Here is a 67,498-nt window from a genome sequence, read left to right on the forward strand (position 1 = left end):
CTTTAAATCTCCTCATAACACTTCAAACCAGCGAAATTAAGATCATCAAGTGTCTCTTTCAAGTATTCGCATTTCCAACACAAACCATTAAATACTCGATATCAGTAAGGATCAGTATTGCTCATAATCGTGTAATCCACTACCCTAATTCGATACTCATCTTCAAAGAAAAGCTTATTGTATTCTGTACGAAACTTGCCAAAAATTACAATCGAATCACATTTTCATAAAGCCTGGATTCTGTTGTCCTCTATGACGTTCGTTCCATTGTGTTGAAGAATTTGTCAACAGCCGGCTCGCCGATAGACAAAAGAAGGAAAGAGAATGCAAAAGGGGGAAGGAAAGGAAATTGCCTCATCCAGTCTCTACCCGCAGCGGCAGCAGCAGCAGCAGCAGTGAGCGAAATGCCGCAGGCATTATGTTGTACTGCAATGTTGTTATGCCTTCTTTTATTGTGGTTATTTAAGGGTATAATCGACCCACGGCGGGTATGCACTTTTCTTCATTCGAGTCGAATCTGAATGGGGAAGCAAATAATTGTGTATGTGCAATTTCTTCCCTTTTGTTCCCACTGCACCCCCTACCGGTGGGACGGTGGGTTTGAGAGTGTCATAAAAGAAATATCACCGAATCCCAAACAGGAAAGAGAAAGGAACGCTGAAGAGGTGATTCGAACGCTCGTGCGAGGTAAAGGAAGCTCGTTTTGGAGAGAAAAAAGAGAAAAACCTTTGGCTGAAGTGGTGCAGTGTCCTTTGATTTCGATCATTCCCGATCGGTGCGGAAAGGAACAAAAAAGGTGAGTTGTAATCCTTTTGTGTGCAATGTTTTCAGCTCCTTTTTTCTACGCTGTTGTTTCACTGGAAGCTCTTTGCACGCTACCAGTATCGTTTTCCTAAGGTTTTTAACCCCATCATCACCAGGGTAAGGTTTGGGTTTTCCCATTTATTCCACGACGATACCCTTAATTTCACTTTCAAGATAGCACACACATAAGCGCGTTTCGTTCAATTTTGTCAAATTTTTGCCATTGTGTTGGCGTTCTTGTACCCTGATCTAAGGAGGTAAATTGTCCTTCCTTTTTAAGATCGCTTTCCTCGCTTTACCCCGTTCTCATTCATAATTATGTAAGGGTAGTGCGCGAATTACCTAGAAAAAGGGCAAACTAACCGAAAGGAGGCAAATGTTTTTTTTTCTGGGAGAGTTTTTTAAACATTTGATAAAAAGATTTCAAAAAGAGGCGTTACAACGGGTGAAATACTTATTAAGACGACAGCTTGGCCTACCAAATCGTCTATTGGGGTAGGTTTAATTTCATTCAAAAACTATTCCAATGCTATTCAAACATTTTCATTCATGCACTGCAAAATTGTCTCTCTGATCAAAATAATATTCCATCGAACCATGGAAATGATCATATCTTAAACCAGGTTTTTTCTATGAGTTTCAACGTTTGATAGCTTATCCGCACCAGCTTACCATACAAACTGGCAAGCCAAGTTAGTCTGTGATTTGAAGGTTGGATTGTTTTCTTAATAAAAGATTCAGTTAGCTACAAATATCAAAACAACAGTTTTTGCTTGTCTTTATTACCTTTATCTTTTTTATATTACAAATTTAAATAAACCCTTTATGATGGTCGATTCAGCATGATATAACCATGTATTAATATACCGTCATATAAGAATAACTCAAGACATATTAGAGCTCAATATGAATAACAAAATTAAAGCATACACCAATATCGCAAATGACCTTATAGAATGCCTCATACACTGGGGAACTATAAAAGCATACATGCGAAACATTTTCGCTATGCTGTCTTGTATATATTTGTACAAGAACAGAATAAACAATAAATAAAGAGAATAATTCAAGATCTATAATTCCAGCAACAGTTGCAGTTGCTGTAAGTTTCTTTGCACAACATATTCATTCCAAATGGTGCAAAGTACTTAGCAACGCCATTAATGAGCGCATTGTTCAACAATAATCGCAATAACAACAATTAATTGCACTTACCAAAGGTGCTTGCCTCGTGAGGTACCAGGCGTCCCCTTCGTATCTGTAAATATTACCAACAAAATTGTATTAGAACAAATATGCATTTATTTGCTCATTGATATTATAATGAAAGGTAACGAAAAATATGTAGAGCTGTTTAGAAATAATAATATCTAATAGTATAGAGTGTTTAATACATTGATACTACTAATGCAGCATACATTCAGGTGAAGATGAAACATGTGCAGAATATAAAGAATAAAAAAGTGCTTTACACCAACAGCAACTTCCTTAATGTTGCTTAAAAACAAACCTGCACTTGTGTGGAGTTGCACCAGTGTAGGTTCGGTGTGATGCTAACGATAATGGTCAACGAATGCGCCAATATAATCGACGTGGCGTGTCACGTCGAATGCTGACCACCGGCTGCACACGCAAGTGAAACAGACAAAGAAAAGAGTGTGAAGGAAGAAAGAAGAGAGATAAATTAAGCATCCGTTGGATGAAAAGATAGAAGCGATAGATAGAGCGTCGAAGAGCATAGCCGTGCGATAGATACTTCTCGTGTTTCTCTATCGCCGTCTTGTTGTGATGAAACTTGCCTCCGACAACAGCAATTTGGCCGTGTTTGTTCCGAACTCTCTATCACGTTGTGTGTGTATGTGTGTGTGGTTGTGTGTAGCAATGCTGGCCATTCCACCACACCACCTCGCAACTCGTCATCCACTTTTGATTGCGCAGAAACCCAAAAAATGCATCTCGCATAGCATACGTCGTCACTCACGAAGCGAATGCGTTTCACTTGTTCGCGATCGTAGAACTCACGCATCGCGATGCATTGCAAGCTCTCTGCCCCCTCCAGTGCCGATTTGCGCACCCAGATCGACATAGATTTTCCCCCACCCCGCTTTATGCTAGCCGTTTATGTTGGCCGTTGCAGTAGAATTTGCTCGCATGCATAATTCGGGCGGACGGGAAGGTGGTGTGCGTGAGTGCACTCGTGAGCGCACGGGGCAGTGGAAGGAATGGGAGATGACGTTGCCGAAGTGTGGATGGCTGAGTGGCAACCAGTAGAAGACCCTTCCAAAAAAAAACAAAATTGTGCGAAGGGCACATAAACGAAGGGCTAGACTGATGCATACGACACGAGTAATGGTCTTATGCAGAAGCGAGAGGGTCGGTCTGTACTGGGTACCGGGCGGAGAAGGCCTATCTTTTGCCTACCTTTTCTCACCCATTGCGATGCTGCGCGGTGCAACATAAAAATGCGCCCTAGCCGTGGGTTCCTGTGCGCAGAGAAGCGTAAGAGTGAGAGAGAGACAAGGCAAAGGAAAAAAGGGCCACAGATTCACTCACCATGCCCAAAAACACAAACCGAAGGGTTCCAAATGGGAAAAAAATAGCGTGAAAAAGGGACGGAAGAGACGGTTTGAGTGACATTGGAACAGGATCGCACACACGAGCATCCTTGCAGGGAGTGGAAAATTCACCCAGGCTAGAGAAGGACAGCGACAGACCAGGGGATGGCGGTGCCATGACCAGGAGAGTGCCCGTGTTGAGGAGGTCTTCGTGCAGAGTGTGCACGAACCGCTTTTACGTGAAGCACTCTTCCACACCGCGCCGTGGCCCCTGTGTCTCACCAGTGCTAGGCGAGGGTTTGACTTCGGCGATTTTCGGTGGGCTCTGGTTTTGGCCGCAACCGTTCTCGGAATCAGAAGCGAAAAGTCCGCTCATTGGCAAGCACGTCGTCGATCGACCGACCACAGCACGCCATCCGAATCGCGCTCCATCCAAATCGGGCAAAGTCCAAAATTGCATGTGCAGTTTTGAAGGGTGTTCGGTACAGCAACTGCAAAAAAAAACCGTTTAATCGAATAAATTGAATTAAAAATTCCGTTTACAACAGTCGAACAGTCGGTGCAACGAAAGTGCATTGTTAATTTATGGCAGAAGCAATATAGCATTTATTTCCCCATATTTTTGTGTAAATCATAAACAAAACGAAAGCAAAACAAAAACGGTACGAAACTGTTCAAACATCAAAGTGCGAAACAAATTAATACAGTGCTGCTTCTAACCGCGATCATATCTCCCCCCTCTCGCCGTAGGTGTGTACAAATCCGACAAACGTTACATCCCGCATCTGGCGGATGATCGCCAAACCAGCAGACAGCACACCGTGGCGGAAGTTTGCGCAGATGACCTTCCCGGAGGTCCGGAAGTATGGTCGCACGGAAAGTGGAACACGTTTGCAGTGAGTGCCAGTGTGCAAGTGGAACCGTGCAGTACGGGGCAAGTGGAACGGTGCAGTACGGCGGTTAAATGACAGACGAAAGGTTAGTGCAAAACGAAGTAAGCGAACAGAAGAGCGAAAATAGTTTTTGGAAACACCCCAAAACATAACGAAACATTAGTGATAAAAATCGAACGTGTGTGTGTTTGTGTGTGTGTGTGGAAAAAAGCATCCAACATAACAAAAAGCAAGTATACAAGGCAGTAAAACATTGCAACGTTTGGCCAAGTGTGAAGTGAGTGTAGAACGAGCCCGCAAAACCGATCGTTTTTTTTTCTTCAACGAAGCGGCAGTAGAAAGCGTTAAGCAACCAGCAACGAATACAACGCGGCAACGCACAAGAAGCAGAAGGAAGAAACGGCGTAAATCTTTGTGCACGTACAAGTAACAGTGGCGTAGAAAGTCGCGCGCGCGTCTCCTCGAAAGTCCCCACCCTTCAACTCCTTCCCCCCACATCTTCCCGGTATCGCGGAAAGGAAACTCCCAAAAAAAAGCCTCACAGCAACTCCTTCACCTCGCACAGCATAAACACAACAAACGCAAGGCTAGCACTTCAACGTGCCGCGAGTCGCATGCACCTGCAACTCACACCCCAACCGGATTGGCTCATTTCTCGTCCGGAGTGTCCTGGGGCTCAGCCGTGCACATTTTCCACACATTTCTGCAATAACTTTTTCGGACCTAGCTGTGCTTGAGGTTATCAAAATTTTTCTACCCCTTATTCCTGAGGACGCCTTTACAAAGATTCATCCCACCTTCGAACGGGCGCGAACTGTTCCCGCGAGTTTAAACGATTCCATTCCAACTCCCGTGTGGACAACCTAAAACGAAAAAAAAAACAAACAAACACGAATTTAGTGTTGGTGGCGTTAGCGCGATCGTGATGAACGTGAACTTTGGTGTACGTGCCTCGTTTCCGTATGTCTATCAAGCGATCCTGAAATTTGCGGCTTAAAACAACGAAAAACGAAAGTAACCGGAAGGTAAGTTAGTTTTCTTTTCTTTTTTTAACAAATCTGCTCACACTCAGCGTCATGTTTGTCACGATCAAATGTTCAAAAATGTTAAGAAACTTTGTTGGAAATGTCTTATGTAACGAAAAGCATTAGTAAATAGACCAACTCCTCCGACGCGCTCCTGAAAATATCAAACGTGCTGTTTTTTTTCGCCCACCATCAAGAATCAGCCCACCAAAATGCAAGAATTAGGCCAGCTGAAGACGGCACAACCATTGCACAATGGCAGTGGGTGTGAAGAAAAAGGAAGCAAAAAACCTACGCCGAGCGGACAAACGCAAACGCCTTTCCCTCTAAACGCTAACAGCCGAATTCTTTGCAAAAGTATGCTGTTCAGATGTTTGCGCACACGAGATGCATTCTGTCTGGGGAATAGAATTGCAAAGCAAGATGCTGTTTTCCCGCAGGATGTTGTTTCGCTTCACGGAATTTTTGGACATTGTCGTGTTTGGATATTTGATCTTTTCGGGTTTCAGTTTTCGTAAAGTGGGAATGCATTTTTGGCCAGTCAGCTTCTAGTGCGTTGGCTGTGATTTGATGGTAGAACTAGCAAAATGTCTGCGTTGGTGAGTCGCGACGGCACAACTATTGCAATGAAAACTTAACGGGGGGTATTGGTATTTGAGACCAGGCAACACGGCAAACAGATAGTTTTGGACGCAAAACATGCTTTCTATGCGTAAGATAGCTTTCATTTACACAAGATACGGACTCCGGAGCGTGAGTAACCGTGCAAGATTGTGCAAGTATCATTATCAACCTCAGACCGAAAGGGAGATTGTGCAGTCCCATGACTCTTTTCGAACGAAATTCGTACTATGATGCAACTTTCGGTTGTCGTTGCCGTTGTTATAAGGCTAGAATTATCATCAAATTCGGTTGCATTCGTTTCCTCGAGAAATGGAACCATTCTTATGAACCCTCGAGTGTGAGAACAGCGAAAGTGAAAGGGATTTTGCATAAAGTTTTCCACCCATATATCGTACCGTTTTGATCGTGTAAAATAAAAAAAAACCTTCATTCCTCGAGGACGAGGCACAAAATTTGCATAAGGTACTTTGCAACCCCCCCTCTCCTCTTTGTTAATGATCTATACGGATGCACCGGAGTGCATCTTTTTGCTTTGTGCGTAACTATTCTTCACCTCATCCCATTTGAATGCAATAGAAAAGTCGATCTACCCTTTATTTAGAGGATCGTAAACCTCAAAGAAATGGCACTGTTTTCCCTTTTTTGTGCGTATTTTTCATTTTTCTATTTCTCCCTCTTGAATTAAAAACTACAACCGTCTATCTCCTCCGTTGGTGGCATTCAGCGCAGCCAAACCCAAACCTCAGCTCCGGGTCACAACCCGATGGATTGCCAACAATAGCAAAGTGATAGTTTATTTGTGCCCTTTCTTGCCCTTTCGACAATAGAGGAAGCAGTCAGTGGAGTACACAGAAAAAAAGGGATGCAGAAAGCTTCGTCCCAGACCAGCAACAATAATAATAAGGAAGAAAAAAAAACTGAGCGAACGAACCGCAATCAAAACTGATGATCTTTGAATTTGAAGAGTTTGCGATGCGGAGGATGCGCAACTGCAATGGAACTGCATAGCCGTGGGAAAGCCAAACGTTCGCAGTTGCTGACACGGTTACGGCATTTGACGTTCGGTTTTTGTGGGTGACGTCAACGCGGGAACATTAAGAGGAGTCGGTGGAATCGCAAAAAAAATAAATGGCCATGATTTCTAGCTGCCGGAGTTACCGGGTCCCGGGAGGGTCCCTCGTTTCGCAACATCATTTGCTCGTAGCGAGGGTAATTAATGGTAGGAGACATCGACAAGGGTTTTCCTTTATCCCTACCAGGATTCATTCCGATCCCGGTGCTGATTTGCCGGTGCAGTTTATCTAGCAGTCCCTTTCACATGAACCACCATGTACGGGTCTCGTCCGATCCCATGCTAGAGGCATTTGTCAATAAATCATTACGCTTGCGATAGTAATGATGAAGATGATGATGATGGTGCTGGTGCGTGCGATCGTACCGATGAGGATTTTTCTGACCGAGAGAAAAAACGGACACGGTCACCGGGAATGTTTGCGCAAGGTCGGATCCTGCCCAACCAAATTCACCTCCGCCAGCAGCTTAGATCGTTTGATTCGATCGTTGTACCTGCAGATAAAAGAACTGGGAAACAGGCTTGAAAGCTTAACTGCACCTTATTACCTTTTAACCCAATATTGCACAACTGGCTTACCGAGGTTTTTTTTTCTTGGTCCGTTTTTGCGTGTGTATCGAATCCTCCATCCATTCCATTGCACATTTAACGAAGTCGTTGGGAAGGAGGAACGCTTCATGGGCTTGATTTATTTTTGTTCTCCGATCCCTTGTTTGACCTGCGCACGCATCTTCCCGTGTGTGTGTGTGTCTATGTGTGCAAAGTGCAAAAATCGCTCTAATCCTCAATAACTGCCAGCATTCGTTGTCCATGTTGCTGTTCAGTTTCGTGATGAGCGATCCTTTTTCATTTAGTTTTTTTTCCTAATACTGTGCTTTTATTGTTCTTTCCCTGTTTCGTAGCTTTTGGCACTTGAGTTAGGCACAAATTTGGCAACGGCAGTCGGGTGCGTGCTGCGACCCTGCTGACTTTGGACAAATTAGGACATCAGGAAGTGGATTATAGTAAGAGGGCACCAAATGTTTCGCTCATTTTTTTTTCTTTCGTCCTTTACGTACTCGAGCTTTACACGTACAAGTGTTCCAATTTTCTTGGCCGCCTTCAAATGGGATGGGAGATTTTTTTTGTTTTACTTCAGACACCAAGATAAGGATCAAAAAGAAAGCTGAGTATGAAGCAAAAAAAAAGAAACTCAACCCAGAATTTGCAAACGCTCCTGACTTTCGTCCATTTCCGTTGCAAATATTAGATCGTCTGAATGTTTCTTTGTGGTTGTACCTTTTTTCGATTTTTAGTTTTTTTTCTTTTTAAACAATTCCTTAAATAGAACAGAAAGGGATAATGTTTTGCAAAACCAAAAAAAAAAAAAAGGAACAGCAGCAATAAAGCCAACTCCTTCGCCTCTAATTTGTACACTAAAATTGGCGGAGCATGGTTTAGTGGTCACGCGATGTGCGATTTCGACACGACTCCCCTTACCCGGCTGCTTTCTGACGTATACCTTTGAAAAGACAAAAAGAATAATCAGATAAGCCTGTGGCAGAAGTCAGCGCTGGTACCGCCGTACCCCTTCCGAGAGATATGTTTCCGGTGATGGTGGTGGTCAACACCTGCCCAGAAGACGTCTACCAGGATGATAAGACGGTATACGCGGGAAAGGAACGGGAGTGTCCCGGCCTAATGGATGATGGCCATCGGCAGCGATAGAGACAGAGCGAGAGAGAGAGTGTGTGTCCTGGGCATGAGGTGTTGTTATTTTTGCACGATATTCGCACAAAGCGCCACTAGTTTACCCGTAAATATACAATCGCGCGTTAGCACAAGATAACGCCCCCGGGAGCCCCATTTCGGCAATCACGCTTCCGATACGGTGCGTCGTGAATCAGATGATATGTTGCGACCTAGTGAGCGAGAGAGGGAACTACAATACCTTGTACACATACCTTGATTGCGATTATCGCCACATTCCGCCACGCGTGACTCAGAGCAGTTCCGCGCGGAATGGGTGAATGAAACTCATCACACGCTGTGGACGGGCAGTGAGACCTCGAGAAAACCCGTAAACAACAACATTGAGCGTGTGCCGTGCCGTAGGAGAGTTGTTTTTGCGACGCAAATGTTGTTTTTGTTTTTACCCGGTCCGTCGATAGCTGATATGAATTGGCAGTGTTATTGGTGGGTCTGGTAGAGCAACAGAGACATCTCAGTTTTGTTGCTAAACTATCAGACAGAATGTTACTATTGCACATAACTAACCAATGTAATGTTTGCTTTTCCTTTCTGTTTCCATCTTCATAGAACGAATAACGGATAGTTTTGGGGCGGAATAGGTCCTCCCGCATCTACACAGCTTAAGCAACAGTACAGCGAAAACCATACAGCCTTCAACATGGGTAGCAGCGAAGGACAAACGTACTGTCTGCGATGGAACAACCACAAATCGAACCTGGTCGAAATACTCGACGCCCTGATCAAGATGGAGTGCTACGTCGACTGTACGATCTACGTCGACGATCAAGTGCAGTTCAAGGCGCATCGTGTTGTGCTCGCCGCCAACTCGCCCTACTTCCAGACGATCCTGCAGGACGTCCCGATGGATCACTGTAGCATTCTGTTCCCGGGTGTGCAAGAGTTTGAGATGCGCGCCCTGCTGGAGTACATGTACACCGGTGAGGTGAACGTTACCCAGGCACAGATACCGCGCATCATGAAGATCGCGGAACAGCTGGAAGTGAAGGGCCTCTACGATATGGCTGACCTGAAGGGTCGCTTCAACAAAATGGTCGATGTAGATCATTTGATGCGTGATCGCGACCCGGCCACAACACTGCTTGCCAGCAACAACAATTACGGTAGCAAAGGATCGTCCACGGCCGGTTCAGGTGCGGCGACAGCTTCGTCCTCTTCGTGGAAAGACACCCCGCCAACTAGCAGTAGTAGTAGCGGTGGTGGTGGTGGCGGCGGCGGCAGCAGTCACTACTCACACCATCAGTATCAGCACCAGTCATCGCCAGTTATTTCGACCTCGACGAACATATCGATTGCTCAGAGTAGCAGTTCCTCGCCGCCGTATTCGTATAAATCGCCGTACTCCAGCCTATACTCTCGCAGTCCCGGTGCCGTTGAACGTGATCGCGAACGGGAAGAACGCAGTCGCGATCGCTCCTCATCCTTCTCACACACGGCCACCTCTCCGCATCGCATCCAGTCCACGTCGGGTTCCTCGGTATCATCGGTATCGGCACAGATCGCACTACAGTCACAAGGCGGCAACCATCAATCGTCCACACATCAGTCCAGCAGTTCCTCCAGTGCTAACTCCGCTTCTGCCCAACCGTCGACAGCGGCTGCAGCCGCGGCACTGGCTGCCGGTTGGCCGGGGCTCGGTCAAACACAGCTACACAGCATGCTCAGTTCGGCGTACGATTCCAGCACCGATATGAATCCGCTCAAGCGCAAGAAATTGCAATCTATGTCCAGTATGCTGCGTGACACTCCTATTCTACGCAACGTACTGGCACAGGCGAATCCGGCCGACTCCTCGCAAACTTCCGGTGGAGGTGTTCCGGCTGGTGCGGCAGCAACGGTGGCCACGATACAGACGATCCAAGGTAGCATGAAGTCCGATCCCGATCGACCCAGCAGTCATCACTCCAATGGCAGTGGTTACAAGGTAGGCATTTCTGGCATTTTTGCGATGTAACTGAGATATTTCATACACATTCTTGAAGAATACTTCAATATCTTGATGATTTTTGCTGTAATAACAATTTATCTAACCATGTGAGTCATCTGTGTCCTTTTGTTTTGTTCAACCAGTCAATCAAGGAACCATCGCATTCACCATACGCGGACAAATCATTCGATGATGAGCTGCTGGACTCGCCGCACAATTTCAGCGGTGATGCTCGGTTGGCTTCGTACGTGCCACATCAACAGCAGAAGCCGGAATGGAAGCGCTACAAGCAGTACACCCGTACGGACATTCTTAACGCGATCGAGTGTGTGCGCAAGGGCATGAGCGCGTTACAGGCGTCGCGCAAGTTTGGAGTCCCGTCCCGCACCCTCTATGACAAGGTGAAGAAACTGGGCATTACCACTGGTCGGCCCATTAACAGGGCGCTTAAGCGATCGCCCAGCTCAAGCGGCAGTCCGGCATCCTTCCCGTACGGGTTAAGCGGTGCGAGTCACATGTTCGGGCCGGGCAGTGGTGCACCCGGCGGTTCACATCCGGGAGACCATCATCCGCAGATGCCATCACAGTCGCAACAGCAGGACGAGGAAGCATCGGCGGCTGCAGCTGCTGCGGCAGCGGCTGCCATGGCACACCATGAAGCGGGTCGCATGATTAAGCTGGAGCACGGTAGTCACCACGGATTGCCCCCTACGATCCCACATCCTGCCGCTGCCTTGCTCGATCCTTCCTTTCTACAGCAAGCACTGGAAGCCCGCGGAGGAGACATTGCTGGCCGTGAGGCACTGCACGCGATGGCCTTTGCTGCGGCGGCTCATGCGGCCGTTAATGGTATGAGCACGTCCCCGGGCACGCACGGTACCGCCCGATCGCCCAGTCCGAGCGTGCTGATGAAGTACATGCGCTCGGTATCGATGAGCTCTCCCGAGGACGATCGTCACCATCCGGCGCCACAGCAGCAGCGCGAGCGAGAACGGGATCTTGTCGAAGGACATCCGCATCGGGAAGGCCATCACCACAATGGGTCGGACCCGGTTTACGCCAGGCGCGATCATCCCATGGAACAGGACTCGATCGATGACACAGGCAGTGACTGTGGGGAACGACCACCCAGTGGTCCGGGTCCGGTAGAGGGCCAGGAGGACCACGTGGAAGATCTATCCATGGGTCCGAAGCGTGACTCAGAGGAACGGGGACCTTCGGTATCGCCACCTCCGTCGTCCGTGGTACGGGCACCCCAACGATCGCGCTCACCTTCACCACAACCGGCCCCACCCTCCCTACCACCCCAGCAGCAGGGTGTCATCGTGCCAGCACCCGGTAAGTTAAAGGAAGACTACAACATCCCCATCAAGCGGGAAATCATCGCCGACAGTAACGCACCGTCAGAATCGTCGTAGAACGATTAGCAGTTAGCTGCAGGTGGTCTCGATCAAAAAGCACCAGGCGCACGGAATGCTCGTACTACTACTATTACTACTAACACTAATACCATTACTATCACCACTGTGAAGCATAGACAAAACACGCTAGGGAAAACGAAACGGGTAACTAAGTTCACTGGGTTTTTTTTAAACGATTAATCCACTAGGGAGTACATTAAGATTAGTTGACAAATATTTGTTGAACCCACCATGTTTACATCTATTAACGGCAAGCGGTCGGATTCTGCACCGAATCACAACCGTCTCCTATATTCCTTTGATGGGGTTAATGCCACTCGGCACAACCCGAACCGGCAGTTAAGCACAAGGTCCAAAATGTGTCTTCTTGGCAAGAAGAACGCGCGCGCGTTGCAACATAAGTTACCTTAACGACGTCATCGAACCGAACCCACCAATTTGTTTATACGCCTAGCGCACATCCGCAATTGTAGAAGTATTTAGCTGTTTGTTGTATCCTTCTTCGTTTTAAATATGTTTAACTTATCTTAACACCGTAACCACACAAAAACACCGCTGACAGACAGATAGCGAACCCAATTCAGGGAAGCATAGAACAATTATCAATTAGTGCACCGTTAAGCGGTGTAACATATGTACGTAAAGCTTGCAGCAAAACCATCCAATTCATTAGACTCAGAATCTCTCTCCCTAACTTCGTAAGCATTCTCTTCGTTGATTAAATAAATAATCGAGAATCTATAGACTGAAATGAGTACTCACCATCAAATCAACTACCCACCCACCAACCAAAAACAAAAAAAAAACATCCAGACATTCGATACGTCTGAAGTATAAATGAACACTCGTAACCCACAGATGATGCGTCTGTACGTATGTCGAAAGTGTGCGCTTTTCTTCGAACGCTAGGCTCACAATGGAAGTGCAATAGAAGAAGCATCGAAAGGACGCTTTCCCTTTTCGCTGCCTTTTGTTATGTTAGCTAGGTTTGCAACATCGTAGATGAGTTGTTTCTGTATACTAAACATGCTTAAGGAATCGCCTCTCTGGAAAGCCAACCCTATACGCTGCTTTGGAGAGTAGCTGTTTACCTTAACTCCCTAATTCATTTCCTTTTCCAAAGGTCCTTTTTGAAAAGTTGCATGCATGAAAGGAGGAAAAAAAAAACAACTAAAGATCATAAATCTATCCGGGCTCTAAAGTCTGTACACCATCGTTTCTTAAACTTGGTAGTAATCTTCGAACTAAAACCTCTACGGTCCGGGTTTGAGCATTTCGTAAACTCTGCTCGGTATCGAAAACGAAGACTAAAATTAAAATGCATCTTTTCCTTACCTGAAAATAAAAAGAAAAAATAAAAAACAAATGAACGATTAGAACGATTTGCGGAGAACGTTGGTATCACCAAAACATGTACTATTAGTTCTAACTTTGCTCTAGTTTGCGTTAAGTGCTGATATACACTATTTCCTAGGTTTACACATTAGCGCGCATGCGTTGCACTGTGCGTGTTGCCTTTCGTCACTAACTGATTAGCTTTGTAATGTTTAGTTTAAAGTCGCATAACCGCAAGACAATTGTGCGGTTGTTTGCTTCTACCTGGGCAAAGAAGATTGAACCAGAATGCAGCATGATTCTACCATCGAGTGCCTATAATGAATGATGATTCCTATAAGCTAGCGCGAAGTGACAGTGAAACGACGAAAACGAGTAAAGCTAAAACACGGTTCCTGCATTTTATTTTTATGTTGTTTCGTGTCTCTGTTTTGGGCGCAAATGCGTACACATTTAGATATATATATACCATTATGAATATGAACCTAATTAGGCTGTACCTATTGTTTACGCTCAGTGGAAATGTTCTTCATCAAATATTTTCCTATTAGTGTTAGTTACCGGAAGGTGCGTAATACCGTAGCAAACGTTTAGAATTTAAATGTATTAGGTGCCGCAAAAGGGCACACATTTGCGATGGCAGAAAAAAAGTTAGATGTTTCTTTTGCTCTTCTTCAAATGAAGCCATATCTTACCGATTGGATGTCAAAGTGAACAAAACGAAAACAAAACAAAAAAAAACAAGCAAATCAAACTATATACAGATATATACGCAGTAATAGTAGTGACAATGATGATAAAAAAGTGTGTATAATACACAGAACAATGTTGGTTTTCTTATTGCATCATAGTAGAGAAAGGTGTCGAGCGTAACTGTAAAACTAGTGTACCGTAGCACATAACAGTAGTAAAACGCTTAGTGTAAAAGATACAAAAAGAGAGAAAGAGAGAGAATTGACAAATGAAGAAGAAAAATTAAGATGCGAAAAAAATGGGAAAAAATGGAAACATAAAAAACAATGCCATATAAATATACACACACACAACTATGGTTAATGACTACTAATAATCATGTAATGCTAGTATATTATATCGTAAAGAAGGGCGCAACACAAAATCAAACGAACCTAGAGAAAAAAAGAGATGCAAAGGCAAGAAGGGATAAGAAACTTTACGCTAGTACTGTTAAAGGGTACCATTTTGTAAGGATAATTATTGAAAAGACTGATTAAGGATCCTGTTTGTTGTTACTAGACATGGGCTTTAACGTGCAGGCGTTACACGCGATCGATAAAGAGTGAAAAGAGGGTCTTAAGACACACCGTATGCACCGGTATGCAGGTAGAGCGTTGCATTCAGAAGCAAAACACAAAAAAAAAAACGTAAAACCCCGTCCCTTTCCGAAGTTACCGTTGTTCGATCTGCGAGCAGTATCCCACATGTTCGTCCATCATCCCATTACGTTGCGCGCAAATACGAAAGACTGAGTTTACTATTATACCGATGATGCTTCGGTTACGAACGATACGGGTACGGGTACATCCAGCCCAGAGACCAAGAACACCTGTAGCATGTATTTATTTTGTTTTAGGTTTTTGTTTTACCATTTTCCCCGTTTCTCTGTTGTAATTGAAAACTTGCCTTTAAATAGTTTTCCCTGTTTTTTTTTTTTTGCTTTAGTGCAGTTGGACTGTTCCACAGCCCAATATTTATAGCGCCGGTGGTTAATAGGGCTTTGGAGGAAGTGGTAACGGATGCTACTATCTTTTTGAACGTATGTGTGTTTGTGAATGTATGTATGTATGGATATGTATGTGTGTGTGTGTCCGTTGTTTAATTCTCAAGTTAAAGTGCTGGGGCGATGCAATATCCTCAATGTAGAAAAAAAAGCTGGTACTCGCGGCTTCACTCTTCGCGAAATTACAAGGACATCCTCCAGTATTTGCTAGGCCACATTTCGTCTCGCAGAGTTGTAAAGTTGTATGTAGTGTGTAGGTGCCCCCGTAAGCCTTTGGTAATCCAAATTAAGTTTGTGAAATAGTCATTGAATTATTAGCAGCAAGCAGTGCAGCAGATCGTAAAGCGCAAACACACGGTTGCTGTCGTGATCGTGCACGCACACCTCTCGTTAGTAAAATGTTATACAAAGGGATGCATTTCATGTAATCCACGGTATGGGCGAGAATTCTTACAATTAGATCTGGTTCTGATTGCGGTATGATACGGGGGGTTTTGCTATGGATCCGGAAAAAAAAAACTATAGATGTTGTTTTTAACTAGTGCAAAACGTAACGCAATTGTGTGAACAAGAGGTAGGAAACGGAGAAACCGAAACAGCATGAAACAGTATGCAGGATGTTACAGTGTAAAAAGGAGCAGGTTGAGAACGATGCAGCACGTTCATGGAATGTTGCACAAACAACCACAATTAAATCGATATCAAGCATTTAAAAATACAAAAGAATATGAGCATGAAAATAAATAAAAACTTTGTAGAAACATTACATACCGAGCGATTGTTCGATTTTTTTATGAAATGAAAGAACAAATATTATTTGGTTCGTTAGTTTACTAAATGATCTTAAAACCGGTGCATCTCCCCTGATCGTGTTTTATGTAGAAGATTATTTCGAGTCGTTCGAGTCATGAGTAAAAAACATGCAATTATTCTGTTTGTAATGCCAACATGAAGATAAAGATGGGATTGCGATTCGTTTCTTCACTTATAGCACTCGTAATTCTGTTTCCTTGTGCTTCGAGAAAAAAACGTGTAATTTTATCCATTCTCAAATTTCCCTCACCTATTTCAACGTCTTTGACAAACAGATTTGTTAACCGTGTCTCAGCTAATAAAAATTTGAGCATCTGGTTGTTGCCAAGGTCCAGTGGGCAGTGGTCTATCCTTTCCAGCAATTCGTCATTGTAATTCCATGTCCCATATGTTTGATTTCTACCTTATACAGTAATTCTTCTGCGTCCGTCTCAGAGCCTCTTCAATTTCCACCATCCATTGAGTTGACTTATCTACTTGGCTGCTGAACAATGTTAGTTACTGATGCGATCCAATGTTTGGTGGATGGAAAACTTTCAGGGTCCTTTGCTACTACCAAGAGTGAGTGCCAAGGAGCGCCAGTTGGCAAAAGAGTTCATTACCTAGTTTTATAACTACTAAAATATGGACTAGATATCATGATCATCGGTATATTATACCAAACGCCGAGGCAAGAGATCGTGGGGTCGCCAATCGATATAAAAACAAATCAAATTATAATTTCGTTGGATTTTCTCCTATTCCTCTACCCGATACATTTGGTTGGGCTTTTGTGCACTAGATATCAGAATTATCAGAAGAATTCCTTTTATTACTACTCACTTGTTAGGTTCTTAAACATTTGTATGAGTCCACATATTTTCCATTTTGAACGATATACGATCGACTGCAGCACCTTCACAATCTGAAAATAAACGAGAGAATAAGAATCAAATTACTTCTTTATTAAATGAAAAACGTACATACTTACTCAAATACACACCGAAATGATCATTTTATTATTCTTTTCCAGAACTACGGTACTGTTATTGAACTGTTTTGCTTGGCGTAAGTGCAGAGAAGAGGTATCTTGAAACGGCGCCAACATTCAGTGATACAAAATCTACACCCGAACTGTGTTCTAGCGCACTATCATGTTCACGCTCCTGTCTCTTATCCTCGTTTGCCTGATTTAGCAAAAGACTTTACAAAGAGATATTACCAACCGGGTAAATAAAAACTGCACTTGGAAGCAAGTACTTTATCGAAACACTACACAAAATCACTATACCAACGACTTCATAAACACAGCGTGCGTGCCATTGTTGCTCGAGTATTTTGTTCAATTTTTTCGCCCTTTCCTCAAGCTTCATATAGGCGTTTCGCCATCTTGAATGATTTGTTCATGGACCAAAAGCGGGAATTGTATATGTGAGATTTGAGAACGAAACAAAATTATTTAAAAACATAAAACAAAATGAAACCCTCCAATATTAGATTTTTTTCGCGTAATCCAACAGAATTTCACGTGATTCTGTTGCTGAATATGGGTTCTATTAACCTTGCGCTGAATCAAGAGTTGTGTGTCACCGGGCTGGTCAGTTTTTATTTGACAGAAGAGAGCAAAAGCAATGACATGTTTTAATTTTTTATCCAGTAGTATCTGAAACATTTGAGAGGGAATGAAAGAGTTTTATTTTATGTGCAAATATTGGGAATCCAAATAATCATACTCATCATTTGTTTCGAGAAAAAACTTCGATTTGTTCTTCTCCGTATGCTGTGTTGGTTTGATTTGATGTGTTCTCAAACGTCAAACTTCGTGGTGGAATGTTGCCATCACGAATGGTTGTGGTGCAGCCTTTCCGTTACCCATTTTGGATAAAATCAACACCTGCCGGTTGGTGAAATCTGTGACGAAGTGAGAAAATATAAACATTTGCTATGTGAATTGGCTTCCTGCGGGCTGCGTGAAGCATTCATTTGCTAGTAAAAAGCGCAATCGTCCGGGAACGCGTTAACTCCCGGGAGGGGTTTTCCAAGCAACAGTCGCGCAATTCGGGGTGTGCGTACACGAACGCAGGCACCACAGTTGGTTCGTCTTTGTCGTGATCGACCGAAGACAATTTTCGAGGCGTGCTAGATCCGTTGTTGATTTCGTGTGAAAAGTCACGCACGATTGAAAAGCGCTTTGGATTACTGTTTTCAACCGTCCACGAAGGTACCAGCAAGGGTTGGTGTATGGTAAAAAGTGATATAGTGATATAGGTGAAGGTAAAGGAATTTGCCTGCGTGAATTGTATGTAACAAAAAGTCGCGACGACGACCAACCATCACGGGAGGATCTTCGGGAGAGACACACATACATACACAAATCCAACGTATCGTATGATAGAATCCTCGCCCAAATCTTGATGCAAAGTGGAAAATCACTGCTGCAACGATGGATGAAACTTATCTGAAGAATCTCGAAACGGCGGCTCACATTATCATGGTAGGTGGGAAATGTGTATCGAAATCCTCGAGTATTCGTCGAAAGGAAGAGAAGGAGGTGAAAAACAAAGGAACACCCGAGGACCTTGGAATGCGTGCGCGGTGCGTGTTGTTATGGGGTCTGCTCGGCGCAAAGAAAATCGATAGTTCGTTGTTTTGCTTGCTCCGCCCAGCGCACATCCCAATCCAAGAGTCCTTTGCGTTTTCGCAAGCAAACATTTCTTTGTTTTGATTGCATCTCTTTTCAGCCAGTGACTGTTTACATTATGATTCTTCCAGCCACGGCCACTAGCGTACGTAGTAATAATTTTCCATGTTTTTATTCTTTATTTCTCCTCCCCCGCTGTCACATATCACAGGCCCCGCCGAATTCCATCACAAACCAGCAGCGCCAGGAATCGGAGCAAATTTTTACCAGCTTCAGAAAAACGAAAACCCCGTACGCGTTGTGTCAGACGATCCTGGAAAAGTCGTCCGTTGATTTAGTACTTTTTGAAGCGGCCGATGTGCTGAAGAAAACGGTGGTGGGAGAGTGGAAATTTATTGCCGAACAGGACCGGGCCTCATTACGTCAGTATCTGCTAAACTACGTCATCCAGCGGGATGCGCCGGTATTCATACGGGACAAGCTGCTGCAGGTGGTGGCCATCATGATCAAGCGCGCCAGCCTGGAGGACCACGGTGCGGAACGAGGTCAGATATTGGAAGAAACGAAGAAGATGCTGACATCGGGTGAGCTGAAGCAACAGATTCTTAGCTGCAGCATTATGTTGGCCATTTTGGAAGAATACTGCAACATCGTTCGGTCGGATGATACCGGTCTGAATACGCTAGAGCACTTCAAAGCGAAGAAGCAGTTCGAAGATTCGGATCTGCTGAAAACGTTCTGCATGACGCTGCAGGCAATGGTAGCCATCGTGAATAGTTTCGATACGTCCAACAGCATGCAGATGTATCTTTTCAAGCAGCTGCTCACTGTGATGGAAACTGTACTGACCTGGGGCTTTCTGCTGCCCAACCTGAGGAACGTGCGTGTGCGTCACTCGCTCTCCAAGAGCATTATTGACACATCGGAAACGGTAACGAAGGCGCTGCACGCTCCGCCACTTCGTCTGCAGGCCCAATGGAAGAGTGTAATCTTTGATCCGAAAGTGTTGGAAGTGTTCTTTCACACTTACTGGAAACTGCGCGATATAGACGATTTGCAACCGAAGGCGCTCACGTGTATCTTGCAGCTGTCCACCCTGCGAGGACCTATCATAACGGAAAACATCGACGAAAGTATGTCCTATCTGGCAAACTACTTGACGCACTTTCTATCGTTAATGACCAAGTAAGAATAGTTAAGGGTTTCTAACTAAAAGAGGGCTTCCATTTAATAGACACTATTGTTGATCAAATTCCTTTCCAATTCTCTGTTCCATTTTAGCATCGAAATTAAAGACAAGGAAGCGTACAGTTTTTCGCTGATTCTTCGCAAACTGTTCCAGTTTTTGCCCACGGACATGCTGAAGATGCTGCCCAATTCCCTTTTGGATGCGTCCATGCAGCAGTGCTTCACGCTGACGATGAAATTTTTCGAACAGTCCGCAGCGGAAGAATCGGTAGCACCAGACGAAGCCCTCTACGTTGATGCGCTGAGCAACATGCTCGGCATATGGCTGTCGTTTTTCGACGACAAACGAAACTACCCGTTTGACCCGATACTTCCCTACATAATGCAAATGTTCGAGAAGTACGTCCAGTGCCATTTGGCTCCACCGCAGGGCATACGCGGGGCAACGGGCCGAGACGGAGAAGGAGGTGAGAATGAAATTACCGATCTGGAGGAATCAGATCGGGAGCGATTTAAAGAGCAGCTGGCCGTTATGGGATTCTTCGGACGACAAATTCTGCAACACTCCCTCGGTCTGTTGGCAAAGCTTTTGGAAGATCGTACGCGAAAGCTCGGCACCCATCTGCATATGCTGCACGCCTCGCAATCGCTTTCCATCTCCGATGGGGTGAATTTGGAGAATCTGTTCGAAGATCTGCACTGGCTGCTGTTGATAAGCGGGCACGTGATTGCGATGGAATCGGTCGGTGAAACGCCTATGATACCGGAGCCCATTTTAACATTCAGCAAGCAACAGGTTGAGTCGGGTGCAACGGATGTATCGAACAGCTTGAAACTGTTAGCCTCACCGAACCAAGACATTCAGGAAATACCGAATGCCGAATCGAACGTGGATCCCGTCATCCGGCTGATGGCGGCCGGATTTCGGTTGTGCGAGCTGGAAAAGACCGCCATAGAGGTGCGCATGTATCAGTTCCTAAGTCCCGAGCTGAGTGCCACTACGATGTGGTTTTTACGGCACTGGTGCAGTACCTACGTTATGTCCGCCTACGAACCGTCCGCAAATCATATCTTCTCGAACGCGTTCGGCGTCGGTACGGCCGGTGCACTTTGGGTGATTAACTATCTGCTGAATAAGATCTGCCTCAACGCTCAAAACCTTCGAGCGGAACCGGCGGTAATGGAGGAAACGATCGAGCTGCTGCTCGCGTTGCAACGGAACCGCTACCGTGCACAGACCATATTCAACTCGGAATACTTCCGATCGATATGCGACTTGAAGAGCTTTGAGCTTCCTATGGCGGTTAAGCGCAAGCTTCTTCGTGGCTTCGTTACGATCGGGGGCAGTATAGAGGGAGAGGAAATACGCAGCGAGTACATTATGCGCATTGTGCAGGGAACGAAGGAGAAATTCAACTTATTGCAGACTACGCTGCAACAGCACGCACATCTGCACCAGAGCGAACAGTTTAAGCAGAAGGTGATCGAGGTTCTCGAGGAAACGATCGGTTGCGTGGAGGGTGCGTTTGACAATCTGATCCTGATACTGTTCAACGAAATTGAACCCATTTGTAAGCAGCTCAGCACGTTCATGTCTGTGTACAGGAATGATACGGTACGTAGTAATGCCTGAAGTGGTTTCTTCTTACACCAAAGATTTATAAATCCTGAGAAATTCATGAATGAGACTTCATTCAAGATTAATCTTTAGGAGTCGATATTTGATTCGAATGACTCCTAACTAAAAATTCATATGAATGAATCTCCTCAACAAACACATTTAGCACAAAACTAATCAAAACTCGGCTTTCTGGTCATTGTCTATTCTAAGGTAATTTTGGAACTTGTACTGGAGCTGTTGAACGAACTAGAACGATCGGCTGAGGTGAAGGAAGTACGGGCTGCGCTGCATCAGTACAGCATGGACGTGATCGGTGTGTACGTTAAGAACAACAGTAATCGTATTTCGCTCGATCCCACCAACAAAGAACGAGATCCGCAGGATTTGATCCTTATTTTGAAGCTTATTCACGGGATCAGTGCCAGCCGGGTGGCAAATGATGAAGAAACGCTACAACAATCATCGGACGTTTGTATCTTCGGGTTGACGAACATTGTACCGCTGATAACGACCGATTTGATCCGATATCCAGAACTATGCTATCAGTACTACATTACTATTACGTCTTTTGTCGATTCGAAGCCTCATGTGGTAAGTAGCGAATTGCGAGTGATAAGGCAAACATAGATTGGCAAAATCGACTAATTTGGTTGCAATTGCCGTTTGCAGGTACCAGCGTTACATCCCGACTTCCTTAAGCAGCTTGTCGCCTCAGTCGAGCTTGGGCTAACCTCGTTCACGTCCGAGGTGGAGCTGAAGTGTGTCGAGTTTATCGAGTCGTTTGCCCAGGTCGTCAGGCTGCATAATAATAATGAATCGCTCGTCTCGCAGCTATTGCAATCCTTCCTAAAGCTGATGCTGGACATGACGATCGGTCAGAAGATCGACTGGAATAACACGAGTGACTGGTACAAAGCAATGTACACCGTGATCTGTTGCTTTCCACAAACGTTTAAGGATATGATACAAAGTTTCCTGCAGGAGCACGTGGACAGCAGCACCGACAAGGCGAAGGAGATGATCGGCGAGAGCTTGGTACGCTTGAATCAGATAGAGTTTATAAACCTGCGCTTGATGAAGGTACGGTTTGTCGACTGGTACGATCGGTTCGTTTCGCTGGTAAGTCTTATGTATAAGAAGTAGGTAAGCATCTGTTACATTCTTTGGGACAGATTGTGAACGTATTGTTCGATAGAGAATGTAGAATGCAACTGGTGCATGTGGCTAATATTTCCACGCTAATAGAAGAGGGAAGTGTAACACCAATCTTACCGTGTGGGGAATGGAAGATCAATGTTAAACGCCCTGCTATTTGTTCTGTTTGTGTTGAGGATTTGAATAATAAGGCAAACCTTTTTTTACTTCGTCGTTTGTCGCTTGATTTGACGAGTTTTGTTTATCTCACACACTGTACAGTTCCTTTCGTCTTTGTATGTGAACTTTAGAACGTTAGCGCATCTCTGGCTCGGGGTAAGGATATGACCGTCAGCAGGAAACGAAATTTAAGCTATGGTGTTTATCGAGCAACTAGTCCGTGATGGTGTGCGATGAAATGACAAAAGATTCGTTGGAATCCATACGAAGTTATATACAAATTACTAGATAGTGGAACAATACTTAACTAAAGGATAGCTAGGGGCTTACTACAATTGTACGGCGCCGAGTCTCGCTTACAAAACGAAGGATAAAAAGAGATCGATGCACGCAAAAAAACGTGATCGGAAGATGGCATTGTTATTTGGCAAAAAAACAAAAAAACAAAATTCTACACAACACGGTGATACGGTAATTTTAAACTGAAAATCGCACTTGTGCACCACATTTCATTTTAAGTTAGATAGAGCGTAGAATGTATTTCGAAATCTGCACGTTTTTTTCTGCAAATACGACGCACACAACAGTATCACCCTATGTGAAGGGGTTTCGAGACGAGAGCTAAACAACAAAACTTAGACAGTTATTTACGATTGCGAAGAGATAGATTAGATGCGTTAGAGCGGCACTCTTTTTCTGATGCTCGTGTTTTTTCTTCCTGTACCTATAACTATTTATCGTGTTTGAGAAAAGAAAAAAAATGCAATATACTGTTAGAGCGTTCCCGGTTAACTGAAAAAAGAGGTGTCGATAGGCGAAAATGGTTTGCCTCTACCAACCAATCTGTGCGGCGCTGTAGTTAAGTATATGCAACAAGATGCACTCGTTTTCATAAAGAGAGGGGGAAAAACACTGAAATAACACCCTAGCAAAGAGTGGCAGAGTGAAACGTGTTTGATGCGTATCGTGAGTGTGTTCAGTTACGTCGTTATGCTTCCTTTTTTTACACATCTGTTCCCCAGCCAGAGCAGCGTAAGAGCAGTAAGGGGGTAAGGAGAGCATAAGGCGAATAACTTAGTTAGCGCGAGATTTGGTAATTCAATGAATCTGCCGAGCTTTGTCTCTGTGTGATATTCGATTATGATAGAACCGAGCAGAGAAGGATACTACGGATGATCTACACAGTTCAACACGCACGTACACTGTGTTTGTTGCGACCCAACATCGGTAACGAACTGGGAGATGATCGTTTCCTTTTCCGAGTTGTAGCTATAGCTAGATTGGATAATGATAATGAAGTATATTGGATGGTTTAGCGTCTCTATGCTGCGAGTGATAAACGATTCTAGTAAAGCCAAACGAAAGGCTTTGAACGCACGAACGAAATGTCGCGAGTCCTGTGGACAGATGGAGATGGTATCAGGGAACAAGTGTTTGTTTTTTTATTGTTTTTTTTGGCTGCTAATATGCGTTATTATGTATTCTTTTAAGAAGGGCAGGAGATTTTAAAAGGGGAGGATGGTTCGTTTATGTATTGTGTGCGTTTTAAAGGCACGCGTGGATTATGTTGACCGTTAGGAAGACTTTTGTTATTTTGCTAGATCTCGGAATCGGGATGTAATGATGGGGAATACCTAATATGAATGACTATGTAAAGATAAATCAAATTTGTGCTACACTATTGTATGTACGATGCTGTTGTATGCAGAGGAATTAAAGGCAAAAAAATACACTCACACACTCACAAATGCAGACGAAAACATCAAAATCTAATCAACTCTTTCAAATGCATTTGTCGAATAAACAAGCTAATACTGAATGTACTACACAGCTAGTAAAAATTAAAAAAAAAAGCTCGCACACGCAAATGGGTAGCAATAGCAAAAGGGTAATGAAAAACAACCTAAGAACGGATTGAGTACAAATTATGATACACTACCATGAAGCAGAGTACTAAAACAGCGCACCACGCTTGTGTATAAGGTAACAATCTGAATATTCATGGATGATCCATTGTGTGAACCATGATCACGATCATGCACACTTCTGAAAACAGTATGCATGCAAACAAAAAGGGCGAATGGCTTCGTTTCGTCTGTGAATGAGAACGTGGACAGGCAGTAGTATCGGCTGCGATTTTGGGAAATTTTTAAAGTTCGAAACGCTCAGCTTCAGCAGGCAAGGGCAAAAACTGAGGATTGTGAGAATAAAGTTTTCCGATTGGGCTATACAGATCAATAACAAAGCTAACCGAACTCGTGCGTTTATGTCATATGCCATGCCATGCAGCGATAAAGATGGGAAAGAAACCAATCATATATGTTGATAGACGGACGAAGTTTAAAAGCACACAACAAACGTTTTATTTTTGCCTTTCGTAATCGTTATATCTTGTAGTCTGTTGTACCTGATTGCTTCTGTGGTATTCGAATAGCGAATAAGTAAGTAAATGTTTGTGCACATTGCACCGAAGCGCTGGCCGAAGCATCGTTTTCCGTTTTCGCTACTTTTACATCGGCTGAAATTCGGTCAAAGAAAAAGCCGCTAATACCAACGATGGTGGAGCATTCTAAAATGAGCGTGTGTATTGCTAATACATAACATAACATACTAAAATTATTCTACACTAATTCGTTTCACCGCACATACCATAGCCAAAGAGAGCATTTTTGTTTCAGTGCTTGGGACTGGAAAGAACCACCTCCTCAAGAGCAAATCTTTCGTCCTTAAGAGTCATTTATGCATTATAATTTAATTAATGAATGTTTGCTTTCGAAACATGTTCATCATATTGCAGCTTTGTGTCTTGTATTGCGAACGGAGCGATACGACTTTGCTTGAGCCTGTCCGATTTTAAAGTACGTAAACGTTTCCCCATTTTTTACCGTTCATAAGGACGAATACACCAGATTGGTGACGGCTGTTTGGATGGCATTCAGTCGGCTGGCCGGTAGATTCGCTTCGTCAATTCGCAGTGCCAATGCTTCAAACAACAATTGTGTGCTACTACGGCGAATGTGAGAATTAGCTTCCATTTGCATGGCTTCTGCTGCCGACCGTATGATTTTGATGCACTCCGATTCGATGAAATCTAGCTGACGCTTTCTGCTACCGCTGCCAGTACTGTTGGCCAGCTCGTGTGCCACCGTCGCTAGATTACGGGCATCGGCTGTTGCGAATCGTTCGCTCGACAGTATTCCCGAACCACAATCTACAGCGACCGTTACGGTGGCATCATCGCGCACAAACTGCTGTCGCGTTAGCGGATGTTCACACTTGATGTCGACATATCTTTCCTCACCGAGATACACATTGTCCAGGAAGTTGTTAGTAGAACTAGAACGGAAAGCACAAAATTTGGTATAACTTCGGGCATACGAAAGAGAAAAATGGTTTACGTACAGTGAGGCTTTGTTATAGCCCTGTAGAAATGTCAAGCTGTCGAAGTATTGCCATTTCTTAGGTTGCTCCTCATCCGATGTTCCTCTTGCGGATTGTTCCACCCGGCTCAGCTTGATGAATTTGTCCCGCAAACTCTTCCACCTTCGTTTGCATACTTCCACTAAAAGCAAATGAATGTTACCGGAGCGCCCGTCACGGTGTAAAAAGGAAAAAAAATTGGCTACATGTTGGGCAAGTGGACACAAACTTTCGGATCACGGAATGGATGGATAGTTTACCCGAGCTATCTAGTTCATACGCGATCTGTTGCCAGAGTCTTTCCTTGTCGCTTTTTCTTCTGTAGTTCACATTTTTCACATTGTATAGGATCTCATTTGCACGAACTTTTGCAATTAATTGGTCTTCGAAGGTCATTTTTGGGGCTATTTTGTAAACACTGTAAACATTTCTCTATTTGTGTGCTAGCTGTCAACAGCGATGTTACCAACTGACAGGTGTTTTGCGTAATAGGCGATGTTTTTTTTTGTACCTGTCGTCAGAATACGAGCTTTGATCTGTTTGGTTGTGAAATTCAAGAGCCAGTCATCTGTACAAAACGGTTGAGCCCGTTCTGGAAAAAACCATAGAAAACCAACCAACAAACAACGTCTCATTGAAGATTCCATCATCGGCATGCTCAGTATGTTAAAAGAGAGGAAACTAACTTAGTTCTTCGCTTATCCAATGTTTAATTTAGCGGTTTTTCATTTGGACTATCTGTACAATCAAAGGAACGAATTGAAAACATTCTAGTACGGCTGATATTTGGACGTTGTGGAAAACATTTTCCATGCGGCTTCAATAATGTGAGTCACAAGTCTTAAACATCACATTTCGTTGGCGTCTCGTTTTTGTTCCATATATCGCCAAATGTTGTGGATTGATTACACGAAATCATCCTACAGGCGGGTCCAGTACATGGACGAACGGATACGCATATAATCAGGCAGATTTTCTACCGGTCCGACGGCAGCAACAGCTGGACAACGGTCGAAAATGTATTTCATCGCAACATCACGCACATTCTGGGCAGTAACGCTCTGTGAGGACGATAAGAATGGAGAAAGAATGTTAATTATTTCGTAAACATTCCTAAATAATGATTTACACGAATCACTTACATCAATTCTCTGTTCCAGCTCGTGCAGTGGAATGCGGCGATTGTAGCAAAGCATTTGGCGACCAATATCCTCACAGATAGGCGTAGTACCGTCCAGCTGCAACAGCATGTTCGTCTTCAGCAAGTTCTTTGCCCGTTCGACTTCACCTTCCGTTACCATCGTGCAGAGGCGCATCCATTCGTTCTGCACATTGAACAGCATGTCTTCGCACTTGAGCGGATCACACACGAAGTATATGCCCCACAGACCGGTATCCTTGTAGCAGGTGTTGAACGACTGGAAGCTATGGCACAGCCCATCAGTTGCCGAGGCAACGGCCAACTTGGATGCATTGTTAGCACCGCCACCCTGCGAGCGATCCCACGCGCCAATCAGCGTGTTAGCTACCATCAATGGTACATTGTCCTGATCGGTCCATCCACAACCCTCAACTGCGATCGCAACATGAGCAAGGGGTAGGGAGTCATCGCGCACACGCACTTCCGATCCAGTAAAGCGGCACGGGGCCAATCCTGCTGCCTTGGTATCTATGGCGGAGCTCACCTTGCCCAGGCTCTGTTCGGCCAACCGTACCAGCTCATCGTGGCGAACACCACCGGCCGCAGCCAGCACGATACGTGGGGCCTTGTAGTGCGAATCGATGTATTGCTGCAGATCCGACTTGCCAATGGATTGGATGTTCTTGGTCGGTCCGAGGATGGTGTTGCCGAGAGGTGTGGCCTGATATGCGGTCGCGTGCAAATGATCAAACACTACCTCTTGAAGGTTGCTTTCGACCTCCTGCATCTCCCGTAGGATTACTCCACGTTCGCGTTCGATCTCCGCCTCGCCGAGCTTTGAGTTCTGAATAATGTCGGACAAAATCTCGACGGCTTTCGACAGATCCTTGGAAAGGCATTTGGCGTAGAACACTGTCTGTTCGCGGGATGTGTATGCATTTAGGTGGGCACCCATGTTTTCCACCTCCAGTTCCAGATCGGTCTGAGAACGTTTAGCCGTACCCTTGAACGCCATGTGTTCCAGGAAGTGTGCCACGCCATTGTTACTGTTATCCTCGTACCGTGAGCCAGCATCAATCCACAGACCAACGGTGGCCGTCTGTGAACCGGAATCTTCGCTAGCGACACGCAGTCCACTGCCGAGTGTTGTAACCTCCGTCGGTGGCACATTGACCAGAGCGGCACGGAATTCGGCAGCATTCGAGACCTTGTTGCGCTGAAATAAATCACAAAAGATGATTTATTGTCTCTTTCAGTTAGTTTTCGTTCGTGCAAATACTCGCTGATGGGTTTCATAAATACGCAATTTTAATTGCATCACTATTAGTCTACACCCGGAAACTGCCCCCCAGCAGTGATTATACATGAGAATGTTCTTACCCGTAACAGCAGCTGATGGCAGCGGCTGTACGCCCGCAACCCAGCTGAGATTTTCAACAGCGAGGCCATTGTTTTTCACCGAATATCGTACAGTTGATTGGGAAGGATGGCCTCAAATGTGAAACGATGGAAAGCTGCTGTTCTTTTGCTCGTCCTGAACCGCTCTGCAGGCAAGTGCAAAATTCTTCTGTTTACATAATCTGTACATGTCAAATGCGATGTTACCAGCTGACAGCTGTTTTGTACGACAGGCGATGTTCTTTCGAATCCGTTCTCTCCAAGCGACGTTTTTCGGTTGGGGATTGTGGTTGAGCCAAGAGGGCTTCTGTTAAAACCTAGTCAATACGATTTTATTGAGAACTTTGAAAAGTATATGTACACTCTACACACTTTCTACAATCCTTGTTTGGCAAAATATAGTTTCAACTATTTAACAAACTACCTTAGCGCGCGTCTGCATGTCTAGGCAAAGGAGCGGACGCATCCTAACTTTGGCATTGAATTTGGTATCAGCTGTTGAGCACTTAAACAGTGGATATCTGTGGTATAACGGGGTTTGAAATACACGACAATCATCTCTACTATTGCTATCCTTCACCTAGGGGCCAGGGAGCATAATCTAGTGGACCGAGATGCATGACTAACTATCCTAACAGATCTATCAATTCGTAGCATACTATTCTATAGATCCGTCATGTAAAATCAACGAAATACTGTCGACACCTAACAAATAGTACTGTTAATGAAATCGTAACAATTCAACGTGAGTTCCGTTTTCTTGTTTAGCTTGATGTTGTTCAGCTTGTACTTGATGTATTCTTCCACCCAGGACTGCGTTAGGTCGAGATATTTTTCCGGCGGCCCTGGTAGATAGTCGCGGAAGCCGAACACCGGAATGGCGGCCTCTATCTGCGTGCCATCGACCCAGTTGTTGTAGCTGTTGATGGTGATGATTTGCAAATTGTTCTTGAGCGACGTGCGCCACCCGACGTCGAAGTATTGACCGTTCGACCGGTAGCGCTTGATGTTGGTTATACCGTGGTTCTGGTTCACGTTACGATGATACTTTCGGCGATCGTAGAAACCAGGCCCAATTGTGGGAACAAACAGTAGACGATAGCTGTCGGCAAACTTTTTCAGCTGGTTCCAGTTCTTCCAGGTGGCCGCATAGTTGGCTCCGTTGCTCGGAAGGTACGTGTAGAATCCATCGAAGCCTGCCCGCCGGATCATGGACTTGTGGTCTTTGGAGGTGATATGTGCCAATAGTACAGCGTCATAGTTTGATCCCCGGATGGTGAGTATTCCATTGCGGCTAAGCAGTCGTTTCCATTCCGGGTCCGTGATACGATACGCTCTGCGTATGTAGAACAGTGGCATTTCGAGCTTCTTTGACAGGACATTGTAGTAGCTCAGTGTGCTAGTGGTACCAGCCGGACCCTTGCCAAACCCATCGATGAAATACTTTATGTTGCTCCGCATACTTTCAATAGTTCTGTCCGTGTAGTCGAGGATTTCGATCGCTATTTTCAGATCATACTGATCCGCCACTTTGAAGACCGTGCGCAACAAGTACTCGGAGAAGTTGGGCTGCCATCCAAGGATCACCGTGCCGATTCCACAGTTTTGTATCTCGTTGAACTGTTCCCGTATGATTGATTCGCTCGCGTTGTATAACCTTCGCTTTGGGTAGAACGCCGTATTGATGACCGGTTCATCGTTCGGTTTAAAGGACACGGAATTGTTTTCGTAAATCCGCGCTATCAATCGGTCGCTGGATGGATGTGTTGGACGCGGCTTGTACCATGCGACTGTACCGTGGTAGAAGATTTGTATGTTACGATTTAGAGGGAAGGTCCGATTGCGATGTTCCGACGGCGGTCCAGTTGCGGTGTGTGGATTGTTGTTGCCCACCAGCCGTTTGATTTTGTCCCGAATAATGCGTGCCTTCACTTGGTGCTCGTTGTACTTCTCCGGTATGATCGTTTGGCTGCGTCGCAGTTCGTACGATACGACATTCTGATAGCCATCGTTCGGTAGCGACAGCGGGGCCACTTCCTTTTCCGGTGTGCTGATTGTTGTGTAGAGACAGAATATGAGCAGCAGAAACGAGGTTACACCGATCAGACAGACGAGCAGCTTCATCGATTTGATGCTGCTCAGTTTGTGGATTCCTAAAACGGCCATTTTCGATGGCGTTCGATTGCGCGGGGCTGCGTTTCACTTGCTGAAGCAATCCGATGTGTACATTTTGCACAAAAAACTGGAGGGAAAAGGTAGATATCGAGATTACGCAGTCGGAGAGGAGTAGCTGTAGTTGGTTCTGTGATGAAAGAACTGACAACTGTCTGAACAGGATAGGAAGGAAATGGAAATTCATGAAGGATATACAGATGCAAATGCGCATGTGCCCCGACTGGACACTGTATCCTTTCAGGCCAAAGCGCGAGAGCAGGAACACAGATATCGACGCTTGGAAAAGCAAATGAAATGAAATAGCTATAAATTTGTTTGTAAACAAATTAATAATGTACCTTTGGAGCCTTGTGAAACTGTTGCTCTCTGTAAATTGGCTTGTAAAAACTCGCTTGTCGATGCGTGGTTTATATTTTCTAGGATAACTTTAGTTGAGAAAGTTGGGAATTGTAAAATAAATTAAGTTTATTTTATTAATATTGGGACTATTTGGATTGAAACGACACTGATTTTGTGGTTTTCTGTTCTATTGTTTGTTCGCCAATGTTTTTTGTTGCGATTTTGAATTGAATAACTTCAAATGTATTCCGCGAGGTGGCGCTAGCGTGTCAAGTGTCATATTAGATATTGTGGGGGAAAGAACAATTTGAAAACAAAATAATTGTGATCGAGAACGAAAGCACGTTTTGTTGTTTTTTTGTTGGAGAAGCACTTTCAATATGCCGCTAGATACGAAAAGAATAAATGGACCGGAAATTTCTACACCGTATCGGATATATTGCAAAGCTAGTGCACCGAAAGCGTTTGAAGAACGGTTGAGCGAAGCAATCGGTAAAGATGGAACACGCAAGGATGGTCGCTTGTTGCTGGACAGCCGCAAGTATTGTACGTACCAATAAATTTGATTCATTGATATGGATAATAGCAATGAAAGCTTTACATTTTAGACACAAAGATTGGCGTAGTTTCAACGGCGAAAGGATCAGCGTACGTGGAGCTGGGTAATACCAAAGTTATAGTATCCGTGTTCGATCCACGCGAAATACCGAAGCAGAACAAATTCAATCAGCTGGGAGAACTGTATTGTGATTTTAAGTACTCTCCTTTTGCCTCGGTGGTGAGGAAAGCCCCGCAAACAGATGCACGTGAACGCAGTATGGCAACGGCCTTAACGAGCGCTCTCAACCCATCCGTTTGTCGGCATTTGTTCCCCAACCTGCAGATTGATGTGTTTGTGAACGTGCTGGAAGACGATGGTTCAGCGCTAGCCGTAGCAATAACCGCTGCCGGGTTAGCCCTTGGCGATGCATGCATTCCGATGTTCGACATAGTGACGGCTGCAACGGCCGGTATCCTAGGAAACCGAATCCTCGTCGACCCTACGGCAGAGGAAGAAGCTTTGTGTATGGATGGCTATACCGAAGATAATCATGGTTTGGTGATGATAGCAAAGCTTCCAACGCTGGATCAAGTATCGGAGATAAGGCAGTATGGGAATGTGGACGTTGAAATGTTGTGGCAAACGTGTAAACAACTAAACACGAACTGTGGCGATTTGGTTCCGATCGTACAACACGTACTGGTGACCAAAGTTAAGACACACCTTCGAGAGCTTGAGATAGAGAGTGACAACGAAAGCGAACCTGGCGAAGACAAGGAGGACACAGCCGATACTGCTCTTCCCATCAGTTCGGCTGCAGATAAATGAAGCAAAGAAAGAGAATAAAATCAACACACAAACCTTGTATTACTTGAGTTCAACTACATTTATTATTAGTCTTCCGTCTTTTCTGGAGGCGGACCGCACGGTTGCAGCATCTTTTCCATGATGTTGAAACGAATTCTAGCCTTTGATTCATTCTCGGCGACCGCAAAATAGCTCAGCATATCGTAATGCCCGAGGTAGCTGGCAAGCGAGTCACGCTGCTGGTTTGTTAGCCATTCGTACTTGGTAGTGTCCGCATGCCCCGTACCGATGTATTTGCTTTGTAGATGTTCCAGCTGGCTGTGGATGTTGTACCGGTCGCCCATCGTTGCGAAAGCAGGAAGTTTGCAGCCTTTTTGTTAAAGAAAGAGTGAATATTTCACAACAAGCCGTGTTTGTTTACAGCTTTCTTTCTACTTTTTCGTGAGAAGCGTTGTGTTGTTTTATATGTTGTCAGATGTGACATTTTAGAGCAACAGCGGCGCTTCTGGTGGATGATAGCGAAAGCTTAACAAGCACAGTGGGAAGTTGGCTAGCACAAAAAATTGCCAATTTTCCGTTTCTTTTTTAATTCAAATTTTAACTACTAAAAGTGAAATTCAATCAGTAGTAATAAATTAATAATAAATATTGAATAATAGTAATTAGAACAAAAGCACTGTAACAGAACTGATATAGTTAAATTGTTTACAACACAGGTGTCAGTTTTGGGATTTTTTATCAACTTCAACGATTCTTTATTTTATTACTTCGATCTCTAAAACAGCATGATGTTGGCAAAAAAGTTAACAAGTTTCAAAGAAACACAGTAAGCAGAAAAAAACAAAACTTTATTCACATGAATGATGATGCACAGTATTCAATGCCCAATACAACTTGAGCTTGTGTGAAGGAAAGTTGTTTGCGCAGATGGTTTCGGAAAACATGCGAAATGAATAGTTTGTTTGTTGCGTTTTCAAGATGCCTGCTCGATATATGTTTCGCATGCTGGAATTGAAGAGCTTTAGTCGCAACGATGGGTTGGCTACGTGCAGTAGTGTTGGCATTAATTAGCCATGGGTTTGCGGCACGAGCCGATTGGTTCGATTCGTGTGATCGACAGTTTCAGCTGACCAGCCTGGCGGATGTAACGTTGAATTCTCCACTGTATCCATCGAACTATCCCGCCGGAAGTTCGTGTCGGTTTGCGATACGTGCCCCGCCAGGGTACACAATCCAGGCAACGTGTACTCTAAACATGGCCAATCCGACCTCCGCTTGCACTACGGACTTCTTGTACGTGTCCACGGAAGGTTTTGCCTCGCCTGTGGGTAGTGAATTCTTCTGCGGCAAGGGACAGATCGCACGGAAGTCACTGTTCAACAAGCTGACCATCTCGTACATCTCGTCCAGCTCAACCAACTCGGGATCGTTTACGTGTCGGTTAGTAGTGCAGCCGCAGGAATGTGATTGTGGATGGTCGAGAACAGCGAAGGTCGTCGGAGGTACTGAGGCCGGTGTAAATGAGTACACCTCCATGGTGGGACTGATTGATTCACTCACGGCGAACGTGTTCTGCTCTGGAACGATAAGTATGTCTATTGCTGAATCTGTCCAAAGTTGCTTAATCACGAATTAATACTTCTTTCTGTTTGTATAGTAAGCTCACGTTATATACTTACCGCTGCACACTGTAGTCGCCTTATTCCGAGTGTGAGTCGCGTGCAGGCCCTTGTCGGTGATCACGATTATCGCACCGGACTGGATACACCCTATTCGGCGATCTACAACATTGAACAGATCATTTCTCACGAGAACTACAACGACCAGACTCGCAACAACGATATCGCCCTACTGAGGACCACCACCGAGATGGACTTCAACCGGGGCGTAGGACCGATCTGTTTGCCCTTCAACTACAATACGTACAGCTTCGCCGGGCTGTCGGTAGACATTGCCGGTTGGGGTACGACTAGCTTCGGTGGTCCGATGAGCACGGTGCTACGCAAGACAACGCTGAGCGTGTTGGAGAACGGGAGCTGTTCGGCACCGTACATCACCGATCAAAAGATTTGCACCTTTGCAGCGGGCCGTGACTCCTGCCAGTACGATTCGGGTGGCCCACTGTACCTGCGGGGAAGCCAACGCATGTACACGATCGGGATCATCAGCTATGGGTCAGCCTGTGCAGCTTCGACACCTTCCGTAGCTACCCGCGTCACGGCCTACCTGAGCTGGATCCGACAAAAAACACTCGATGTATCGTATTGCGTTAAATGAAGTTTGGCTCTTTATTGGTAGCAGTAATTCCATTCGGGGGTATTGTTCATTATCCACTGCATGTAGTAGAGGACGTTCGTGCTGACACTGGGCAGATCGGTTGCACACGCGATTCCGTACCCGATCGTGCCGACCAGATAGGTGCGCATATTGTACGCATCGGTGTAGAACAGAGGACCGCCGGAGTCGCTCTGGCAGGTGTCTTTGTTCGCGGTAAAGGTGCACAGCTGTTGGGTTGCCGAAAAGTTGGCATAGATCGATGCGCACTGGGCCGGCGCAACAACCGTGAGGCCAACCTTCATCGGTACGTTCGATTTCGGTGCACCGTAATCGAGCGTACCCCAACCGACCGCCTCCAGTTGAATTCCGACGAATGATGCACCGGCGAACTTGATCGGTAAACAGGCAGGTCCGACGCCGGTATTGAACAGGATCTCCGAGCGCGTTCGTACGATCGCGATATCGTTGCTACTGGAGGCGGTGGTGCTACTGTACCCCTCGTGAACCTTGATGGAGGCGAGCAGCAGTAGGGCTGTGTAGGGTGAATCCGTACCGCTGGTGATGTCGTGCTCGCCAACCAGCAGTGCCAAGTTTAGAATCGATCGTCCCATGTAGCAATGGGCGGCCGTAACTGCGTGAAAGTTCGTTACTGGAAAGAAACACAAGCACACAGAGGCGTTGCATAAGAGAGCCGTCGAATGGCGCAGGTGGTAACGGTTGTACTTACTGATCGTTGCACCGCAAAAGATACCTTCGCCACTTTTCGATCCATCCACCAGGGCGGCCATCATGGGAAATTCGTTCACAAGCGTTTCTTGGCCGTTCACAATTTTTCGCTGTCAAGATAGAGAGAGGACGTAGTGACTTTGTCCGGAACGTGGTACGAGACGTTACCCACCGTTCGACGTACACCGCACTGACATTCGATCTTGGTGGCAGTACAGAAGAACCGTCCACCTTGTGTTGTGGCGGGGACCTGCAACGCCACTACCATCCTATTGACGGATGATTCCGTGGTGAGCACTCCCGAACCGCAGTATAGTTGTCCATCGGAGAGGTTACTTTGACCGGTTTTGGAAACGGCAAGCCGGTCGGCATTGCAGGAAGTGCTCTGGAGACAGAAGAGATCGAATTTGCTTGAAGGATGTTGATCAAATGATCACAAGAAATGGTAAAATTACCAATGGAAGGGAAATGTCGCTGCAAGACAACGAGATCCGAGAGCCTTGGGTAGTGGTCAATGTCCAGCGACACTGCGTATTGGCCGGGTACAGTCCACCGTAGTACGGTGAGTAGATCGAGTACGACTGTCCACTGGCGATATCGATCGTGTAGTCACAACCACCGTACTGAGCGTCGACCACTAATGCACCGCCGAGCAAGCTGCAAACAAGCCATAATCCAGCACCTGCAAAGATGTACGCAGATGCAGTAGAACAGACTTGATTAAATTGTTTGTCCATGAGACCGGTGTCCGTGCCGAGCGGCAAAGACCCGGCTACTGCGAACGTGCTATTATTTAATCGTAAATGTGACGTTCCCGCGAACTTTGGTTGTTTGTTTATTTTTCTCTGGGGTTTTTTGTGCAATTTTTTCCGGATGTAATGAAATGTGAAAGCCGCAAAAATGGCTCCCGGACACCTTCGGTTTGGGGGGTCGACAAGTCGAGTCCAACACAAACGCTCATTAACGCTTCAGTTCCGCCGGTTCGTTTATCGATCACGATGAGGAAGTGATATTTAATTATGTACCGGATGCGAATCTGATTGGAATGTCGGTTTTCGGTTGTTGCCCCACGCCCGCCGAGTGAATGACTATTTACCGAAGGATAATTTTAATTTCATTTTCCTTTGTGCTCGTGACGATCTTTCGAGGTCGGGGATGGGTGTATTATTGTCGTTTCCTCTATGGTGGGAGGAGATGATGGCGGCTTCCGGTTGGTGTTAATTCTTGTCTTATTAATCAAGGTCACTTTTCTTCACCGCTGCTTCGAACTCCGAATTGAACTTATTAGCTTCGTCTTTTTAAGTCATTTCTAGTGGTGATGATCCACTCATTACGGTTGTCAATTCACTTCGAATTATTTTTGCACTTCCGCGACCACACACAGCCACTAGTTTGGTGTTGTTAGGTTCACTAAAAAAAAAAATCTACGTACTACGCCAAAAACTTATTTCCAGCTCGACGCACGACAACGATTTTCCAGGCGGTCCTCAATTAAATGTGGAAGGTAGCGAAATGATTTCACTACTGAAACTCTCGGCATAATTTCTTTTGCGTTTATAGCACAATTGCCGGTCCCTATCCACACGCCGAACTGCTCGGGCTCGTCGGGATCTTAGGTCCGAGACGGATAAAGATAACCATGATAAGCGTGATGCCGCGGGTGCGAAACCGACTCGCCGTTTATTCTGCTCCATCCCACCTCCCCCTCCACCCCACAAAGTTTTGTGCTGACATGGGTCAGTCGGTTTGGGTTTTGGGGTTGAATTGGAGGTTTTTTTTGGAAGCGGATAGGTCCTATTGTGCAGTCGTAAAGATAAAACAAGTAAATATATATACGTACACACACACACAAGCACAACGGACAGCAAGGGGATGGTAATACTAGGAAAAAAAGAGCAAAAAGGCATCAAATTGATAGTGAGTGAGATTTTATTCGAGCGTTGATGAGGGAATTTTCATTTTCATTATGGCAGCAACGGCAAACTTTCGAATACTTTTACACATCCTTGCACCCGGGGCAGTCATCCCCATTAGCCGGCCCCGGGGTTTGTCTTCTGTTTTGGTTTTCCAATGCGGAAGTGTAAATTGCATGGGAAAGAAAAACTCGGCTCGGTGTCCTCGAGGAAAGTTATTTGCTCACACTCGTTTCCATCGCCCACTACGATGGGTCGACATAACAAAGCTCTCCCACACACCCATGGGTGGAGTGTTTATAGTTTCGCATAGTTGCCTCACCCACGATATATGTGGGCCACATTCTCGCACGTGGCGTTACAGAGTACGGAGTGAAGCTGGAATGTACAATCGGAAGCAGAAAAATATTAAAAAGGAAAAGTATGACGGTGGACAACGCACAGGAAAAAAAAACGAATACTGTCACAATGAAAGATGGCAATTGTGGAGGCGGGGGTGCAAAAGTTGTGCCTGGCCCTGGAATGAAATCAAAACTATGAAGCATTAGGTTGTTGGTTTTTTATTGTGTTTGTGTGCTATTTGCAGCATATTCACACTACGATAATCATCCCACTGTTCGTTCACAGCTTGCTGGGAGATGATTTTCGTTTCTCCTAATCTTTGAAACCGTAAGCTTGAAGCAATACCGGGTGTGACAGAGTAATTTGGATGTTAACAAATGGTGGCCTTTTGCTAGGGGGAAGAAAACTGATAAGCTGTTGGAAAACAAACAAAAAAAAAAAAACGGCTACTATCACATCATGAACAGAGAGATGTGCGATACGGGAGTGTTGGTAAACTTTTGGGATGAAGGGGAGGGAAATAAATTTTGCATATCATCATGCGTTTGGGAACACGCTCGAAGGTGTCTGACGGAAGGCATAATATGGTAGTGGGTTTTATGTGACCCAAAAAACAAAAATGGGAAAAGTAAAACGATACAAACGCGCACCACTCATCATGCTTTACCTGCGTGGGTGGTAATGTAGGACGAAAACAGTCAACACAACAATTGGTTAGAAATTCTGTGTGTGAGCGTTTTTTTTTTATCAAACCATATCAAGTGTTTCTGTACATTGCCGGTAGATAACTCGGAATCATTTTAATTGGGAAAACTTTGTTTCTATTCTAATCATTGGGATAACTTTTAATTGATTTACTGTTTTGTGATTCTTGTGATTCTGATGAAAAAAAAAAAAAACAATATGGGAAGTTATTGTAGATTAAGCGTTACATCGCACCGTAAAGAAGCACTTTCACTATGATTAAAATTAATACGATAATTAAAAAAACAACCTCCAATAAGGACAAGTATTAACCCTATGCTGAAATGGAAATAGTCATTAGAATGCCTTTTTGTGATAGTTAAACCTTCGGATTGGGGTTCGGAGTTTATACAGCAGTAGCCAACTAGACTGGATTGGGGAACCCAAACGGGCAAAATTTAAAAAAGTTGACAGAAACTTGCTTACTCTTCGCCTTTTTTGTGTAGGTTTTCTATTCTTTGATATTTTGTTTGGCAATTTGTTTTTTGCAATTTCCCTTTTTCTTCGTTTCTTTTCGTTCCTTTTTGTTTCTTTTCATTCCTTTTCGGTTCTTTTCGTTTCTTTTCGTTTCTTTACGTTCCTTTTCGTTTCTTTTCGTTCCTTTTCATTCCTTTTCGTTCCTTTTCGTTTCTTTTTGTTCCTTTTCGTTTTTTTTGTTTCTTTTCGTTTTTTTTCGTTTCGTTTCTTCCGATTTTTAATGGTCTGTTTCGTATGATTGAAATTTTTCTTACTTATTATTAATTTATATTATTCATTTTCTTTGCCAATCGTTTCACACATTAATTCCTTTTCGCCCATTTTCATATAGCAAATTGCCTTTAAATGTTTGTTAACATTTTGAATCTATTAAGCATAATATAGCGAAAGGAGAGGAATTCTATCCAGAATAGATTATCATGTCAATGTCAATGTCAGTAATAAGGTATATTTTCGCATGAAATTACATAATCCACCCATGCAAGCCAATGAAACAATGCACCAACCCATTTTTCACATTCTGCAGTGGATTTAATTGAATAACGCGTGCAAAAATCGATGCTAAAATATGGGGTAAAAAATTGCTCAAAATCAATTCAACAAAAGTGTGTAAAAAATACCTGCAGCAAACGCAACAACGCCGATTACGGGAATGAAGTGAAATCGATTGACAAAAATTTAATTTTACGCACAACTAAGTTGACGAAAATTTACGATGCATCTCCACAGCTCACCATTACCGCCCTTGGCTGGGTACGGGGCGGTACCTGATTATGGGGCCCACCGGCAACACCCTTCCGTGTGGGCCACCATTATGGGGGTAAATATTGAATTTAATTGTTTGCGTGGTATGGAATAAAATACGACTAAAGCTCGTTTTGCTGATTACGGATGCCGGCGTGTCTGCGTGTGTTAATACAGGCAATTGCTGTGTGTTTTAATAGCTTCTATCAAACACCCCCGCAGACTGTTGTCAGGTTTGAAATTTGTTTTGCTTTGTGTATTATTATTTTCGTGCACAAAACAAGAACCGGGAAACCAGGGATTGTAAAAATTTACGAATGCAAAAAAATAGTTTTTAAAACGCGCTTCTTGCTGCTTAAGGCCGATGGATTAATGCCGTAATGGGGGAAACCAGAGGATGCCACTTTGCCCATTTGCTGTTGTTGCTTCCGCGTTTCGATTTCAGCAGCTCGTTCGACCGTAAATGATGGTGCAGTAAACCACTCACATTCCCACAAAACCCAGGAAGCATGTTCCCGAGGGTTTTTTTTTATCCGAGGCGATGATTTATGGAACCGTTTTCTGCTTCATTGAATCTAGTTTGTTGCCTACGGTTTGGTTGGATTGAAGTACTTTTTTTATTGATGTTCGAATAAAAAAGGCAGGTTTTAATTTGCAGTGAACCATTTCCATAAATGTCCTTCATGCATTGAAAACATAAATTTCGGGAAGTAAATCGTAAAAATATCTTTAAACCGCAACGATTGAACGATCACTTCCATCCTTCAATACACGATGCATTTTCACGTTGACTTCTAGGGCAGTGGTTGGTAAATTTGGCGGCAGTTTCATTGTAAATTTTTGTCAAAAATAATTCATCTTTGGCCGAGGTTGGTGCCAATTTTACCCCTATTTTATAACTGCATTTACACCTTATTGGTGGTTTATGAGAATATATAAATAAATTCTAGACATTGTCGAATTTTTCCTTGAGAACAAGGTGAATTGGGGATCTTCCCTACGTTGCCGTTGCATTTGGACGCGTTTTGGTTACTTGAGGCTTCTGCTACACTACCTTGCTGCATTAGTCGCATCGCAGTCGCATCCATTGAAAGTAAAAAGGTTAAATTTCATCCGAACATCCTGTATATAACTTATAAAATTTTAGACACCTTTATTTGGTTTTTCCTTATCATCAGCAGCTTATTTCCTGTCTTTGACACATATGCCATGCGTATTTTTATGCTGCTTGGTTCTCTGCTCCCAAAAAAATTCTCGACCACCGATGTAGGAGGAAAATACTGAGACCCAAAAACAAAATCATCTAAAAAGACACTTTTCACCTATTTGCACCCACTTTGTGGGCGAGGTGTGTGTGTGTGGCTGGATATAACCGCTTCGGAAGCAAACGAACACCCGTTCGGGACTGGCATTCAGGTTGATAAACGCCAAACGGCTGTCCGGCCAGGTGCAATTTTAGGCTACGTCAATCAAAAACTAATCAAAAAACCACCGAAAAGCACCACTTCGCGCAAGTGTTGCTCAAAACGCGTTGTGGAACCGGTTTCCGCCCCCCCCCTCCGCTCCCCCTCCATTGTCTGCACCAAATCCAGAATCAGCACCATTATTTATGTTTCCGTGCAGGTTAGTTACGCGGTAGTAGTTTTTTTTATTGGTGCGCTTGTGATCGCTTGATACGTCCCCGTTGATGGAATGCTTTAGTCCCTCGGAATCGTCAGCACCCCCCCCCCCCCCCCCCCCCCCCCCTTCCCTCCGAAGCTCGCGCTGGCAAAGGGGCAAATGTATTTAAGTATGCAAAATACGGCACGGCAGCAGTTAGTGTGTTGCTACCGGCCAACGGGAGCCAGAAACCTGGTGCCTACAAACAATGTGGTCGAAATTGGTTCGGGTTGTACTGGCGCTCGCTTGCTGCACACGTCCGGTGCAGGGCCAGTGTTCGTTTTCGCTCGATATGAAGTTCGGATCGGTGTATCAGCTTATCTCGCCCCGGTATCCTGCGCGGTACGAGCCGAACCTGCAGTGTACGTACCAAATCCGTGCACCGTACGGATACCGTATCGCACTCGATTGTCCCACCTTTCAGATACCAAGCGTAAGTGTTCCGTCGATGAGAGGGAGAGAAAAAAATTTCCCAAAAAAACAAAAAAAGGAATATTTAAGCTGCGTGTCTATTTAGTCCGGCAGCTTCTGTTTAGTTATTAGTTGGCGATCGTTACCCCTGTTCTCTTTTTCGGTAGAGTACCAACTGCATGCTGGATTCGTTCCGGGTATCTCGCACCGGGTTGGTGAATTTTTCCGACTCCTTCACCTACTGTGGAGCGGGCCGGCTGCAGGAAAAATCGGACGCCAATAACCTGGCGATACAGTTTACATCCGCCCCCACCAGCACTGGCGGACTATTTTCCTGCAATCTCTCCATCCCGCAGCAGAGCTGCGAGTGTGGCAGAAAGAAAACGGTATCGTATGGCCGTACGCATCTTGCTCGCGTGCCCGGTCATGTTCAAGGATTTCCATTGTTTCTGCCCGTTTCTTGCAGCAACGGATCGTGAACGGTGTGGAGACGCTGGTAAACGAGTTCCCCATGATGGCCGCATTGATAGACGTCAAAACGAAAACTGTCATTTGCGGTGCGACTATCGGTAAGCTCGGGGGTACCAGCACGAACTGGGGGGTTTCCCAACCACCCGGGTTTCATTGTTGTTTTTTTTTTCGCCCCCTCCCACATACCGCCGTTGCAGTGACGAACGGTTACGCCCTGACGGCCGCCCACTGTCTGTTGCAGCGCACCACGAACGATACGGTGCTGCTGGTGGGTGATCACAATATCAAAACCGGAAGCGATACCACCTACTCGCAGGTATACATCGTGGCGCAGTTTATGAGCCACCCGAGCTTCACGGTCAAACCGGTGGCGAACGATATTGCGCTCGTGCGCACGCAGCAACCGATCCAGTACAATCCGGGCGTTGGTCCGGTCTGTCTGCCGTGGAGCTACACGTCCCAATCGTTCGAGGGCAGTACGGTCGTGGCGACCGGCTGGGGCGACCTGGACTTTGGCGGACCGCGCGCGTCCGCACTGAACAAGGTGCAGCTGAACGTTATCGGAAATGCGGACTGCTCCCGGCGGCTCGGGGGGACGGTTCCGAACCAGCAGCTGTGCACCTTTACCGCCAATCGGGACACGTGTCAGGTAAGGAAACATTCGGCCACGTTCGTTGCGCTTTCAAAGATTGTTGCGGGTGTTTGGTGGCTGCTCACTGTTAATTTTATTGCTGTTTTAGGCTGATTCTGGTGGGCCATTGTTTTACACAAACCCCAGCACGGGTTTGCTGTACAATGTCGGTATCGTGAGCTTCGGTATCGCGTGTGCAACCGATAAGCCGAGCGTGAATACGAGGGTCACAGAGTATCTCGATTGGATTATGGCTAGCACGCCTCGATCATTTTACTGCTACCAGTGAGAAACAGTGCGGTCCGGTGAGGCTGAGTGGCTGACAGATTGGAGATTGTCGGTGTTAAAACCCCTTGTTACGAATAGTTCACTTCGAACATATTAACTGTGCTCATTCGGCTGTCAATTATTGGAGGACAATGCTTCGAGTGAGAAAGTTATGTTGTATCTTACTGCCTTTACTATATATGTTTCTGGGATTTACTGTGTTGAAACGGTGCTGGATTTGGACATTAAATGCATTAAAGCTTACCAATAAATCATCGTGGTTCGAAGATCGATCATCGAAGAGGGATCTCAAAGAGTAATTCTTTCTGCTGGCTCCTTTACTTCTTTATAATATCTTAATTTATTTTGGTTCTGAGCAACTCTTCAATGTTAGAACTTTAATAAACTCGATATCTTCATTCATATGAAGAGATAAATTTAAAGGAATTAATTAGTACCAAACCCCTAGGAGTTTGGAAAAAAAAAATTATAAAAATAGTTATTTAAATTCCTAAAATATCTAAAATCTGAAGTAACTCTTTCTACACAAACGGGAACGAACGTATATCAGTTTATAAATAGCCAACGAAAAACAAAATTAAAAATAATTTTCAATCGAGAGTTCCCTTTTGATTTAATTCCCCCCCCCCCCCCCCCTCCTCCCCCCTCCCCCATTTAAATATGAATGAACGATTGCAAATCGGTAAGGACATTCCTGGAGTGAAGAAATTCCAGCATACAACTAAGGAGTAAAAAAAATCTCAGTAGGCCCTTCCATGAAAGTACATAATCTTGTACTATTTTTTCTCTTCCTTTACCTGTCGTTGGTCCCAAGGTTCTTACAGCTCTTACATTCTTCGCAGTCGATGCCGGAGTAGACTCCAGACTACTCAGAAGTGTACTCCGAATTTTACTCAGTACAACTTCCGATTTAACATCGCAGTTAGTACTGGAGGAAATACCGAAGTAATGCGGAGATGACTCCGGGGTATTTTCCCCTCCTCTCCTGCACTCACCAAATGACCCGGAGTTAATCCGGTGCTCCGAGTACTCCGGAACGTACCGGGGTCCGACTCAGAAAAACGATAGAATTTTACCCAACACTAAAGTGATAACCCCTAGGTATAACAGTTCAACTTGTAAAGAACCATCAAAGTAGGTCACATTTTTCATCGATCGAGTTACATGATTGTTGTAACATACTGAATCTTTCAAAATTAAGTATCCTCCGACGAATCTTTTTTATGGGCCAAATTGAAATCAAACGAGCTCCGTTGACATTTGCTACAAACCATCCCGGTACGAACGGATCTAAGCGTAACCCTTCTAGTTCTGTGTAAATATTTCCAGCGTTCACCATCACGCCACGATATCACGATCGTCCGAAAGAGATGACAAATTGTTTCTTCTAATTTTATGTAAAACAAATTCAACTTTCCAGTTCGCATGAAGCAGCCCAGCGAGTGCGACAATGTTGCAAAACCATCGTCATGGGCGTGCTATCACTACCGTTTGCTAGGTTCCATTGCAGTTCCAGTGCGATGCAACGCCGCCTACTGCGAATGTACATGAATTTGCCCAAAACGATGCTAGTTTTGTTGCTAGCAGGTCCAACGAGAAGAAAGAAAACAAAAAAAAAACACCCAAAGGAATAAATATTAAAACCAACTGTTACCGACAGTGGATACCAATGGAGGGTACCATTCCTGAGGCATAAAAGTGAGATTTATGTAGCGTCATCCAAACGCTCTCGCTTCTGGTGCCTCTGGTTTGCTCTGGGACTCCTAGGCGCGGTGGCCTCGATGGAACGATACACAAAAAAAAAGCTTAGCCGGATTGACTTTATCCAATCTCCGCGGTTTCGGAAACTTTTCATATCAAATGGACACCTCACTTCCGCGAAAGTGTATGGGCAGGGCCGTGGGCTTGCCGTGGGAATGTTGGAACCAGATCGGAGTTGTTGTTTTGTTGTTGTTGTCGGGTACGGGTGGATCTGTTTTCTTTTGTCAGTTTTGTCTCGAGCACTGGCAGCGTCTGTAGCTGGTACATTCCGTTGGATTGTCCCGTCCCGAGTGGGTGTACCACGCTACGAGATTGGGCCTGTTTGTTGGTGGCATCGGTTTTTGCATACACAGAGCTAGGAATTATTCCAAGTTTTCATGTTTCTGTTCGTGAAGCGTTTCGTAAAGGCAACCAAAAAAAAAAAACACAGGCACCAGTGTGTATGTATGTGTAATGAACAACAATGCGCCAAGGTTTAGACGGATTGGCTAGGGACAAAAAACGGCCTCATACCTTGGGATGTTGTGTGAGCAGAGCAGTGAGCTGCAATCTTTCCGTGTCCGTGTGAAAAAAAAAAAATGAATAGGAAATGCAAGCTGCTGTTGGTGCATGACGGTGCAAGGAATTAGCGTGGAAATGATAGTACATCACGTTGCGGTGTGGATGGTGACAGTGGTGTGGCTTGGGCCGGCTACAGTGCAATGCAATGGTATGCCGAATGCTGCACGGCACTAGGGTTGAAGTTGGTTTTTATTTATGATTCGAAAGAGGTTTGGCCGGAACGCCATGCTGGCACATGGTATGCGCTTGGCGAAGGAAAGCCCGGTGTGCGTGCGCGAAGAAAAACCATTCAACGTTAAATTTATTGCAGATTGTTGCAACTGTTTTTACACCCAACATTTGATGCATTTCAATTGGATGTGGCCGGTACCGTTCGTGCTCTCGACGGTTGAGGGTTTTGCTTTAACATTACGTATCCTTCGGTTTGCTTGTTTTACTTGCGCCTGCCCTGATTTTGGCGCCTTATGCGAGATCAACAACGGGTTTATATCATTCATCGTTTTGGGGGGGAGAGAGCTTTTTTTTTATTTTCCCTTCCTATTCTACACATCCCTTGCCTAGTGGACCTTTTGTTTCCCGCAAACGACTGTGCCTGGCACAGATGCACGTGTGCCCTGGGAAGGGTTGACACATATGAAACGGTGAGCATTTTTTTGTGTGATAAGAATATTTTGACAGAAGGTTAACAAAAATCGCTCATTTTACAAAACCCCCGTGCGTCGTGTGTGTGTGTGTGTTGTGAAGGGCATACAAATGAAATTCCTTTTCCCGTCGGGGGTAACTTTTGTTTTCTAAAAGGCGAACATGTTCAACAAAAGAAAATCGCACAAAAAATAAACCCCCTGAGCAGAGCGTTTGAACGGGAAACGCTTACCAACACGGGTAAGGCCTCGCTTGTTAACTCTTTCGTTTCAAGAATTGGCCATTTGCAATGGGTTGAGATTTTTGGAGTACCGTGCTGAATGCTGAATTTATCGCTTTCATTAGTCGCTGTGAACAATCGGGCAGAAAATGGAGCATTTTTATCGGATTTTTTGTAGCTTCTCTTAAGAGCTCTTCCCATGCCCAGCACGTGTGGGGAAGTGAGAACGGTGTGTCTGTGTGAGTACGTGATTTTTTTCGGAACGAATAAAAAAAAACCTTAAATGCACCTTCAGCGTAACAGCGGAATGTTTAAAAAGCGGTGCCGAAATTGTTGTTTGGCGAAGAGTAGGCGAGGTATGATGGACGATGGATTGCGCATTTGGAACGATCGTAGGGTGGTTCAACAGATGAATAATGCATTTCATTCGCGTATTGAATTATTGAACCGAACGATTTACGCTTAAAGAGATTGGCATTATTGAACAATATATGTAAGAAGCTTAAACACGCGTAGGATGATAGGGCTGCGTTTTCCTTTTAATACTCTCTTCAATTAAGTTGTGTTGATTTTTTAATACATTAATATTATCTAATTTTTTCTCATACAGCAATGTTTTTTCTCTATCCCTTTAGAATTTTAAGAAAATTAAAACAAAATTCATGTTCCCGTATAGTTTTTTCCAGCACTGTGTCTTAGGAAATGATGCGATTAGGATGCTATTTATCGAAGGAGGACCGAAAGTGGGTCCCAATTCTTGACCGACGGGCTACCAACTTGATCTGGTATACCACTTAATTGCTGTTGTGTTTTACAGAAATTCCATTCCAAATGCTTTTATCATTCTGGTACATTTTATCTTTGAATGTTTGTTTTTCTATTTAATTGCTTCCCAGAAGCTCCATGTTATTGGAATGTCTCTTAGCCGAACTAATATATACCAATTCTTTTACGCTATTCCACGTTTTTCAACACTTCAACTTGTAACTTTGGTCGTGCTTTTTACAGGGTCTCCGAATTCAAATAGCACAGTCGAAGGTAGTTTGTGGATGTTGTGTCACCTGAGACTGTTGACTGTAAAATTGATTCTGTATAAAGTTTTCGATTTCAGTCAGAATGGCATTCAATTTGCGAAAGATCCAGAAAGTAAATAGGAATCCAAATATTCTTCTGCACAAGCATTCAAGCATTGTTTGGTAAAGATTTGGGCCTCAATGCCGAATAAAGTAGTGCGTGAAGATTGCGAATGAATTCGAAAAGCTTCTGCGGGTCGTTATACAATACAAGTGAAAAATATTTGAACTTAACTAATTACAATTTAATTCTAAGTATAATTCAATGTATACTCTAAGTAAAATTATTTAGTTAGTAATTAACTTGGGAAGTCATAATCATTACAATTGCATCAGTTCGAATCAGTTTAAATCAGTTTGAGCACAGAGCTACTGTCTATTTAAGACTAGAGGTTGAAGCACTGAAAATGTTCAACAAAATGGAATACTTTGTCCGATTGGCCCACGGTTAGTTGAAAACTTTGGATCAAGGCTCGACTAGTTACAGCAAGTACTAATAATTAGAACAAGAACGGACTTTACCTAGAAAATTGTTAAGGCGTTGGTTGGAGAGAGGGAGAAAAAAGTGAGGTAATTCAGGATTATTTCCACATTGATGATGGGAAAGTAGTAATAGCTGTATTACTACTTTTCCTTTGATATCTCAATGTGGAAATAATCCTTGTTGATCCACAAATGGATAAAAGGGTTCGAAGTAATCGAAAGCCATTTTAAACAAAAATAAATGTCCCACTTTTTCGATTAGGTTCTTCAGTTTCGCCCACAGTAAACTCCATTCAAATTAAATCCCATTCAAACCTTTCCACCTGGCAATAGTAGCAACGCACCCGAAACGAAACCCAAAGAGTCACATCCATTCAGTGACCCGTGTTCAAGCTTGAGCGCACCTAATTAGTAACATCGCGATTAGTCGAAGGCAGCTTTTACAAAAATCAATTACCAGAATATAATGCACATCGTTCATTTTCCATCGAGTATCCCAAATGCTATCCCTTTCGGAACTGACTGCTCGATAGTGGTGCCAGGCCAAACGGTGAGGTTTACAAACAAAATTATCCTAATCCTATCACCCGCGCCCGAGGGGTTGTCGGTGATGCCAAACAGTACGTCCTTCAGTTGGCCGCATGTGGGTGTGTGTGTTACAGGGTTCATTCTTTGAAAATTAGCGCCGTTGGAACAGGGGGACGGCGATCGGGAACTGTCGATTGCGAAAACGGTTTCCCTCTGTGGTACGGTTGTGCTGACAAAATTAGGGTGTCGTCGTTGTCATTCGAACCACCTGTGAGTGATGGAAGTGTGTGTACGTGTACCTCCCGGCCCGGTGAATGTGTGGCCCTTGCCAGGGGGTCGTCATCATTAAATTGTCGTTCCGATTACATTGTGGCGATCATTACGGTGGCAAAACAGGGACATGGCGTTTTTTCGACTTTCTCTCACTCTGATGACCGGAACCGGAATCATCAGGTCAATCTTCCTTTTCTTCTATCTCTCTCTCTCTCTCTTTACGAGGAGTGTTACATACTATGTAGAAGTGTTTGATCAGTGTAAAGTGGTGTTGGTTGTCACTCACGCGTTCTTTTTTTTTTTGGGTACAGTTCGGGTGAATGGCACCTTTCGTCTGCACGGGATGCAACCGCACACCGAGCACACTCGAGTTCGCAGTTTGCTCAAAATTGGTTTGTGAAGCGTTTCATTACTTTACCACAGGGGTGTTCCACTTGTGTGGCGACGTTGTTCACTTCGGCGGCCGCGTGCCATCGATGCATGGTAAAGTGAAATTTCATTATGTGCGCTTTGTGCCCTGTTCCTACACGTGTCTTTCAATCAGCAGTACGCCGAGGACACGTGAAATATCGTAATCTGTGTCTGTGGAGCCAAACAAATGAACTTCAGCTAAAAAAAAAAAACAGAAGCCCATGGCGACCGTATGGGGAACGATATTATTTTGGCGAAAAACCCCACGTATGAGGAAGTTTTGCGCCCGAGATTGTTCTTTTCGTTTTTTGCTTGCTCCATTTTAAAACGATGATGCCATGAAGCGTGATGCGTGACGGCACTTCACGGTGCTACGAAATAAAGTATGTTTTACAGACGCGCAGCAGGAAAATTCATACCAGATAATGAGACAACACAGGGAAATGCGGCGAAGTGGATATACGACACGGTCGCTCTAGGATATTTCGTTAATGGATTAAATTAAAATAAATAACGAACAACAACGATGTGGGAAATTGTGACAAAACTCGTGACAAAAGCGGGAATAAAAGAGCTCAAGCTGTTTGGTTTTTTTTTGTTCGAGGGTTGATTTGACAGTGTTAGGGGCGCACGTTGGTTGTAGCTGCCCCAAACGATGCAGACAACTTCAGGCGGACCAGAAAGGGAATTTAAAAACGGCATCCTCAAAAGCTTTAAATTAGGGCGATTTTTAACCATTCCACTGTGAGGTTTGACACTTTTGCGGAGGGGCGCATTTATACACTTGCCCCGCTTGCTTTGGTGGGGTTTGATTTATGGGTGATAATTAAATTGAAAGCCAGAAGAGCGAAAATTTAATTGTTTTCCAATGTTGTTGCGTTTTCTTTTGTTTGCTTCGTGTACCGGTGCACCTATCAGTGCCATTTCACTCGCGTAACGCGTATCTTTCATTTGCATACATTGTTTGTACGGTTGTGTGCAGTCTGTTTTTGTTTTCTTTCTTTGGTTCAGTGCTGGAATGAGCGTGTGCGGTGAAAGCTGAAATGCATGATACACGCGTGTGCATTCGGTTCGGTGATGCTTTACGTTCTTCAGCTTCTAGCTGTGCGTTAATCTCAACGAATACGAAACTCATCGCTGTAATAATGCTCTTTTATTGATTTCTCCCACCGCATAATATTACATCGCTTCCACGCAATGGAGGCGCCTGGTGCGGCACGACGTGTCGCTTGTTGTGTTGTGTTTTTCGTGTGAATTTTTGTCAATTAATGTAATTGAACTCAAGAGTGGCAGCGTGGTTACGTGGCACGTCGGACACGTCTCTTGTGGCCACTGATGAGATGCAAGGAACGTACACAAATGCTTGGAGAGTTTCGGATTGCTTTACGTTGAAAAAAAAAAATAACGATAACAATTTAATTACTGCCCCTGAACAGTGAATGTGATCGCTGGAAGTGTATAGTCCAATCTCAATAGACAGCCTTGAATGATTCATTATGGTAAAATATGCGCGGAAAAGTGAAAGTGAGAAAGAGTGAGGTTTGCAGAGATTTGTTGATATAAGGGCCCATCTATCAATTGCCAACAAAATTGTCTGCAGAAAAGCTTACCAAAAACAAACGGAAAACAGATTGCTAATTATTTTGAAAATATATTTGCGTCGTCAAGGTTTTGGTTTCGTTGATTTGAGGCAAAATTTTTAATGCAAGGTTAATGTTGTTAAATAATGTATTATTTGTTGTGCTTATTGTTTTATTTTGCTACAACTTGAAAATGTATTCTTTTGCGTGTTTTCAATACTTATTAACACGTTAACTACCATTTTTTATAGCTGCAAGTGTTGGATTTCATAGTTAATTATATGGAAACGCTCAAGTTGGATTTTGAAGTTGGGTTTGGGTTTGATTAAATGGGTTAAATATGTGTAAATGGAAATTTTATCGCATACTAAAACTGTGTGATTTTTTTCACTGATAAATTCCCCTGTCCCCCATGTTTCATAAATTTAATTATTTATTTTATTTACTAATGTTTGTCAAATAGGGCAGATTTCAATACTTTCATCGTATGTCGGTTGAAATTTAATCGTTATTGGTTTTGTTGCTAAGTTAATGTTGATCTTCAATTGAATAGATAGCATAGCAGGATATGAATTATAGTGAAAACATTTATTTATGATAAATAAATAATTTCCCATCCCTCCTTTAAAATATATTTATGATATCAGCACATATTTCTAGCCAATATTTATTGTAAATATGCCTAGATTGGACTTTTGATGAATGCATAATTGAAGCAATTTGTGCTAATGGTAGTACCGAACAAAAATTGATATCAAAACGTAACATTTATGAAACAAAAAATGTTATAATAAATCAGTGTAATTGAATCAAGATGTAATAATGCATGGTTCAAACAAAAGGGTTCAGTTTTACATTTGAAAAAGTCACTTTTTGCTGTTTTCGCTTACGTGTATCGGTCCATCCGTCATCGTTTCCCGGCGCAGTGCAACATCACTCGACATGTTTACAATAGATCGTCAACGTCAATTGACCAATTGATTCGTTTTAAAAATACAAAAAATAAATCAGTTCGTCGACGGCAGGTGTATGTGGTGGCTGGGGGGTTGCTTCAGTTCGGGTTGCTGCTAGCGGAAGAGTATGAAGTCGAGGCAGACAAATACATGTGTCATATAAATCATCGACATCGACGCAGTTAGTATAGCGTTCTGGTTTGTTTACACTTTCCATTGAACCGCAGCCGGGCCACTTTATTTATTTTGTTGGTTCGTCCCACACACCATAAAAAGCGTAAACTTTTGATTGAATTTTCCGCTGAAAAAGTGGAAACCGGAAAGTAGATACATTCAACAGGACAAAACGCTTCAAATAGCGCAGCAATTGATGTAAAGTGCTCGTTGTCGCTGTGTGTATCATATTTACTTAAACGGACCTATTTCGTGCAGATCATTCCGGGCGTGGAGGTGGGACTCGACGGTGTGCGTATGGGATGCTATAGGCCGTAAAATCTGTAAACACACCGTTTGCAGCATATTCCGGTGCCTCTTGAGCCTGCAGAAAATGTAGGAAAAAATGTGTGACACCAAATGGAAATATGCATTATGGATGGGAAGCTGTAAAAGCAGACGATCGGTGTGTCGCATTGGAGCAGAATATGCTTTATATTTCGAAAAAAAGTTAGCTTAACTTTCACGAGCTGCGACGCACGACCACCATCCACGGAACGGTGCGTGTAAAAGTTCTCACAAACCGAACGAAACGATGAAATGATGGACGAGGAATCGAAAAACTTTACCATTTCAATGAACGCTGTTCGACGCAGGGATACATTTTTCTTCGGGGTGAGCTTGAAGAAAGGCAATGATTCATGAAGACGATGATAACACACGTTCCCTTCGCTGCATCACTGCGGGAAGGTATTGATGTGTGAAAATTTGATGAGTACCTAATACTGATAAGTGACTCAGTACTTACGCACTCGTTAACATTTCGTGTTGCGGATTCTTTCCTCACCAATATGTCTTTTACTTCAGATGAGCGGACAACAACAACAAACAAACTGTGCTCATCGAATACACACTGTTCAATCAATCGTTGCTTTATTAATCATGCAAATAGACAGTGCTATGGAACCTGTGGCGGGTATTTGTTCAGGCGTGATTCCAACGCGCAGGGGTAGGTATGACAGGTGACACGATCGATTTATCGGTTTGAAAGTACGGTTGAAAGGAAGTAATTTGAAGCGAGCGCTTGAAAGTGTAAACATGAAACAAATTTTTATTCTGAGAAATTGAGCCTTTATTTGAACATTCTGTACAAATCGATTTGCTATCTTAGGCTGCTTCGTGGGTTACTTACAGTATTGTATGTACAACGCGAACTGAGTAATGAAAATGTTTACTATGAGGCATAAATCAATCTTGTGCTTTATCTGTAGTAAAACTATTCGAAATGGTTATTTTAAATGGTTTACGAATTATATGATAGGCATCATCACATATAACTAACAGTTACAAAAAAAAAATTTATTTACAGTACTATACATGAATACAGTTTTTTCCTTGTCCATGCTGAAGGATCATAGAAACTTAATCCAGATAAATTGGCTGTCAGCATCAGCAGTTTTGTTAAAAATTGAACATTTTTGGTAAATATATAATCAATGGATTGTCTCATAGAGTTTTTATAATTTGGATTACTGTAAAAATGAAGCGAAGAAAATATTTTTTTTATGACGGGGTAAGAAACGTTCATAAAATATCGGTGTTTTCGATGGTGTAATCAAACAGGATGTAAACAAGTTGTTTCAGACAGACTTTTTGATTCGATAAACATCCGGAAAAATTGTAGTTGGATGTTCTACGTGTGAAAAATGGATTCCATTATCTGCACGTCCGTCCATACCACTTTAGTTGGGTTCTTGTTCCGGTAATAGCAGCTCAGATTTTTTACCATTGAAGCATAATTCGCTACGGAGGGTGTTTTCTTTATGTTATAACTAAGACATATTGAATGAACTAGCTTCTTTTCTGTAACTAAAGAACTAGCGTCGAAATGTGTGTTTCTTGAAGTTTTCTTAAATTGGCATTTATTGGGGGGTATTACTTGAAATGCTGTCGAGGAGGAGCCACTATAAACTAGCTGAATCTAAAACTGGAAATCGAATGCTTATCATAGGAGGCTTTGCAATTTTTTAATGTATGACAAAATGGCGGTTATTTAGAGTTGAAAATGAAATGTCCGTCCGATAATTTGTCAAAATTTGACCCAAAAAAACAAAAAGAAATATATTTGAAAATGTATTCATATGGCAAGTACCGCTCACTTGAAGAATATCTTGTAAAATGTTTGTATCTTTTTACATTTTGTAAATTTTGTAAATTTTAAGTCATTGGATTCATTGCTCAAACGAAATCAACTACAATATGAAAACCCTTGCATGATTATGTGAATTACAGACTTTAGCCTCCCGGCTGGATTTGTCTCTATCATGACGACTCTCTCCCTTATCAAGTACTATGAAATGGTGCATAGAACACCTGATAAGAAGTTAAAGTATATGGAAACACAGGTTTTCCGAGAAATTCTAGTCACTGGTCAAAAATGTCACCATGAATTTGAAAACGGACGATTTTAATGTGTACAAGCGACGGCGTTGAGATTAATGGTGCCAGTTTTGAGTTGGACTGAGAAACATTGTAAATTCTTGTATTTGTTAGTTTATTGATTCGAAGTTAATACCACATCTTCCTCAATCCTTGAGGTTCAAAAACTTACAATAAATATTTCTTCTCTTTTAAAAGTAGTTGACTAGTTTGACTGTCAAATAACTATTATAATCGTTAATAACCAATCGTCAACCCTAACGACAGATGTATGAGACGTTCGTCAATGTAAAGGATGTACGCTCAACACTTCACGTAAACTTTTAAAAAGTGACCCACCAATTGAAACTGTTTCAAAATTATTTTTTCACTTCCTCTTAACTTTAACAACTGAGAAAAAAAAACTCTTATTCTTTTCCTTTTTCTTCATCATCATCTCCATTATCGTCATCAACATTTGTCGTTTTCCGCGTTGTTTAAGGCGCTAGTGAGAAAGTTCAGCCTTGACAATCACAACATCCCACAGTGTTACCCTTGGTTTGTGATGCTAAAATTTTATTGAATAGTTAGCAATTAGTTTCCCTGTCGGTGGTGTCGTCCAAGGGTTGCCGAATTTGACCCACGGAAATGGTAAAGTTTTACTAACGGCGAAAATCGTTCCCCATTTGTGGGTCCGTTTTTCTCCTGCTCCAAATAGGACATTGTTTCCGGTATGCGACACGCGGAAGATGCAAGGAAGTATTCTAACGAATCCTTATTGTACGAAATGGATGTTTGCACCATCGAAAGTTTGCTGACATGAATGCATTTTTCATTGCACCTTGCTTTAATATTCCTTGCGTGTATCGTTTCGTCCCCTACGGGTGGGTACGCCAGCAGGTGGCAACTGTCGTGAATAATGAAGCCGGAAAAGTTTCGGTATAATTTTCACCATCGACTCCACCAACAGCTACACCATCGTTTGCACCGACCTTCCGGTACTAGCTGGCCATCGCTTCTGTACTGTGTGAGTGTGTGTTTGACGAGTTTTCCTTCAGCACTTCATCGACAGTACCGCAGCGTGTGACTAATGTTTGACCGATGGTTAGTTTTTTTTTGCACTTCACTCAACAAACCCGCAGGACATCCGTATGCTTGTACCGGTTCGATCGTGAAGAAGTGTCGGTCAACTGTGGCTGGCGGGAAAGTTTCACAGCATAATTATTTAACGTTGATAATATAATTTCTCCCCTTTGCCTGTTCGCTCGGTCCCTACTTCGATCCGTGGTGGAAGAAAAATTGTTCAATTATTTTTGCTTAATTAAAAACTCCTTTTCCTTCCGCACATTGACTGTGGTGCAGTGTAACAGGGTGGGTAATTTTTCGTTAATTCTTTCTTTTTTCTCCCTATCTCCTCATTTTACGCCGGCGGCAATCGAGTGTCCAGCACCCAGTATACATTACAGTAGGACGGTTTGGTAAAATGGAAACGATGAACCTCAAAAAGCTACATGTCGCATCAGTGAAGCCATCTGGAACTGTTCCACGGATAGCAGATGCCAGTATGGGTGGTCTAGTATGCGGGACACCTCGCGTTCGGTAGCTTCCAGCGAGCCGGCCGTGGTCTGCAACCATTCGTAGAACTCGTCCGTCCAATCGGGACTTCGGGGCCAATCGCAGCCCAATCTGACCTGTGCCCGGTTGATGTAGAGATGACGCAGATTTTGGGCCGATTTAGCAATCAATAGAATTGTGGCGGTGGAGATGCACTCACGTACCATCTGTTTGAGCAAAAAAAAAAGGGAGAAGTAGAATGAGTGGCTACAATTGTGGTGGTCACAATCGGCTAAAGCCCCTTACCAGTGCATTCAATCCCGGGCAGGAGCGTGCGAGCAGTACCAGCAGGCTGTCCGGACGTTCCTGGAACTCTCCGTCCAGTGGTGACTCTACCGCCGGTAGCTGTTCGTGTCCGTAAACGGTAAGCGTGTACTTGTAAGCATCAACGGCCGCTACCAGCTGGTCCGAAGTAATCTGCAAGAGATTAGAGATTTCTGCATAAAAGCATCACGATAAACGTATGGCGATCGGTTCCGACTGTTGCGCTTGCTGCATGCATTGTACTCTGATTGCCGGTGTGTCGGTGTGTTCGTAGCGCATGTAGCTTAAAATTCATTCCAAAAACTGGGAGAGAGAAAGGGATAGAGATAGAGTGGGAATTGTACTGCCAAATCCTTTATGTATATGAATAAGAATAATCAACAAACTATCAAACCCAAAACTTAATTAACACTCCATCTCGGAAAAGGGGTTTCCACAATCGGCGCCGGCCACTGTATTTGCCACGAAGTTTTTATTTGAGCTTTTCCATATTTCCTCCCCGCTCAACGAGCGCATGTTACATATTCGTGTTAGTTTGTAAGCTGCCCATATCCGTACCATTCCACGTTGCCGTGCTGTGCCACACTGGGAGGGAGAAATAATTTATAGCAATCGTTCGGGTCGGTCTGTACGACGTGAGGCGATGTTTGCGCTTGTTATGGCTGTTTACCTTTACCCGGTGTGGCGATGCGGTTGTGGTGCGGTTAGTATTATTTGCTTTGCACTCGAATACTTTTTGCTTTGCTTAGGGAGAATGTGTGCCGGGGCATGGGTACATTTGTGCTTTTCCCAAAACTACCCAAGGTTCTAGTTCCAGCAGTGGGTTTACTTTACATAAAATAGCAAAGGAAACGAGTAGCTTACGCTGATATTCTACCCATCCAAGTAGTCGGGCTGCGTTGCAAATGTGAATGTCATTGGCAAATATTGCAAATAAACAGCATGCATAACTGTATTTGTTTTAATATATTTGTTCATAGGAGACATAAATATTACGCAAATATTTTATACTTGGATTTTACCATTAAATTGGAAGTATTTTGTGGATTTCATGAAGAACGGTCTGGCCGTATTGTTTGTAAAAGTAATTAGATTTGAAGAGAAATTATAGAATTCTAACCATTATTCAATTATGTTTGAATTGGAATTGTTTGATATTATTTTATTGGATTTGGAGACCTTTATGACATTAGACAAAGTTGTAGAGAAGAAATATTGAGTTTTTTGTCGTGATAATCTTTGTAGTGTGAAGTAATACGTTGTTCATTTTTAAATTGAGGTTAATTGTCAATTTACATGCCCTCAAAACAGCACAACTCTCATGACGAGCATAAATTACTGGGCCGCGCGAAAGTGAACCGAGTAATTGATAGCGAATATTAGTAACTTTGCTGAATCTATAAAACAGAGTAAGTATGAAATATTGTGTGCACATTTTGCGAATGGAACAAGAGTTAAAACAAAAAATTGAGGATTGGAATTTGGTGGTAATTACAGGGTTTTACATTAAATAGCATAAGAAGAGCCCTACTCACTGAATCGAACAGACGAATTAGTTTGAAAACGAAAAAAAAAAATGACTATAATATCATGAGCACAATTTTGTTAAATGCCAAAATCGCCACGCAATTTACATATTGCGAGCCCTTGTATTTTAATAACATTTTGCGCTTATAGTGTATTTTGAACCCGTTTTTTTGTAAATTAAAACATTCTGCACCCCTATCATGCGGTTATCAAGATATACTAAACTTAAACACGTATATAACTAGTGAATACTAATCTGTGATGGTTGGTGTTTTATTATTTAAAAATAGCTCATATAGTTATGTTACACACTGTTGTATTAGCAAGGGAAAAAGTTTTGGTGTGAGGGTATTTAAGTTAACTTTTAGAAAAATGCAATCGGTTGATCGTTAGTAAGTAATTCCACGTTAATTGCAATTAACCAAACAACTACTGCAGCTGTATGGCAACTAAACCTAGAAAGCATAACTGCACTATTAACGCTTTTCGAACAGCCTGCTCAATATCGAAGCCTACAATATAGATGTGAGCAGAAAAAGCTGGTTCTTGGCACCATTTTGTCGGGCTGTTAGCGAGCTGTTGCTAAACTAATTTCTTCCTTTTTGCTTCCATTCTAGCCCTGCTCGTGCAGGCGCATACGCGTTCTGTGCTGTCAAACAATCAGCCAGACCGACATATTGTCCATACCGGAACAATGACACACTCCAAGCATCATGTGGTGTGCGACAAGCGACAAGACAGGACACCGGTACGTAACACGGACACGGCTATAGTTACCATTGTTTTGGGCGTCTGATAAATCATGCTGGCGACCGGTGCCTCGGGCTGCAGCAGGATCACCGCGTTGGTGGTGGACTCGACGCGCAGGTGAACCCGCAGCTTCGGATTATCCCGTCGAACCGTCAGCCAAGCCTTCGCGGAGCACGGACTGATGGCAAGGGCAGGCGGTGTGTAGCGGTTCTGCAGCAGGGTAAGATGTTTCACCTTGGAATCGGCCAACAGTGTCAGTACGTCGTCGTCAACGTTCTGCGGCGAGACTTCCAGTATCTGGGCGCGAGCGCCGGAAAGGAGAAGAATGGAAAACCGGATGAAGGAAACGAACTAACGGACGAGGCGATGACAAGGGTGATTAATCGTTTTCGGTTATTAAATATCTGTCACCCAATGAATGGCGTTGTATGCGTGCTTGTGTGTGGCTGTGTATGTGAGTCAATAATAAGTTCCCGGTTGGGTGAGTCAATTTTCTTGGCCACACGAACAAACACTCCCACGCACACACACAAGTACACAATTTATAGTGCATTTTGTGGGTGGTTTTCGGGATACGGGACGAGTTACAAATTGAACGGTTATGCAAATTGGTCTTGGGCTTAAAGCGCCTGCACGTTAGGCAACTACGTCGCACACTAGGAAGGATGTGATACTTCAGAACCAGAACCAGTGTGGCCGACCGGTTTGTGGTCCTTTTGCTCTAATGTCCCAGTGTTCTTGTTAAAGCGGGCATGAAATTGATGATGAAAAGTAGATAGTGAGTTTGGGTTTGGTTTTTCGCTTTTGCGGCCTAGACTGTGGCACACAACCATAAAGTAATGGAATTAGCCAATGGTGTGTTGGCACGTGGAACCGCTCGAAGGATGTCCGTGCGTCTGGACAACGGTTCCAACGATGAATCAGCATTGTTTGGACAGGGGGATGAAAAACGATTCGTTGACAATATATCCTTGGGCTGGGCGATCCTTCCGGATGGGCTTCACGTTTCGACCGGTTTTCTGGTGGGGGACCAACCCGGACCAACCAAGGCAGTTGATGATGCCGTGTGTCGTGGTGATTGGTATCAGTTTTCACCTTGTGCCCCGAAACGAACACCCGAGGCCACTGCGGGATGGACTGGGCGGAAGATAATTTAGTTAGGAGACGTCATCACTCACCTGTAGATTGAGAAACAGTCCGATGTGCATGATGGGACAGTGGAGGGAGGTGACGTTGACGAGGCAGAGACGGCGCAGCACCAGACAGCAGGACTCGAGCACCTCGTCCAGCAGATGGTTCGCTTCGTACCGTTCCAGTATGAGGTCAACCAGCGAGAGTGACTGCAGATTGGTGAGGCAAAGCATGAGCCGCTTGAGTGCGGCCAGCAGCTGACCGCCCGTGCCGAACAGCTTGATTGACTCGGGATCCTCGCTGAGGGCCATATTGCACGGGAACAGGTAATTGAGCGAACGGATGCGCGAACCGCAGCCGACCCATTCGCGCGGGCACCCGGTGGTCCGTGCGTTCTGCTCCATGGCCCACGAGATGAGCGACATGAACTGGAACATGTTGTTGAAGCTGACTTGCGGCCGGAAGTCAAGTCCGCGTATGAGATGGCCCACGGACAGGAGGCAGCTCTGGAGGCGCGAGTGATCGAGTACGGGCTGCCAGCCGGAGTAGTAGTTGTATCTCATCCGGCCGAGCGTCGCATCCTCGACCAGAAAGTTAGACCACACGTGCGGCAGATAGAACGCTCTGTACCATCCGTAGCAGGTCTGTCGAGGCGAGAGAAAACCGTGAGTGTACAATTAATCAATCGGTCGCGCAAACACCATCACCGATGGTTGGCAATGGTTTTGCCAGCGCGCGGCAGGTAATCATTGTTATTATCATCGTCATCATCATCATCATCATCATCTGTGGGTGAGAGACACGCCAGGGATTATCGTCGTACCAGGCTCGCGTAGTACCGCTCCTTGATGGTGAGATGGGAGAAGATGCGCTCGAGAATATGATCCGGTAAATTACTCCACTGCGTCCATCCATGGTCCGGGTCATCATTTTTGGAATCGTTCTCATCCGGCCGGGCAACGGTATCGTTCTCGTACGCTTCATCCTCGTCCACCTCGATATAGCACGCTGTCCAGCGGGACAGTGAAGTTCACCACGGAGCCGATGGAGTGGTTGTGGCATGCAAAGGAAAAGGGAATGAGAATAAAATATTTATAATTCCAATTCCTGTAGCATCCTGTCCCGGTATGACAGCAGGGTACGGGCACTGGCACGGGCGGAACTTGTCCGATATGAATGTTTCGCGTACACCGAGCACACCGAGCGAAGTGAAATAAATTGAGAATAAATTTGAAATAAAGACGATAAGAGAAACAAGTAGCATCATCCCGTTGCTTTCCATTCGCATTTTTTCTTTCTGGTGCTTATCGTGCCTGGCGGAGATCTGTGCGATACAGGTGGTTCTTTTTCGTGCTGGTACAGATCGCCGGCACCGGTAGTGATTTGGTGTGTCTTATTTTGTATGAGGAATATTGTTTTGATTAAATTGTATTTCTTGGCGATTTCTTTTTTGTCTGAGCAAGTGCATAATTTTTGAGTGGAAACATAACTTAAAAGTGTAATTCATTTCAGACGGATTTTCAGTCAGGTAGATGTTTGGCGAAATTGGATTTGTAGTTTTGTTTCTCCAGCTCATGTAAAAGGAAGTTTCAATTGTTTATAATTCACTTATGAATTTTAAGTGACAACGAAAAACAAACAACCGTAATTTTCTAAATGAATCAATTCAACGTATACTAAATGGGAACTTTTAGCCAAACAATTGCTTAACTGTGGGCGATTTGTTGCAAAAATGCACCTTTGTGCACCAGAGCATAAAAATCACGAAAAAAGCATATTGCATTTTATTTTTTTTATTTTACTTGAAACAAGAACATGACATTGGGCCCAAATACTGACTGAACGCATATTTTGTTCATTGGATATGGCGATTAAAAGAAGAAGAGAATTTCTTAACTGAGACACGCAGGAGTTGAAGCCAAACAGGTCGTAGCATCCATTGAAGCAATGAGCATTGCATTGAAATACATTTATATGCCGACAATTTTGCATTTATTGCCTGGGATAGTGATTGTAAATGTACTTGCAATGCGGTACAACACAACAACAACAAAATTAGAAAACATTCACGAAATGATTATCAAAGATCGGTTATCGCGAAAAAAGGACTGCGGCATGAACAAACGCAATAGCATAGGAATACTTTATACTAAACGTACAAGACCGTATCTGGGTGACGCAGGAAACATTTCGTGTCACCCATATTTGAGTGACGTGGTTCACTTTCCTATATCTTGTACTTATTTATTTAATGTATTTGCCATAAATTTGCTTTAAAAATGAAGCAATTAATTGGGGTCAACAATCCGAAACGATAGAAAATAAATCTTTCTGAGAAAATCTGTGCTGCTTTTGTCGTATTTCGAAAGATAATACAAAAATTTGTTTATTTTCTGGAATACATAACGACGCCTTCTTTCCTTAAGGCAATTTCGGATAGGATGAGTGGGAGTTGGTTTTTTTTTAAATTTTCTCAAACATGTTTATTGAAATCCGAAACTCTTGTTTAACTTCAAAAGAACTACTCCCAACCTGAACACCAACGCCATCTCGTTGTAAGAACGCTTAAAGCGTTTAAAGAGAGCTTTTTGTCGCGCTGCTTACATTCTTCGACAATCTTTTTTACGAGTTTAACAACCTCATACCTTTAGCGGTACGAATTGAGAGTGGGCAAGTATGTCTTGTAAAGTGCGCACTGTACCAGAACAGGGAAGCGGAAAGAACACCGACATGGTGTTAACTAGCGCGAGTGGAACCGCCCGACTGTGGACGCCGTAGGTATTGCGGAGGGAAGGCACCAGGACGTGGGACGTGTCTGTTTTAAAAGTGGTAATTTTTGTGAAAAACTCATAACGATTCCAGCACACTGTCACGCCAGTATACCCCTTTTTGTGTGTTCCTTGCACGGGGGTTTCTACCAGTGCCAGTTTGAAGATTATGACAATCGTTTCCGCTTCCATCCGTGCTCAGGTGAGATTTTTCTGGGGAAGCATTTTCGGGCCTCGTTAACATTCGGATTTATGGGTACGAAACTTATTAAATGAGCTTCTTATGACTTTTCGCGCGCCTTGATGAAACTTTCGCGATGGTGAGTCGAAGGGGTTGGTGTTGGGGGGAATTGGGAGGGGAGGGGGTGGGGGGGGAGGAACACTCCATTTTCCTTGCCCCACGAATACCGTCGAGGCATGAGATACTTCCCCGGTGCGGCGGTAAATACAATGAACACGAAGAGCAGCACAGTTGCCGGGCACTCATTGTTTCCGAAGCGGAGGAAGTTGGGTGGAAAAGCTTGCTTAAATTATTTAAAATCCACCCCGGTGTACTTGCGAGTGTAATTCCGAAGCTTGTGCATAATTTATGTTCGCTCGCTTGCTCTAGTATACGGCGATCCAGAGTGGCTTTCTGGAGCCCATTCGTCGTCCCTTTTGGGGTGGAAAGTCGTATTCTCGAGCAGATTTCGTTTTCTTTCATCTGCGGGACGGCCCGTTCACTGTTAACCCTTGCCAATGCCGGGAATAGAACCCGTAATCGGGAGGGTTTTGATTCTGAGTGAAACGATGCCATGTGGGGCAAGATTTAATGGCGTGCGGTAGCGTATATTTATGATCTTGATTTTTTTTTGCCTCGCTCCTCGTTGGCATCTTCATTCTCTTTTTGGGAACCAAGATGTTGTGCTTGATGGGAATGTTTCAGGCCAAGGATGAAATTAAGAAGCGAATAAGACGGGGACGGGTGGCAGCGTTTTCCTGAGTTTGTGGTGAAATTATCGGTGTCATTTGGTGAGGCTCGCAAATGACTTGTTCTAACTCTATTAGAGCCGCTGTAGTTTGAACAAAAACAAAAAAAAAAATGGCAAAGAAACGGAAGCTATGTTTCGATGCCTTTTCCGGGGAATTAGGACACCACTAGTGACCGTGAAACGAACAACGGTTTCCCTTTTCGGAGAATACGATCCATTGCTCACTCCCAGAATGGCATGAATCGAGCAAGCAATTATGCACAATTATTCGCTCGTAATACACACTACCCAGCACCCCAAAAACACCCAGCACACTTCCGGGCAGATTAAGAGCCTCGGACCGCATTTCCACTCCGCTGTCCGCACCGCACTCCTTCATTACTCCACTCATATCCACATCCGCCCGGTATATCAAGATTTATTCGCCTTCCTGTCGGCGGATTTACGAGAGCGCGCCCGGTCTCACAGCAAAATGGAGGATAATTTCCTCGACGTTCGCTATTTATTGCACCCGCGGGAATTGAGAGTCGTTCGCCTGCCCTACCACGGGGTCCTCTGCCCCATCGCGACCGGTGGTGGAAGAATATGGATGGGACAGAGCGGGCACCCAATGGCGGTAATTTAGGCGGCACTAGTGCCATTAGATACACTAGCCAGCAAAATGCTAGCGTGTTCGGTGGGTGCTGTGGGTGTGCGACCACCAAATAAAGGTGGGGCCAAAGTTTTCCATGCCTTCAATTAAGGTAAAACGTGCCCTCTGGAGAACATCATCGTTTTCGGGATGCTCGGTGAGTGAGTTACAACTACGGTACGGTACGTACTGATTGCGGCCACTAGCGTGCGTCGTCACCCGTTTCTGAGTGCGTGAGCATTACGCAGAAGGAAAATATAGTGCCCGTACCCTTGGCGGGCGCACGTACAGTATGGCGAGACGCATTTAGTGTAAATCGAATTTATCACTCGCGGTAATTATTGAACTTCGATGGTGGCATTGGGTTTTGATTGGAGTGCCGAATGAAATGAATAGTTCCGCGTTGACGAAAGCGTGCCATCAACCATTTCCGTTTCGTACTAATGATTTCCATTGAATATATCATTCACTAATGAACAGTCATATCGGTGGGTGGTGGTTTGTTTATTTGGTTAATGAGCCATCATTGTAAGGTAATGTAGCTACATGCTCTTTGTGAGGCGGTATTATGTAAAATCATTATGCAGCCGATCTTTTTACGCCTTTGACGCCTTTCCAATAAATCATTATCAAAGATTCTTATTTATTGGCATAACAAGTGCTAGAGGTCTAGGCCTCCCATTGCTAGCTTTCTTTGGCATTATTTACCGGTGGTGGGATAGTACGGGGGTTTGATCCAGATGAGATATTGGACCGGTCCCGTCGTGTGAAAACCGACGTTGCTATCGACACGCACGATTATTAAAGATTGGTTAACGTAAAAACAAATCTTCGGTAATAACAACTACAAACAAAATATCATACTATATTTCTAGACGTCGAAGTTCATAAAAAATAAAGAAAATTATGCAATTTATTTATTTCTTCCATGATGACGGCGTTAACATAAAATTATGCAATAAAAAATTGAGAAATTTGTTGAAAATAGAATCATAAATTCTGATTTATTAAAACCAGCACAGAACTGTACAGATTATTTGTACACAGTGCAACAAAAGAACTCACGTCAAGTGAACAAGACAAAAACAAAATAACTATTTGTTATCATGAAATACTATTGTATTTGTAATAACTGTTTTGTCACTCACATTTGGGTGATGCAGGCCCCTGCGAATAATTTCCACAACGTCACTCATAAATCACTGCATCATCAGGATGATGTTTGACATCCTGATTGTATCGGTAACTCAATAAGCTCGCCAAGGTTTATTTGATACATTTGTTTCCGATTTGATTTTCCAATTTTAATTTATTTATCCTAATTCTGCTACGGGTTCCGATGCCTCATTTAAATGTTGAATGAATAATGTCACATCAGCTGAATAACGTCAAAAACAAAATCAATTCAGTTCTTCAGATGCAACGACAGGAACTGGAGTGACTAAATGCTGATAAGGGACAATAAAATCAATGAAATGATCAACGTATTTAGCAAACCATGAAAAAAACACTAAGCACTTACGCTTTCTAATGGCTAGGGGCTCAATACAAAGTCCAAGCCAAATAAGTTTCGTATAATCTAATTGACATCCTTTGGGGAAAGTGATCTAAGGTGCTTTGAACATGTCATATCAAACCGACGACTTCAATATTTCGATTCTTCCAACGAGCAGCAAAAAAAAAGCTTCCATCCAAATACTTGTTATGCGAGATTTTGCTCGTTGAAAACGTTTAGAACGTCGCTTGTCGTGCGAAAAGCTCGTTAAAAATGGTAGTCGTTGCGAGCGTTGTCTTTGGAAACAATTTAGCAAAAATTGAACAAAATCAGTATTTAATATAGATGTAGTATGATGGAAACCAGTCTTGGATGTACTCCGATTTTACAAAATAATGATTGCCTCAATGTTTTCCTTCGAAAATTTAACAATTCTATTTTTGCATATAGTCGTGCGAATTTAAATGGATTAATGTAGGATGGAATCAGAAAAATGTTTTGAACATGGTATAGGATTTTTCATTTCCAATGAACGCATCTAGTAATAATTGTCAGTATGACTTTTGATATTTTTCAATGTTCCATGTTCGTTGAAAATGTTCTTTGATATTTCAATGCATCACCAAAAACATCTAAAACGTTCATTTTACTATTCGTCGAAAGACAAGAGGGTAAATTATTCATCATCCTGGTTCATTTTTTTTCATTTCCTTGAACAACTCTTCTATTTCCAGTTGCGTGCACAGTTTGCACGCACAGCCATTACTCAAAGTCAAAGTTATTCCCACTACGAATATTGCACTTCGTCTGTTGGAGAATTTTGGATCACAAATTGATGTATGAAATAATTACATCGCATATCACTTCATTGCTATTGCAATATGCTGACAAGTAATGTTCCGCATTCAAGTTCACTACACAGCCACGCATTGATTGATGCAGAATACATGTTACCCAAACAAACTTTCCATCACCGCCGTAAGGCTTCATGTAGTTTTTTTTCTGCACTGTTTTAAATGTTCCGGTTTTCACAGCATTTCACGGTCACCGTGTAGTATTCGACAGGCGTTTACAGCACAGCTGTAAAGCCGACCGATCGCACAAATACACGTGCGGTGTTGTGTTGTGTTTTCCCTTAGTTTTTCCCGCATCAGCCGCATCGACGGTCACTTCATCACCGGCTTTGGGTGGGTTTAAAAATACGACAAGCACGCAATACGGCACGAAAAAACCTGACCGTACCGTACGGTACGAAAATGGCGAAAATTGCGAAATCGTTCTAGTCCCTCACATGACGCGTTTTGTGGATGAGAAAAATTGTGTAACAAAACGGACGATTGGAACCACTGCTCCGGCACACCTGGTTATGGTGCTCCAGACGAGTGGCGCATTTTCACAAAAATCCTTTCGTACCTCTATCATCACTATCCAGCTTCCAGCCGGCATTTACTGCTTTCGTCATGGTGGAATTAACTGATATCTGCTTCCCCGGAAACCATCAACTATCAACCATCAACTGTTGCAGATGTAGAGAGAGAAAAAACTAGTTGTTTAATCACTTGCACTTTGACACAAATTTACCGTGATCTTGCATGCGCAAATACTCGCGACCGACTGAGTCGCGATCGACGATCGGTCGATTTTTTTTCGGCCCGAACCGTACCGGGTTCATCGATTCATGACCGCAACGGCCGAGGTGGTTGTGCTGGTCAGTGAGGTGAGGTGCGTTTATTTGGTGGTGTACACACTATGCGGATGGAAATAGCAAAGGGAGAAATATGTGTTTCGGTTGTGGGAAGCAACATGAAGGATAGATCAAGTAATTATCAGCATCGGAACCGAATTCAATTATTAATTCACACCAGTCCAAAGAATATCGTCCCACATAAATCATATGAAATGTTTCGCTGTACAGTGGTAGTGGTGTTTTACGGCACTAAAGCCGACCACCTTGCGCAGAAGACGCACTGTTCAAAACAAACCTTTCATGCGGAGTGAGCATGCGCCGGAATCTATTTGGGCAAACGCAAATGAACGTTTGCTGAAACGAGTTCATTACCATAAACACATTCATCCGTGCGATCGAAG

At 43.8% G+C, this 67,498-nt stretch overlaps 11 protein-coding genes across 11 annotated transcripts; 5 read left to right on the top strand and 6 right to left on the bottom strand.

Moving 5' to 3' along the window:
- The first annotated feature begins 9,362 nt into the window (after positions 1–9,362).
- Positions 9,363–12,067, top strand: LOC128707738 (longitudinals lacking protein, isoforms A/B/D/L-like). Its single transcript, XM_053802697.1, has 2 exons — positions 9,363–10,646; positions 10,793–12,067. Exons 1-2 carry the CDS (start codon positions 9,363–9,365, stop codon positions 12,065–12,067), a joined length of 2,559 nt encoding a protein of 852 aa, XP_053658672.1.
- Positions 12,068–18,378: 6,311 nt separating this feature from the next.
- Positions 18,379–22,528, top strand: LOC128707657 (exportin-4-like). Its single transcript, XM_053802615.1, has 5 exons — positions 18,379–18,429; positions 18,788–19,761; positions 19,858–21,379; positions 21,596–21,976; positions 22,055–22,528. The coding sequence occupies exons 1-5, from the start codon at positions 18,379–18,381 to the stop codon at positions 22,526–22,528; spliced, it is 3,402 nt and encodes a 1,133-aa protein (XP_053658590.1).
- A 3,059-nt stretch (positions 22,529–25,587) lies between these two features.
- LOC128708947 (uncharacterized) lies at positions 25,588–26,515 on the bottom strand. The gene is made up of 3 exons (XM_053803927.1): positions 26,380–26,515; positions 26,102–26,261; positions 25,588–26,035 (listed from the first exon to the last, which is right to left on the bottom strand). Exons 1-3 carry the CDS (start codon positions 26,513–26,515, stop codon positions 25,588–25,590), a joined length of 744 nt encoding a protein of 247 aa, XP_053659902.1.
- A 524-nt stretch (positions 26,516–27,039) lies between these two features.
- On the bottom strand, positions 27,040–28,709 carry LOC128719332 (mitochondrial-processing peptidase subunit beta-like). Its single transcript, XM_053812956.1, has 3 exons — positions 28,641–28,709; positions 27,262–28,476; positions 27,040–27,180 (listed from the first exon to the last, which is right to left on the bottom strand). The coding sequence occupies exons 1-3, from the start codon at positions 28,707–28,709 to the stop codon at positions 27,040–27,042; spliced, it is 1,425 nt and encodes a 474-aa protein (XP_053668931.1).
- A 654-nt stretch (positions 28,710–29,363) lies between these two features.
- LOC128708817 (glycoprotein endo-alpha-1,2-mannosidase) lies at positions 29,364–30,824 on the bottom strand. Its single transcript, XM_053803797.1, has one exon. The coding sequence runs from the start codon at positions 30,822–30,824 to the stop codon at positions 29,364–29,366; it is 1,461 nt and encodes a 486-aa protein (XP_053659772.1).
- Positions 30,825–31,552: 728 nt separating this feature from the next.
- LOC128707768 (exosome complex component MTR3-like) lies at positions 31,553–32,541 on the top strand. The gene is made up of 2 exons (XM_053802725.1): positions 31,553–31,718; positions 31,781–32,541. The coding sequence occupies exons 1-2, from the start codon at positions 31,553–31,555 to the stop codon at positions 32,539–32,541; spliced, it is 927 nt and encodes a 308-aa protein (XP_053658700.1).
- A 65-nt stretch (positions 32,542–32,606) lies between these two features.
- Positions 32,607–32,864, bottom strand: LOC128707579 (splicing factor 3B subunit 5). The gene has a single exon (XM_053802536.1). The coding sequence runs from the start codon at positions 32,862–32,864 to the stop codon at positions 32,607–32,609; it is 258 nt and encodes an 85-aa protein (XP_053658511.1).
- A 689-nt stretch (positions 32,865–33,553) lies between these two features.
- LOC128718739 (venom serine protease-like) lies at positions 33,554–34,797 on the top strand. Its single transcript, XM_053812359.1, has 2 exons — positions 33,554–34,109; positions 34,178–34,797. Exons 1-2 carry the CDS (start codon positions 33,554–33,556, stop codon positions 34,795–34,797), a joined length of 1,176 nt encoding a protein of 391 aa, XP_053668334.1.
- An 11-nt stretch (positions 34,798–34,808) lies between these two features.
- LOC128707701 (venom serine protease-like) lies at positions 34,809–36,641 on the bottom strand. Its single transcript, XM_053802660.1, has 5 exons — positions 36,620–36,641; positions 35,979–36,205; positions 35,696–35,908; positions 35,525–35,633; positions 34,809–35,446 (listed from the first exon to the last, which is right to left on the bottom strand). The coding sequence occupies exons 1-5, from the start codon at positions 36,639–36,641 to the stop codon at positions 34,809–34,811; spliced, it is 1,209 nt and encodes a 402-aa protein (XP_053658635.1).
- A 4,969-nt stretch (positions 36,642–41,610) lies between these two features.
- Positions 41,611–43,204, top strand: LOC128709778 (venom serine protease-like). Its single transcript, XM_053804797.1, has 5 exons — positions 41,611–41,835; positions 41,981–42,199; positions 42,280–42,382; positions 42,482–42,933; positions 43,025–43,204. Exons 1-5 carry the CDS (start codon positions 41,611–41,613, stop codon positions 43,202–43,204), a joined length of 1,179 nt encoding a protein of 392 aa, XP_053660772.1.
- A 12,554-nt stretch (positions 43,205–55,758) lies between these two features.
- LOC128707023 (uncharacterized) lies at positions 55,759–66,872 on the bottom strand. The gene is made up of 6 exons (XM_053801966.1): positions 66,824–66,872; positions 60,369–60,553; positions 59,593–60,189; positions 58,442–58,711; positions 56,120–56,290; positions 55,759–56,040 (listed from the first exon to the last, which is right to left on the bottom strand). The coding sequence occupies exons 1-6, from the start codon at positions 66,870–66,872 to the stop codon at positions 55,759–55,761; spliced, it is 1,554 nt and encodes a 517-aa protein (XP_053657941.1).
- Positions 66,873–67,498: the final 626 nt, after the last annotated feature.

The sequence above is a fragment of the Anopheles marshallii genome, chromosome 2, assembly GCF_943734725.1.
Source record: "Anopheles marshallii chromosome 2, idAnoMarsDA_429_01, whole genome shotgun sequence".
NCBI lineage: Eukaryota > Metazoa > Arthropoda > Insecta > Diptera > Culicidae > Anopheles > Anopheles marshallii.

What these genes read in the sequence shown, in the direction of transcription:
- LOC128707768 (XM_053802725.1), top strand. Translation starts at nt 31,553, where the DNA reads ATGCCGCTAGATACGAAAAGAATAAATGGACCGGAAATTTCTACACCG. An exon ending in GCTGGACAGCCGCAAGTATT is followed by an intron (nt 31,719 to 31,780) that starts GTACGTACCAAT and finishes TTTACATTTTAG; the next exon opens with ACACAAAGATTGGCGTAGTT.
- LOC128707023 (XM_053801966.1), bottom strand. Translation starts at nt 66,872, where the DNA reads ATGACGAAAGCAGTAAATGCCGGCTGGAAGCTGGATAGTGATGATAGA. An exon ending in AGCGGTACTACGCGAGCCTG is followed by an intron (nt 60,190 to 60,368) that starts GTACGACGATAA and finishes TCGCCTCGACAG; the next exon opens with ACCTGCTACGGATGGTACAG. An exon ending in GACTGTTTCTCAATCTACAG is followed by an intron (nt 58,712 to 59,592) that starts GTGAGTGATGAC and finishes GCTCGCGCCCAG; the next exon opens with ATACTGGAAGTCTCGCCGCA.
- LOC128707579 (XM_053802536.1), bottom strand. Translation starts at nt 32,864, where the DNA reads ATGGGCGACCGGTACAACATCCACAGCCAGCTGGAACATCTACAAAGC.
- LOC128708817 (XM_053803797.1), bottom strand. Translation starts at nt 30,824, where the DNA reads ATGGCCGTTTTAGGAATCCACAAACTGAGCAGCATCAAATCGATGAAG.
- LOC128708947 (XM_053803927.1), bottom strand. Translation starts at nt 26,515, where the DNA reads ATGACCTTCGAAGACCAATTAATTGCAAAAGTTCGTGCAAATGAGATC. An exon ending in GTATGAACTAGATAGCTCGG is followed by an intron (nt 26,262 to 26,379) that starts GTAAACTATCCA and finishes ATTTGCTTTTAG; the next exon opens with TGGAAGTATGCAAACGAAGG. An exon ending in GGCTATAACAAAGCCTCACT is followed by an intron (nt 26,036 to 26,101) that starts GTACGTAAACCA and finishes TTTCCGTTCTAG; the next exon opens with TTCTACTAACAACTTCCTGG.
- LOC128707738 (XM_053802697.1), top strand. Translation starts at nt 9,363, where the DNA reads ATGGGTAGCAGCGAAGGACAAACGTACTGTCTGCGATGGAACAACCAC. An exon ending in CCAATGGCAGTGGTTACAAG is followed by an intron (nt 10,647 to 10,792) that starts GTAGGCATTTCT and finishes TTGTTCAACCAG; the next exon opens with TCAATCAAGGAACCATCGCA.
- LOC128707657 (XM_053802615.1), top strand. Translation starts at nt 18,379, where the DNA reads ATGGATGAAACTTATCTGAAGAATCTCGAAACGGCGGCTCACATTATC. An exon ending in CTGTGTACAGGAATGATACG is followed by an intron (nt 21,380 to 21,595) that starts GTACGTAGTAAT and finishes GTCTATTCTAAG; the next exon opens with GTAATTTTGGAACTTGTACT. An exon ending in TCGATTCGAAGCCTCATGTG is followed by an intron (nt 21,977 to 22,054) that starts GTAAGTAGCGAA and finishes TGCCGTTTGCAG; the next exon opens with GTACCAGCGTTACATCCCGA.
- LOC128709778 (XM_053804797.1), top strand. Translation starts at nt 41,611, where the DNA reads ATGTGGTCGAAATTGGTTCGGGTTGTACTGGCGCTCGCTTGCTGCACA. An exon ending in AGTGTGGCAGAAAGAAAACG is followed by an intron (nt 42,200 to 42,279) that starts GTATCGTATGGC and finishes CGTTTCTTGCAG; the next exon opens with CAACGGATCGTGAACGGTGT. An exon ending in CATTTGCGGTGCGACTATCG is followed by an intron (nt 42,383 to 42,481) that starts GTAAGCTCGGGG and finishes CCGCCGTTGCAG; the next exon opens with TGACGAACGGTTACGCCCTG.
- LOC128707701 (XM_053802660.1), bottom strand. Translation starts at nt 36,641, where the DNA reads ATGAAATTAAAATTATCCTTCG. An exon ending in GCGACATTTCCCTTCCATTG is followed by an intron (nt 35,909 to 35,978) that starts GTAATTTTACCA and finishes TTCTGTCTCCAG; the next exon opens with AGCACTTCCTGCAATGCCGA. An exon ending in CTTTTGCGGTGCAACGATCA is followed by an intron (nt 35,447 to 35,524) that starts GTAAGTACAACC and finishes GTTTCTTTCCAG; the next exon opens with TAACGAACTTTCACGCAGTT.
- LOC128718739 (XM_053812359.1), top strand. Translation starts at nt 33,554, where the DNA reads ATGGGTTGGCTACGTGCAGTAGTGTTGGCATTAATTAGCCATGGGTTT. An exon ending in GTTCTGCTCTGGAACGATAA is followed by an intron (nt 34,110 to 34,177) that starts GTATGTCTATTG and finishes CTGTTTGTATAG; the next exon opens with TAAGCTCACGTTATATACTT.
- LOC128719332 (XM_053812956.1), bottom strand. Translation starts at nt 28,709, where the DNA reads ATGGCCTCGCTGTTGAAAATCTCAGCTGGGTTGCGGGCGTACAGCCGC. An exon ending in GCCATCAGCTGCTGTTACGG is followed by an intron (nt 28,477 to 28,640) that starts GTAAGAACATTC and finishes GATTTATTTCAG; the next exon opens with CGCAACAAGGTCTCGAATGC. An exon ending in AGCTGGAACAGAGAATTGAT is followed by an intron (nt 27,181 to 27,261) that starts GTAAGTGATTCG and finishes TCGTCCTCACAG; the next exon opens with AGCGTTACTGCCCAGAATGT.